The sequence below is a fragment of the Vigna unguiculata genome, chromosome 10 (assembly GCF_004118075.2).
Source record: "Vigna unguiculata cultivar IT97K-499-35 chromosome 10, ASM411807v1, whole genome shotgun sequence".
Lineage (NCBI taxonomy): Eukaryota > Viridiplantae > Streptophyta > Magnoliopsida > Fabales > Fabaceae > Vigna > Vigna unguiculata.
In genome coordinates, this window is record NC_040288.1 from 3,412,246 (window position 1) to 3,484,334 (window position 72,089).

Sequence of the window (72,089 nt, forward strand, 5' to 3'; positions counted from 1 at the left end):
AAAACTTAATGTAATAATGATTCATTCAAGATAATGGAATGAAGACAAAGCTCGTAAGAAATACCTGCAGCCAAGCTTTTCCAAAAGCTGTAGTTTATGTTTGAAATGGCTGAAATTTGTAAATATATATTCTAATGTTATATATAAACACATATCACTCACAATATTTTAGAAAAACGTAATTGAATTTACTGGAGTACCAGATTTGCAGACTTTAGGCTCATCCTCTTTACCATTTTCTTCATCCTTCTTTTGTTTAAACAACTGACACTGTTCATCATTGTCATATTCATCAGGGAGCACTGAAACACAGATCATAACCAAACAACATTACTTATATGTATCAATGGTGAAACAGTTATGATAAATATTGCAATTGTTCTGAGAAAAAAGAGCAAAACTCATTTACAATTTGAATGTGAAGCGTTATATCAATTATTATAAAGGTTAAAAACAGAGATTGGGAAAGTACATATATATATGATGCTCTTCACAAGTCCCAGGTGAATATGGCTTCGAAAAACCTGTGGCATTTTCGAAAGTAATTGAAGACTTGTTAATTGCTTCTCATCCCTTTCCAGAGCAAGTGTTTCATCTTTTCTTTGCAGCCAAATTGCAACATCTGCCCCCAACACGACAGAAACACAACAGAAATTATTATAGTGTTTCAGTTAAAACAATTAAAAACAAAAACACAACAGAAATTTGTTTCAAACACACGCAGACAAGCAAGTATAGAGAGAAATGAAAGACATACGAAAATGTTGGCCAATGACACTGGCATGAAGAGCGTTATATTTGTCAGATCGACGAAAATGTTTTGGAAGATTGTCCACAGTGCCCACAGTGCCCACACGGTTAGCCATATATCTGAGAATCTTGAGCTTTCCATGCATGGCAGCGACGAACAGAGGGGTTTCTCCTCTGTTGTTTCTGAGCTCCACCAATGGCTTCTTCTCCTCCATTTCTCGTGGCACCAACTGATCTTCAAATCTGAACACAACCTCAGCCATTTCCATCGCCTTTTTGGAAAACACGATCTCGTGCAAGACGGTGTTTCCCTCACCATTCGGCTTGCACAAAGCGTGCCACCTTTCTGCTTCAGGCACCATTTCTATCATCTCTCTCACCAGTTCAGGGTTGGAGCGAGTTGCAACGTGGATCGCGGTGTTCCCTAACAGGTCAAACTTCGTGAGAATGATTCCACGGTTTTCCATCATCTTTTTCTTGAAATCTTTCCACCGTTTTTCCATGGCTGCTTTTTGAGCTTCTTTCGTTTCCTCACAGAACAGTTTCGTTTCTTCCATTCTGTTCAACTCTCCGTTCTCCGGTGTCTGCATTTCACTCATTTTTTAGCACTCAGAAAATATGTAAGTTCACTCATTCCCTCTCCACGCACATAAATAGTTAAGTATTTTCCTTCAAGTGAGAGAATCAAAGAAGAGAATCATGCCACAACATAAATAAGATGAAAAATATTTTTTCGTTACTAAATCTCGACACTTTCTCTTCTAATTTTAGGTAGTATTTTCTAAACAGGAAGAAAATTATCAAAATTTAATAATAAAAATATCATTATCTAAATAAAATATATAATGGAAGAATTATGCATATCACCAATAAGAATTTTACATATTCTAAAAATTAAAAGACAACTAACCCTAAATAATACGTTTAAATAACAATCAATTTTTATACAAGAAAAATAATTAATCTGATAATTTAGAAATTAATTTTTAAAATCGTCAAAATTTTGTTAAGTAATATTAAAGATCAATTTATTAATTAATTCACAATCTAATAATATTTTCATAATAAAAATTATTATATATATATATATATATCAATATTTTTAATTTATAAATTAATATCTAAATTGATAATTATTTTGATTAATTATTTTTTTCCCTAGTTACTATTTAAGTATTTTTTTAATATAATAACTGAAAAATTATTTTCAAAATTTATATTTTGATTATGTTAATTATTTAAATATGATTTAATAAGTGATGTTTATCATTATTGTTTTCATAATAAAATTGGATATACAAAAACAGATATTATAAACGTGATTTAAAAAAATTAAACATGCTTCCGGTACAAAAGTCAGACCTAGAACATATTTAAGTTTAAAAAATTAATCTTAAATATTTTAATCTTTGGAATAGTTTTGATTATTTTTGTTCAATCTTTCTTGTTGTAGTGATTGAAGATGATATATAAGAAATGAGAATGAAAGAGTTGATATTAAACATGTATTTTTAATATATAAAAAAACATGATATAATTATAGTTTTTCTTATACTTAAATAATTGATTTTTACAAAATAAGTTATATTTCATTTTTTTTAAATTAACTCCAATTGTTGCCAAATTAACTTTAGAAAAAAAAAAAAGGCTTTGAAATTATTAAACGTCATTTCAAACCCTACAGAAACGTGTAAAGGTGCACCATATCAGGGTAGTGAAGATTTTGACGCTTCTTACTTTTGTATACTTTTTCTTTTCTTTATTCTGTTTAATTTTTATTCTTTTGCATATTTTTCTTAGGATATCTACTGTAAGGCCTTTTTTTTAGTGTCTTAGAGTGTTGGGCCTGGCCTTTCCGGAGGTCCAGGGCCAGCCCTTCAGTAGGGCACCCTACCCTACCAGTCACCCTCACATTCCCACTTGCTTCTGTTTCAAAAAAACAGTTGCTCTCAACTTCTCTAAGAAAACAAAAGGAACTCTGCTAGGGCACAAAGCTGGTCTGCCTTCGAGCTAGGAAAACCCTTTTCTTTTTCCAGGTAAGTAAACTTCGGAGCTTCTGGTCCGCTCAGTTCCTTTTCCTCTTTGTCTAAAGCATGTGGGTCAAGTTGGGGTTAAGTTCCCTGAGCTCGTTTTGTCCTCTTTTTCCAGTTTCAGCTCACTGCCTTAGTTCTTGGAGCTGCTGTGCTACATAGTTAGGGTCTGGTTGTTCTTGGTGCTCCAACGAAGGTAAGGGAAGCTAGACTCTTCGGTCTTAAGTATTTCTTGGCTGTTTTTGGTCGTTTTATGCTTGAATGTATGCATAGTGTGCTTTTATCGATTGAAATGGGGTTGCATGTGTGTTTGGGGGTGGATCGGGGCGGTTTCCGCCACTGCATGTGGACTGACGGTGGTGAGCTCTGCTATTCTCGCCCAAGCGAGCTCGTCTCGCCTAGGCGAGAGTATCAGGATGCTCACCCTGATTCTGTTTCGAGCAGCTCGCCCAGGCGGAGAGCTCTCGTTTTGAGCGACACGCTGTACGGAATTGTACAAAATGATTGGGTGGAATGAAAAATGGAATGTATGAGATGTAAGTGGTGGTGGTGATATGAGAAACACGAAACTTGCATGTGATAGGCGTAATTCCATGAGTCTCGTGGGGAGACTTTATGGTGGCATGTAGTGTATATATTAAGATAAGGATTCAAGTAAGGATTGCATCCCGAAACTCTAAAGGGTCAGTGAGTCTCAAGTAGAGCAAACTGACCCAAGTGGTGAGAGTAGCGGGAGGCCCTAGTCCTTGGCAGGATAATGGCCTTAGACGCCTAAAGGCTAACCTTGTGAGTGGTAGGGTGAAACCCATTGGCAATGGCTCTGCAGAGCAGTATAGGCCACCACAAGTGCAAGCGTCCAGTGAATCCGATCTTAATATATGTATCCGGATAATTGAGTCATAGTGTCTTGTTTGCTTGCCATAACATGACTTATGTGTTTCTGTGTTGTATGCCTGTGAATGTTTATGCACTTATTCTTTTTCAGTATGATAAGTCTCAAGTTACACTAGCTTACCCTTGCATGTTGTGTTTGTTTTCTGTTATATTTCTCTCTTGCGATGATCACCTTATTGGTGGGAGCAGATGGAAGGAATGTTCGGGATGGATCTGAGAGAAGCAGCGGTGCGGCCTAGACTTCCCTGTCGGGATGTCTTAGGAGTAGTTTCATGGCCATGAGGCCTTTTGTGTTAGTTGCCTTAGTGGCAACCTTTTTGCAAAACTGTTGTACCCTTTTGAATTTCTTCTGCTTAGGACTAGGTGGTATGCCTAAGTTTCCTTTTAAGTATTTCCGGATGACTGTAATAGTTATCTTCCCTATGTTTTATGTTCATCTAAGTGCTTCTCGTTATTATAACTGTGTGATATTTTATTTAGTAGTGTAATCTATTAAAATGGGACGTCACACTTTTATGGTATCAGAGCCTTCGTTCCTAAGTGTCTGTGGGTTATGTGTTTGCTTAGCTTTTGTTGTGCCCTCCTGGTTGTGTTCAGATGAGTTTCCAGTCTAACCCAGTTTCTAATGGTGCTTTCTGTGTGTCCAGTGATATGGCACCCCCTCGTGTAGCTCCTCCTCAACCTTCTCAGGGTGATGGGCAAGACCTAGCTAGGGCGATCGAGGCTATGGCTGCAGCCTTGACGCAACAGAGCAATGCTATGATGCAACAGCATGAGGCGGCGATGCAGCGCCAGGAAGCCTCTCTTGAGCAGCAGAACTTCATGATGCAGCAGATGGAAGTTGCTAGGCAAGCTGCAGAGGATGCTCAGAGGCAGCATGTGGATGCTCTCCGTCAGTTAGGGGAGAATGCTGCTGGTGCTCCGATGTATGGTCCTCATCCCCGACCTCCACCCCCTGAATGGAGTTTGGAAGACTTCTTGAAGCACCAACCTGCCAAGTTTGATGGCAAGAAGAGTCCCGATCAGGCGGACCAATGGATGAAGGACATGGAGCGCATCTTTGACGCCAAGAGGTGCCCGGATGAGAGCAGGCTTGCTTTCACTGTCTATATGCTCACTGGGGAGGCTGAGCATTGGTGGGCCAGCATGAAGCTGGTGATGGAAGAGAAGCACGAGGACATCACATGGAGAGCCTTCAAGAAGAGGTTCTTGTCTGAGTATTTCCCTGATAGCGTGAGATACGCTAAGGAGGTAGAGTTCCTCCAGCTGACGCAAGGAAACAAGTCAGTGGCAGAGTATGCCGAGCAGTTCAAGCACCTGGGGCGCTTCTATACCATGCCACTAGATAAGGAGTGGCGTTGCAGGAAGTTTGAGAATGGTCTCAGGGGAGACATCCGCTTGATGGTAGCTCCACTGTCCATCAAGGACTTTGCGGCCTTAGTGGAAAAGGCCAGGGTCATGGAACGTATGAAGGTAGAAGTGGAGGCCCAGCAGCAGCCACAGTAGAGGGTTAGCGGACCATCTGGGTCCAGGCCACGAGTTGAAGAAAAGAGGAAGCCTTATGCTAGACCTCACCCACAGTCACAGGGGTCTAGAGGCTTTTCTTCCCCACCCAGCAAGATCCAGTGCCACCACTGCGGAGGACCGCATGTGAAGAGTTTCTGCCCACAGCTATCTGGGTTCCGCAGGTGCAACCACTGTGGCAGGGAGGGTCACTTTGGTAGGGATTGTCTTACTCTGAGGAGGACAGTAGCACGACCTCCACCACATACTCCGAGTCAAAGTTCAGGCCAGACTCAGCAGAGAGGAGGAGGCAGCAGGCCTCAGGCAGCAGGCAGGGTTTTTGCGATGACCGGGTCAGAGGCAACAGGTTTAGGTAACCTAGTTCTTGGTTGTTGTGTGATATCTGGAAAATCTTGTTGCGTGCTTTTTGATTCTGGAGCGACACACTCATTTGTGTCAGAGTCTTGTGTGCGGGAGTTGGGTCTGCCGGTGTGTGAGCTACAGTTTGATCTCGTGGTATCGACTCCGGCATCTGGGTTGGTTAGGACTTCTGCAGTGTGTTCTAGATGTCCAGTCGAGGTAGAGGGGCGCGTATACAAAGTCAATCTTATATGCCTCCCTCTGCAAGGGTTAGATGTGATCTTGGGAATGGATTGACTCTCTGCCAATCACGTTCTCATCGACTGCCGGGAGAAGAAGCTGTTGTTCTCAAACTCAGAGGAGCCTGAGTTGTTGTCTTCTAATGAGGTTATGAAGGAAATCCGGGACGGCGCACAATGTTATATAGTCTTTGCCAGGATAGAGGTTGAGAAGGAAGAGAGTATCACCGTGATACCAGTGGTCAGAGAATTTGGGGATGTATTCCCCGAAGAGGTACCGGGTCTGCCCCCGAGGAGAGAGGTTGAGTTCTCCATAGACTTGGTACCAGGAGCCGGTCCTATGTCGATAGCTCCTTACCGTATGGCCCCAGCAGAGTTGGTGGAGTTAAAGAAGCAGATAGAGGAACTGCTTGAGAAACAGTTTATACGGCCGAGTGCTTCGCCGTGGGGAGCGCCTGTTTTGCTTGTGAAGAAGAAGGATGGCGGCTCAAGGTTGTGTGTGGATTATAGGCAGCTGAACAAGCTGACTATCAAGAATAAGTACCCCTTGCCGAGAATAGATGATTTGATGGATCAGCTTCATGGGGCATCTGTGTTCTCCAAGATTGATCTCCGGTCAGGTTACCATCAGATTCTGGTGAAGGCAGAAGATGTTGAGAAGACTGCTTTCAGATCCAGGTATGGGCATTACGAGTATGTTGTCATGCCTTTCGGTGTGACTAATGCCCCGGCTTTGTTCATGGACTACATGAACCGGATCTTCTGTCCGTTTCTAGATAAGTTTGTCGTGGTCTTCATAGACGACATTCTCATCTACTCCAGGACGCAGGAGGAACATGCCGAGCATCTGAGGATAGTGCTTAGCATCTTGAGGGAGAAACAATTGTTTGCCAAGTTGTCAAAGTGTAACTTCTGGATGAGAGAGGTACAGTTCTTGGGGCACGTGATATCAGCTTAGGGAATAGCTGTGGATCCAGCTAAAGTAGAGGCCGTGATACAGTGGGAATGTCCCAAGTCAGTGACTGAGATTCGGAGCTTCGTGGGTTTAGCTGGCTACTACAGAAGATTTATAGAGGGGTTCTCCAAGATAGTGGCACCCTTGACACAGCTAACCAGGAAAGACCAACCGTTTGTTTGGACTGATAGGTGTGAGGAGAGCTTCAGGGAGCTTAAGCAGAGGCTGACGAGTGCTCCAGTGTTGGTAATTCCAGATGTGAGTAAACCCTTTGAGGTCTACTGTGATGCCTCTCATCAGGGCCTTGGGTGTGTCTTGATGCAAGAGAGGAAGGTGGTGGCTTATGCTTCTAGACAGTTGAAAGTTCACGAGAAGAACTACCCCACTCATGACCTAGAGTTAGCAGCGGTGGTGTTTGCTTTGAAGATATGGAGGCACTATTTGTATGGTGCACAGTTCCGTGTGTTTAGTGACCACAAGAGTTTGAAGTATCTCTTCGATCAGAAAGAGCTGAATATGAGGCAGAGACGGTGGATAGAGTTTTTAAAGGACTACGACTTCGAGCTTCTCTACCACCCAGGGAAGGCGAATGTGGTAGCGGACGCATTAAGTAGGAAGGCGGTGCATGTGGCGCACTTGATGATAAAAGAGATGGAGTTGCTTGAGAGTTTCAGAGACATGAAGCTACAGTTTGAGTTGGAGCCGGAATTCATTAGGTGTAGCACCTTGGTTATATCTAGTGACTTCTTGAGCTTAATCAGGGAGAGACAAGCAACGGATGTTAGTCTACAGAAGGTAAAAGAGTTACTGGGGACGGATCAGGCCAAGGAGTTTACCTTGGGCAGTGATGGTGTGTTGAGGTTCAGAGGCAGAGTTTGTGTACCAGAAGATGCAGAGTTGAGGAAGTTGATCCTTGAGGAGGGACACAAGAGTCGTCTTAGTTTGCACCCTGGCATGACTAAGATGTACCAAGACCTCAAGGAGAACTTTTGGTGGCAGGGCATGAAAAAGGAGGTTGCACAGTTTGTATCGGCCTGTTTGACTTGTCAAAAGGCTAAGGTGGAGCATCAGAAACCCGGTGGAACGCTTCAACCCTTGGATATTCCGGTTTGGAAGTGGGATAGCATAGCTATGGATTTTGTTACCCACTTGCCTCGCACCGTGAGAGGACATGATGCTATATGGGTAGTGGTGGATCGTTTGACGAAGAGTGCTCACTTTTTGGCAGTAAATCTCAGGATGTCTATGACCAAGTTGGCCCAGCTTTACATCCGAGAGATAGTGAGACTTCATGGTGTACCTAGTAGCATAGTGTCTGACAGAGACCCCCGGTTCACTTCCAGATTCTGGCAGGCACTGCAGGAGGCTATGGGTAGTAGGTTGAGGATGAGTTCTGCTTATCATCCTCAGACGGATGGCCAGTCGGAGAGGGTGATTCAGTCCTTGGAGGACTTGTTGAGAACGTGTATCTTGGACCACCTTGGCAGTTGGGACGAGGTGTTACCGCTGGTGGAGTTTACCTATAACAACAGTTACCAAGCGAGTATAGGGATGGCGCCTTATGAGGCTTTGTATGGGAGGAGGTGTAGGACTCCTTTGTGTTGGTACCAGGACGGTGAGTCAGTTTTGGTTGGACTAGAGTTGTTGCAACAAACCACAGAGAAGGTGCAGTTAGTGAGAGACAGGTTGCAAGCATCCCAGAGTCGGCAGAAGGCGTATGCTGACAGGAGGAGAAGACCCCTAGAGTTTGAGGCTGGGGAGCATGTGTTCTTGAGGGTGACCCGAACCACTGGTGTGGGGAGGGCTATCCGCTCAAGGAAGCTGTCACCTAAGTTCTTGGGTCCGTATCAGATCTTGAGGAGGATAGGGCCCGTGGCTTATGAGGTTGCATTGCCACCCCAGTTGGCTAATCTACATCCAGTCTTTCATGTCTCGCAACTACGGAAATATGTTTTTGATCCATCGCATATCTTGGAGGCTGAAGATGTGGAAGTCAGGGAGAATCTTCAGGTAGTGGTTCAACCCGTGGCTATAGAGGGTCGACAAGTGAAGGAGCGCAAGGGAAGAGCCACTAGTCTCGTGAAGGTCATCTGGGACCGAAGGACAGGTGACGCTACTTGGGAGCTTGAGGAGGACATGAGGAGTTCATACCCGCATCTGTTCTGGTAAGTCTAATTTTTCGAGGACGAAAAATTTTTGTTGTTGGGGAGATATTGTAAGGCCTTTTTTTTAGTGTCTTAGAGTGTTGGGCCTGGCCTTTCCGGAGGCCCAGGGCCAGCCCTTCAGTAGGGCACCCTACCCTACCAGCCACCCTCACATTCCCACTTGCTTCTGTTTCAGAAAAACAGTTGCTCTCAACTTCTCTAAGAAAACAGAAGGAACTCTGCTAGGGCACAAAGCTGGTCTGCCTTCGAGCTAGGAAAACCCTTTTCTTTTCCCAGGTAAGTAAACTTCGGAGCTTCTGGTCCGCTCAGTTCCTTTTCCTCTTTGTCTAAAGCATGTGGGTCAAGTTGGGGTTAAGTTCCCTGAGCTCGTTTTGTCCTCTTTTTCCAGTTTCAGCTCACTGCCTTAGTTCTTGGAGCTGCTGTGCTACATAGTTAGGGTCTGGTTGTTCTTGGTGCTCCAACGAAGGTAAGGGAAGCTAGACTCTTCGGTCTTAAGTATTTCTTGGCTGTTTTTGGTCGTTTTATGCTTGAATGTATGCATAGTGTGCTTTTATCGATTGAAATGGGGTTGCATGTGTGTTTGGGGGTGGATCGGGGCGGTTTCCGCCACTGCATGTGGACTGACGGTGGTGAGCTCTGCTATTCTCGCCCAAGCGAGCTCGTCTCGCCTAGGCGAGAGTATCAGGATGCTCACCCTGATTCTGTTTCGAGCAGCTCGCCCAGGCGGAGAGCTCTCGTTTTGAGCGACACGCTGTCTCGCTCAGGCGAGAGTGACTCGCCCAAGCGAGTCCTCGAGGAGAACTTGGTGTCCTCTGCATCGCGTTCTCGCTCAGGCGAGGGAGACTCGCCCAGGCGAGAGGTCGCATAGTGTTCCTGTCACAGAACTCGCCCAGGCGACTTTGCCTAGCTTAAGCGAGACATTTGTGTAGCTTAAGCGAAGGCATTTAGCCTAAGCGAGAAAGGGGTCAGATTTGGATGTATTATCTTTGTTTATATGTGGGTTGGTTGTATGATTTGTGAATGCATGAATTCCTGATATATATATGCCCTGGAAGTGGTATGATTGGTATGAGTAATGGTACGGAATTGTACAAAATGATTGGGTGGAATGAAAAATGGAATGTATGAGATGTAAGTGGTGGTGGTGATATGAGAAACACGAAACTTGCATGTGATAGGCGTAATTCCATGAGTCTCGTGGGGAGACTTTATGGTGGCGTGTAGTGTATATATTAAGATAAGGATTCAAGTAAGGATTGCATCCCGAAACTCTAAAGGGTCAGTGAGTCTCAAGTAGAGCAAACTGACCCAAGTGGTGAGAGTAGCGGGAGGCCCTAGTCCTTGGCAGGATAATGGCCTTAGACGCCTAAAGGCTAACCTTGTGAGTGGTAGGGTGAAACCCATTGGCAATGGCTCTGCAGAGCAGTAGAGGCCACCACAAGTGCAAGCGTCCAGTGAATCCGATCTTAATATATGTATTCGGATAATTGAGTCATAGTGTCTTGTTTGCTTGCCATAACATGACTTATGTGTTTCTGTGTTGTATGCCTGTGAATGTTTATGCACTTATTCTTTTTCAGTATGATAAGTCTCAAGTTACACTAGCTTACCCTTGCATGTTGTGTTTGTTTTCTGTTATATTTCTCTCTTGCGATGATCACCTTATTGGTGGGAGCAGATGGAAGGAATGTTCGGGATGGATCTGAGAGAAGCAGCGGTGCGGCCTAGACTTCCCTGTCGGGATGTCTTAGGAGTAGTTTCATGGCCATGAGGCCTTTTGTGTTAGTTGCCTTAGTGACAACCTTTTTGCAAAACTGTTGTACCCTTTTGAATTTCTTCTGCTTAGGACTAGGTGGTATGCCTAAGTTTCCTTTTAAGTATTTCCGGATGACTGTAATAGTTATCTTCCCTACGTTTTATGTTCATCTAAGTGCTTCTCGTTATTATAACTGTGTGATATTTTATTTAGTAGTGTAATCTATTAAAATGGGACGTCACATCTACTTTTACAACACAAATTTTCCTTTATTTTTATTTATCAACTACATGTAATAACACTATATTAAATCAAGTTATTTAATAAAAAATTAAATTATTGAATAAAAATGGATGTGGATTGGGAGCATAAATGTGAAAGGTGGAAAGGTATAACAACCATCTATTCTATATCTTCTCTTTTATTGCGTGTGTTCTTAAATTTGAATTTTTCAATTAGTTTAATGAAATAATGAGAATTTCATAAAAGTAAAAGATAAATTATCATGGATAATTATCATTAACATCTTTTTATAATTATTAATTTTTTTATTACTATTTACTTTGTTGAACTTTTTTCCTTTCTTCTGTCTAAAATTTAATTTGATCTCTCATATTTAAAAACATTTCGTCATGATTCTTTTAATAGTGAGGAACACCTTAAGCTTAAAATATTTTACACTTTCTATGTACTAATAACGAGTCAAAAGTTATTTATATTTTAAAATTTAAAAACATTTAATTAAAACATTTTATATTTAAAAGTTTTAAACTTTTCTATAGTTGGTGAAAAAAAAAATATATAAAATGTTATAGTGACTTTATCGTCAACGAATGGGTTAAAGTCTAGTTACTTTGATTATTTAAATGCAAGTCGTTGAATATATATTTGTATAAATTCTCAAGTCAATAATAATAATATATAATAATATAAATAGAACTAATTTCAGACTAAATGGACTCTAAAACGTTGTGGTAAGGAAAATAATATATATATATATATATATATATATATATATATATATATATATATATAATTGAAAGTACTCTTATTATTAAATTTTTTTAATGCAAGCACATAAACTATATAAGTAATTCTAATTATTTTCAAAATTTATTAACCTTTTACCTTTTAAATAAAACATGATAAATATCTTTCAAGTTTTCAGAACACTAAATATATTTATATTTTATTAATATTTCCAAAGTAAAATATAAAATGATTTCGAAAATATTTTCAAATATATATATATATATATATATATATCATTAATTACTTTTCAATTGAATTAATAAATATTTTGTTTACAACTTTACACTATCATTCTCTTCTTCTCTAAGCAGTAGGAGACAAATCATATCCTGATTAAAGAAAAAGAAAAATGTTCTAATGGCTTTGTCAAAATCATGTGAATAAACTTTTTCTTTTTGAAAAGTTAAGGACCTACAAAATCACTTTAATAATTTTTGTCAACGTGTGAATTTATCCTCCCCTATTATTATCTTGCAAGCATATAACAATAACGTTTTTTTGGCATTTAGTTTATTGGAGCATTATAACACTTTCGATTGTAAATATAATCCCTCATCGACACCCATATTTTTCATCATTTACCGTTTTTATTTTATCATTCTTATATTATTTACAAGATAATGTACAACATATAATTTGTTTTCACTATTTTTTATATTCCAATTATTTTCTTAATATTTTTATATTCTAATCAATTTATATATATATATATATATATATATATATATATATATATATATATATATATATATATATATATATATATTCTATACACGTAGCAACCCATCTTCACATTGACATTTATTTTCAAGGTATTTGAATTTATGTTAATTTATATTTGAAACAGTATTAAAAAATTAAGTTCTTTTTATTATGGTCATATGCAATCAATCAATGGTTTATAATAAGTAGATCTTAATAAGATATGTGTATATGTATGTCTAGATTGATTGTAAATTTAAGCTAGAGATCTTCATAAAATTAATTTAATCATCTTAATCGATTAGAGTTAGTTTTGACATTAGATTAATCAAATTTAAAAGGAACAATTTTGAAAATTATTTTTTTAATCGATTGTATTAATAATATAATCAAAATTAATGTTAAAGTAGACTTGAACCTATATTTTTTTTCCGCATTAATTGATTAATCCTTGAGATAATCGATTAATCCAGTAAAAATTAAAATATTGGTTTTGTCTATGTATAATCGATTACGTATCTTACATAATCTATCGACATGAACAATCTTCCTTTTTTTTTCTTTAGAAAGATGATTCCTTTCTCATTTTGAATAAGTTATTTTCACGTTACAAACTCATGAGAACGTGAGAGAGAGTTTTTAGTGAGATTAATAATTGCAAAATTCTTTATTCATCCAAAAAAAATCACAATAAAGTATATTGAAAACTCTCTTATTTGACATTAGGTGAAATTATAATATCTTCACAAATCAGATGATTTCTTCCATGTATTTTCTTTGTAATTCTTTCTTTGTATTCTTTTCACCTTGTTGGTGATAGGTTAGAATAATTGTGTGTAATTTTACTCTTGTTTGTAAATATTGAAGGTTTTTCAAGTTCTTTGTATCTAGAGTGTAGGTTACGTAGATGAATTTTGTAATTCTAACTCTTTATATTATTAGTGAAAATCTAGCTAATGTTGTTAGATAATTGGATGTAAATTCATGTCGAGTCGAACTAGTATAAAAACTTTTATGTTGTGCATTCTTTCTTTGAAATTTTTGTATCTTAGTGACTGTTAAGGTACCTTAATTGAGCATCCATATATATATATATATATATATATATATATATATATTGTTAATTGATTAAATAAGTTTTTGAAAACTATTAAAAAGAACACTTCAACCACCCCTCCCTTTTGGTTGAAGATATTAGTTGTAACCGTTTTTAACAAAAAAGAACACGCATATGTGACTATAATAGATGCAACTAATTTTATTAATTTTTTAGGGCAACACCAACCCAAATTTGGAGAATCAAAAAATTGTTTCTAGAACTCAGACGATCTTTGTGAAACCATTTCTAGAACGTGTGTCTACCCTATTAAACATGTATGGAGTTGTTGCTGCTATCACATCTTTAAAACTTGACTTCAGTATCGCTTCAAAACAAGTTAAAAATTGGATTCATTAAAACAAGGTATATCGACACACCTTACTTAGTCCCTTGTATAATGAATAGTTCGATTTGTACTGCTCGTATAGGATGCGAAAGACATTTGGGATTCTTCAATTCTCAAATATATTGTCAATGATGTCATGAAACAAAGAATCATCATAGGAAACTACTACTGTCAAGAGATTATTGGAGATAAGGACATAAAGATCCAAATCAACGAGTACCACAAGTTGCTTGAAGATATCAAAGAAGAGAACATAATTCTATTGGATGAGTTTGTTTCAGAACTTCTAATCGAGAAACTGCCACCATTATGGATTGACTACAAACAAAAGCTAAAACACAAACACAAGCAAATGTCGCTTCCAAAACTTATAACACACATCATCATTGAATATACCAATAGGAAGGGTGTGTTATTGCAAGGGACAAAGCATTATCTAAAATAAACTTGTTTCAAAAAGGTACAAGAACAAACCTCATCACAAAAAGGAAAAATAATTTTCGAAATTCTCGTCCCAATGGATCTAACCTTACCTTTAAGAAGAAGGGAAATGCTTCGTAATGACAAAAAATAATGTTTTGTGGGGAACGGATATTGTAAGACCCGAGAAATTTAAATAATTAAATAAATAATTATTTAATAAATGCGGGTAGTAGAAGCATTTATGGCATTTAATGCTAATTTTTGTGACGTGGAAAAATACTAGCTTAAGTGGTTGAGAGTACTTAGTTGTGTGAAAGGACTTGGGTTCGAGTCCTACGTCTTTCAAAACCTCAAACCTGATCACGATATCTCGCCTAGGCGAGAAATGCGTACCCACACCCAAACACACCCTGCAACTCTCGCTTAGGCAAACAAAACAAGTTCACCCTGCACATCACTCCACCTGCAGATGTTCTCCTCTGATCACACACGAAAGCAGCCAAACAAAGTTCACTCACAGCACATCATATTTGTATAAGACACTGAAAAGGCTTATTGCACACCCAAATAAAGGTTTTTCAGCCCCTAATGGTTGCCTTTCTGCTAAGTTTTCTTTGCCTCTTCACATTCAAACCACAACTAATATTTAGCAAAAAAAAGGCCTACTTTATATCCATCAAGGTTTGAACCCGTGACCTTCCACTCATAAGGCCAAAGCACAACCATTATGCCAATTCAGATTTAGTGATAACCATTATAATCCTATAATTATGATATCACTCACCACTCACAATTATATTAACAAAATAATAATAAATCAAATAACACACAAAGGCATACATGGGACTCAAATCTAAGTCCTCTCACACAGTCAAAGTACTCTCAACCATTTGAGCTAGTACTTTTCCACATCACATCAAACAATAATTAATGTCATAAAAGCTCTTTCTACCCGCATTTATTAATTAATTATTTAATTAATTAATTTTCACGGGTCTTACTTTCTCCCACCTTTAAAAGTTTTCGTCCTCGAAAATAAGACTTACCGACAAAAAGGTGAGGATAAGACTTTCTCATAAGATCCTCCATCTCCCAAGTCATCTCCTGGGTTGCCTCGTCCCAGAGAACCTTCACATTCTAAAGCTCCTTCCCTTTGAGTTGTTTGGCTTGAGAATCTAGAATTCTTACCGATCCAACTCCCAACGTCAGATTCTCACGCACCTGGACATCATCCTGCTCCAGCACATGAGTAGGATCCGCCACGTACTTCCTCAGCTGTGATACGTGAAAGACATTGTGCAGGTTTGCCAAGTGAGGTGGCAATGCAATCTCATACGCCATCGGTCCAATTCGCCTCGTATGGCCCGATGAATCGAGGAGTCAACTTCCTCGACTTCAATGCTCTCCCAATACCTGTTGTAGGTGTAACCTTGAGGAACACATGGTCACCAGTCTCAAACTCAAGTGGTCTCCTCCTCTTATCTACGTAGGATTTCTATCGACTCTGAGTTGCACGCATCTGATTCTGTATTACCCTTACTTTCTCAGTAGTCTGTTGTAAGAATTCTGGACCAAGTACCATAGACTCTCCATCCTATTGCCAACATAAAGGTGTCCGACATCTCCTGCCATACATAGCCTTGTAAGGTGCCATTCTAATACTGGAATGGTAGCTGTTATTATAAGTGAACTCCACCAGCGGTAGCACATCACTCCACGTCCCGAGGTGATCCAGAACACATGTTCTCAGTAAGTCCTCTAGAGACTATATGGTTCTCTCAGACTGGCCATCAATCTGAGGATGATATGCCGAGCTCATTCTCAGTTGAGTGCCCAAGGTGTTCTGCAGTGATTGCCAGAATCTCGATGTGAACCTCGGATCTCTATCTGAGATAATACTAGTAGGCACACCATGTAACCTGACTATCTCCCTGACATACAACTCTGCTAGTTTATCCAGGGACATCTTCTGATTGATTGGCAGGAAATGAGCGCACTTTGTTAATCTATCCACTATTACCTAAATAGAATCATGCCCCTCACCGACCTTGGCAGGTGTGTAACAAAGTCCATGGAAATGTTGTCCCATTTCCACTGTGGTATGTCAAGAGGCTCCAACGTACCACCTGGCCTCTAATGCTCGATCTTCGCTTTTTGGCACACTAAGCAGGATGCTACATAATCTGCCACATCGGTTTTCATGCCAGTCCACCAAAAGGTCGCCTTCAAGTCTTTGTACATCTTAGTCATACCTGGATGTATGCTAAGACGACTTTTATGCCCTTCATCCAAGAGCATCTTCCTCAATACCCGACTGTTGGGTACACACCCTCTTTCTGAAACGCAGGATACCATCTCTGCCCATCCTGAAGTCCTTTCTCTTCTCTCTGCCCAACTCACTAATAATCTGCTACAGTTCTTGATCCTTACCTTGTTCCACCTGAACCTCATCCAGGAACTCATGAGTGATCCTCAACGTGCTGCATCGTATATGACCTGCCTCCATATCCAATCCCAGATTCATATCTCGCAGCTTCTCGATCAGCTTCAACTCCTTAATCATCATGGCTGACACATGAGCTCTCTTTCTACTCAGAGCGTCTGCTACGACATTAGCCTTACCAGGGTGGTATAACAGCTCAAAGTCGTAATCCTTCAGATATTCCATCAAGCTCCTCTGCCTCATATTCAACTCCTTCTGATCAAACAAGTATTTTAAACTCTTGTGATCACTGAATACTTGAAACTGTGCCCCATACAAATAGTGCCTCCATGTTTTGAGAGAAAAAACTATCACAACCAATTCCAAATCATGTGTAGGATAGTTCTTCTCGTTTACCTTCAACTGACGAGAGGCTTAAGCAATAGGCCGTTTCTCCTGCATTAACACACAACCTAAGCCCTGGTATGAAGCATCACAGTACAGCTCAAACGTCTTTGTTGTGTCAAGAATAACTAGTATAGGTGCAGTGGTCAATCTCCTCTTCATGTCCTCAAAACAGACTTCACACTCGTCTATCCAAGAAAAAGACTGGTCCTTCCTGGTGAGTTGAGTCAATGGACTTACCATCTTGGAGAACTCTTCCACAAAACGCCTGTAATAACCTGTCAGACCCAAGAAACTTCTCACCTCGGTTATTGTCTGTGGTCTCTCCCACTTTACCATTGTCTCAATCTTCGCTGGGTCTACCGCTATTCCTTGGGCTGAGATTACATGGCCCAAAAACTGTACCTCATCCATCCAAAACTCACACTTTGACAGCTTCCCATACAGTTTATGCTCTCTGAGAATTCTCAACACCACTCTCATATGCTCTGTGTGGTCATCCTAACTCTCAGAGTATATCAGTATGTCATCAATAAACACGACAACAAATTGATCCAGGTACGGGTCGGAATATCCTGTTCATGTAGTCCATGAAAATAGCAGGAGCATTTGTCACCCCGAACGACATCACTACATACTCGTAATGCCCGTAGCGTGACCTGAACGCTGTCTTCTGCACATCCTCCGGTTTGACTAAGATCTGATGATATCCAAACCTCAAGTCAATCTTAGAGAACATTGCGGCTCCCCTCAGCTGATCTAGCAGATCGTCTATCCTCGACAATGGATACTTATTCTTTATGGTCAGCTTATTCAACTAACGGTAATCAACACACAACCTCGAACTGCCGTCCTTTTTCTTTACTAAGAGTACCGGTGCTCCCTAAGGTGATGCGCTCGGCTGGATGAACTTCTTCTCAAGCAAGTCTTCTATTTGCTTCTTCAACTCAGCCAACTCCGCTGGTGCCATTCTATAGGGTGCCATGGATACTGGGCCAACTCCAGGTATAAGATCAATGGTGAAATCTACATCCCTACTCGGTGGTAACTCTGGTATTTCATCTGGAAACACATCCGCATACTCCTCCACTACTGGAATCTCACTGATCTTCTCAGCGGTGTTATTCTTCTCTGTGTGAGCCACTATCATAAAACAGGTGGCTCTAGCTTCCACTTCATTTATCGCTCTCTGGGTTGAGATTAACTCCAATCCCTCATATTCTAGGAATACCAAATTGCGCCGTCCATAATCAATTATAATGTGATTGTTAGGCAGCCAGTCCATCCCCAAGATTACATCCAGTCCCTCCAAAGGCAAGCACACCAAGTTCACCTTGAATCTACGACCTGCCACTTCCATTGAACACCCAACGCAGACTAAACTAGTAGCTACTTGACCCGAGGAGGGAGTTGAAACAAGCAACTCACACCCCAAATCGCGTTTCACCAAATTCAATATCCCCACACACGTATTAGCAATGAAAGAATGCGTTGCTTTAGAATCGAACAACACCAACACTGAATAACCCAACAATAAGCAAGGCTCAAGAATAAGGTTACCTGATCGAGTAGCCTTTGTGGAGGTCAAGGCAAAGACCCTGCCGACTGCTCTAGCCCTTTCTACTGGTGATGCTGCTGGTTTCTTCACACTCAGACTCTTCTTTTCTGGGCAATTATTTGCAAAGTGTCCAGGTTTGTCGCATATGAAAAACTTGAGACGGTCACCTGACCCTCCTACTCCACCTGTCAGTTGTGGGCATTCCTTTTCAAATGGGGTCCGCCACACTGGTAGCAAGTGGGACCCTAAGATGTCTGTGGTTGGTTGTAAGGCTTTTTCATCTGCCTCGCCTCTACGACATTCCTCTGATGACAGACAACTGGACTAGGGCCTTTCTCCAGTTGTTCAGACTCTTGGCCTGTTCCACCAAGATTGGGAACCTTCTCTCTCTCAGAGGTGTTACCACCTTCTTCAGCTCATGTTTGAGTCCTCGCTCAAAGTTCATACACCTCCACTCCTCGGGGATGTCCTGCAAGTAGTACCTCGCCAGATGCTCAAACTTGTTGACATACTCCTGCACTTCATGTCCCCTTGCTGCAATGCAAGGAATTCAGCCTCCTTGTCCTGTCTAGTTGTATATAGAAAGTATTTCTCCAGAAAATGAGTCTTGAAGTTGACCCAAGTCACCGGCTCTTCCCTAGTCCCCATCTGTTGTTGCATGCTTGCCCACCAATATTCAACATCCTCATTCAGCAGATAGGTAGCAAACAACAGCTTCTGCTCATCTTCGCAGTTCATCACCTTGAAGATCTTCTCACATTTGCGGAGCCATGCATCTGTTTCATCGGGAGAGGCTTTGCCCGTAAACTCTGCTGGCTTGTGGCGCAAGAAGTCCTCCACAGTCGGCACCCTAACTGGTGCAATCGCCTTTCTAGGTTGCGATGGTACCGGTGTTTGCATCGCATCCACCATTCGGTGAATAGCCTCCGCGATGTCATCAACACCACTACTCCTTCTCCTCATGTTAGCAACCATTGCCTGGATACACCATATTACAATTGCTAAAACCAATTCACTTAGTTAAACAAAGCCACTCATCTCTTACCAACATACAACTAAATCACACACACAATCAAACGGTAAGCTCACTCCCCAAAAGCCCCAAAATATTTTTAAAATATTTTCAAAACTTTTGCTCTGAACCAATTGTAACATCCCTAAGGAATATTACTAATTTTTTTAATAAATATAATAGGAAATGAAAATAAAACCTCATTTAATATAATACCATTTTCTAAAACACGGGAAATTAAAAACTTTACTATAACATAATTCATATGCTCGCAATTACAGTATTACAAAATCCATCAAAATTCAACGTAACAAATTTTACATCAAAAGTCTAAATATAAAAATCCTTTCAAAAACCCAAGTAGCCCCTACACTCCGCCTCTAAGCATCTCCTGGTCCACCTGTCAAATCATCTACTCCCGGATAACAATTTATCTGATCATTGCCACACACACACAGAAAGGGTGAGATATGCACAATATATAAAAATATACATGAAATAAATATGCCACCCATCCCAAAATTAACATGACTAAATATTTCATTATTTTCAAATTACCCATCCATGATCTCATAGTCCTTCATGAGTCATATACATGAACTAGGTCTTGGGACTTCACTATGCTCCCACGAAACTAACCCATTCGTGGTCCAACCCTATGAGCCTATCATGCTCATAGTCCTGCCCTACTGACTCCTCGTTTGTAGTAAAACATCCAAGCCTCACTCGCTCGGACCATGACACACACGCAATCACCATACTATGGACTCCTCGCCCAATAGTAGCCGACGGGAACATAACAGTTCCTTGCCCATCGTGCGTCCGACAGATGTAATCACCACACTAAGGACTCCTTGCCCATTAGCAGTCGACGGGAACTCAACCAGTTCCATGCCCATCATGCGTCCAACCATCAAGCACATCCTAGACCCCTATTGGACTTAGTCCTTCAAGCCCAAGCACCACAAACACAAGCATATAATTCCTATCCCTTAGGAAATAACAAGCAAACAGTCCAAACACTGCACAAACACATGGCTCCGCGCCATTCTCGCTTAAGCCATGTTTGTTCGCTCAAGCGAGTGCATTTGTCTCGCCCAAGCTAATTCACCTCGCCTGAGCGGTGTGAAAGAGTGGCCTCACCCCGATAACTCGCTTAGGCGAGGTCTGTTCGCCTAGGCGAAGTCATCTCTCACCCAAACACACAGTTCAGTCTCGCCTAAGCTACAATGCAAGGAACACCTCAAACCTGATCATGATATCTCGCTTAGGCAAGACCTTCTCACCTGAGCGAGGTCCTGGTTCGCTCAAACATACACAACTCCTCGCCTGGACGAAGTTTCGCGCTTAGAATATACAGGTCACGTCGCGTCCTCGCTTAGGCGAGTGTCTCTCTCCTGACCGAGAGACAAGTCGCTCAAACCTGACCCCGGGTCGCCTAGGCGAGAAACATGAACCCACACCCAAACACGAGACCCTGCAACTCTCACTTAGGCGAGATGGACTCGCTTGGGCGAAAATTGCAGAGGTTCTCCTTTGATCACACATGAAAACAGCCAAAGAAAGTTCACTCACAGCACCAACAGTACCAAACAAGTTATATTCACAAGCACATCATATGAACATGGTATAATTCCCTTTTGATTCACCAAAACTAAAGGTTTGGCCATAAATACCTAATGCAGTACCAAAACCCTCATATTTGTATAAGACACTAAAAAGGCTTATTGCACACTACCAAACCAACCAATTCTTCCGCACATTGCACATTTTACCAAAATTCATTCAACACATAATTCCATCAATTATACCATGCCACATAATCATACATAAATCATAGAATTTACACATACATGGGACAACTCCCCTAACCTGAATGCTTGATTGGAATTAGGAAGAAAATCGGGGTTCCTTGGTTCACCAATGATTTGCCTCAACCTCTCTCCCAATTCAACCCTTGCACACCCAAAGACTCACTCTCACTCTCAATTTCGTGCTCCTCTCTATAGGTAAGCTAACCAAACTGCAGAAACACTATTCCCACTTAAAATTTTCCTTTTATAAGTGCCTTAAGGTGGGTTAATGAAAAAAAAAAACGAAATTGGTTTTATTGTAGGCTTAATTGCTATTCAAGACCATTAGTTGGTGGTTTTTCAGCCCCTAATGGTTGCCCTTCTGTTAGGTTTTCTTTGCCTCTTCACATTCAAACCACAACTAATATTTAGCAAAAATAAGGCCTATTTTATGTCCGTGACCTTCCTCTCATAAGGTCAAAGCACAACCATTATGCCAGTTCAAATTTAGTGATAATCATTATAATCCTATAATTATGATATTACTCACCACTCGCAATTTTATTAACAAAATAATAACAAATCAAATAACGCACAACAAGCATACATGAGACTCGAACCCAAGTCCACTCACACAGTCAAAGTACTCTCAACCATTTGAGCTAGTACTTTTCCACGTCACATCAAGCAATAATTAATGCCATAAAGGCTTTTTCTACCTGCATTTATTAATTTATTAATTATTTAATTAATTAATTTTTACGGGTCTTACACATTGACTTTGTGATTCCATGGTTGTGTGCTCAAACCTTGCTGAGAAAGAACTATCAACCTTCTATTCTTTTGAGCAAGGATTTCTAGATTATGGGAGTTCTTTAGCCTGTCTATTTAATTGTGAATTTTCGTGTACTCTAGAATGCATGACTAAGTCCAATCTATGTATGAAATTTTCATGCCTCTATGATATGATCAGAGGATTATTGTTTCTGCCACGGTTTGAGAAGCCTAATGCATTATTATGAATAAGATGGGGATTTCTGGATAATAATGTGAGATATGGTGTCATCTCTGGTTTTGGGGGTTTAAGTGGGGTTAAATCATGCGAATTAACCTTGTATTTGATGTGGATTAATTGGTAATGTTAAACTGCGTTTTGGCTTTGTGTCTTGGATTTTTGAGTTCACGAGCAGGAAGGATTTCTGCTATTTTCGCTCAAACGAGTAAGGCTCGCCTAGGCGAAAATAACAATGACTCAAAACTGGGTTTTGTTCGACCCGCTCGCTCAGGAGAGAGCATCTCGCCTAGGCGAGAAAATGAGAAATTGTGAGGTTTTGCTTGAGGGTCTCGCTTAGGCGAGAAGCCCATGGATTAGGTGACAAAGCACCTCGCTCACGCGAGAGGTACTCGCCTGAGCGAGAAATCGTGACCTGGTGAGTATGTTTTTGCGAACTCGCCACCTAGGCGAGAGAACTTGATTTTGAGCGAAGGATGATCTCACCCAAGCGAGATGGGCTCGCCTGAGCATGACTATGCAAGTAGCCCACTGTAGCACGCTCGCTCAAGCAAGAAGGCTTAGCCTAAGCGAGATAGGCCTTGTCGCTTAAGCTAAGGCTTCTAGCGCAAGCGAGTTTAGTGTAGTTTGTGTGTATTGTTTGTACACATTGATGCGGACGTGGATCAAGAGATGTTGTGCCATGAGCGGGTAGGTTCATACCCAGTTACTCTCATGTAGGGATACGAACGAGGTAGGTTCGTATGTTCCGTGCTCACATTTGAGAGATGCTGAGTGTGGGAGGTACGTAGTTGGTGGATCACGTGTGTTGGACTACGGGCGGGTAAGTCCGTAGAGTAGGACTACGAGCGGGGAGGTTTGTAGAGGAAAAACCACGAGTAGGCAGGTTCGTGTGAGCATCATGAATCCTGAGTCTGTGGCTAACCTTGTTATGTGAATTGAAGGTTGAAAAGCCTTGGGGTATTAAGAACTTGGCCAAGGTCTAACTATGATAATATAACTGGGTGTATTTATATTATTTAATTATGTGTTTTCTTATATTATTGAGCTCACCCTTTTTTTTGTGCTTGGCGATGATCGTGTAATTCTTTATATGGGAGCAGTTGATGATACAAGTGATGCTGCTAAAACTTGAGACGGAGAAGGGGGCTAGCTTGGGATTCGAGCTAGGAATTTATTTATATTTTTTGTTAATTTATTGGATTTTGGAAATTGTAATAAGACTATTATTATAGCTTCAATTGATCTTAGACGTTTTGAATAATTTTTGAATCCCCATCTTTGGGAAATAATAAAAGTTTGATGTTTGATGTTATTTTCTTAATTATTTATTTCAAATAAGAAATTTCCAGTAGGTATGTTACAAATATTGTGATCAAGCTCTCTTTGTACTCAATATTTCTGAAATTACCAATGAATCAAGTTCTTATGCTTATATTGTTGACATGTATGATGTGTGAAATGCTAGATTAAGACATGTAAATTCCTCGTATGTTATGAAATTACAACAATTAGGATTAATTAATATGCATCATAAACAAAGTAGTAAATGTGATACTTTTGCCTTTATGACTGGGATTTAGTCTATTTGAGTATTGTTAGCTTTAGTAGTTATCCATAAGTTAGTGGTACACCAAAAGGATGTTAAAATTGCTTTTCTAAATGGTGAATTAGAGGAGGAAATTTATATGACTCAACTTGAAGGGTGTGTTTTTCCTAGTCAAGAGAATAAAGTGTGCAAACTTTTAAAATCTTTATATGGGTTGAAACAAACACCAAAACAATGACATGAAAAACTTAATGATGTGTTGCTTTGTGATGGTTTTTCACCTAATGATGCTGATATATATGTGTGTACCCTAAATCTTAAAGTGGTGAATGTGACATTATTGTTGCTCTTGAAATGGTTTGTAGTGATGCTGAGTGGTTGAAAAACTTCTTAGCAAACATTGTCCTAGGAATGAAATCAATTCATCTCACTAACACAAAAAGGCTTTTGACGTATGTTATTTTCAGCTTTTAACGTCTGTGCAAAATCCGACGTCATATAGGGTGACGTCAAAATTGACGTTGACGTTGGAGTGCAAACCCGACGTCTTTTAACGTTTGTTGTTGCCTAGTCCGACGTCTTTTGACGTCTGGCAATACAACAACATACGTCAAAAACTGCTATTTTTCTTTTAAATTTTTATATATTTATAATTTTCCTACACTTGAAAAACAAAAGATTTATAAAATAGTTCTAATTTCTAGAAAATTTCACTAACTAATTTTGATACTAATGATTTTATTAATCTATAAGAAAATTTTATCAAAAAAATTTAGGAAAATTACTATAATATTTGTGCAATATAATAAAAAAATTAGAAACTAAATAATACAATCAAGACACAAATGTGCAATCAAAGTATATGGAAACAAAAAACTAATCTTATCCAAATGTCTCAGTTTTTTGAACGAAGTTGGAGGTGGCTTGAAAACCTCGTCACTACTGTCGGATAGATGCCCATGAGAGATGCCTCGCGTCTCCCGAAATGAGCCTTCAAAACGCAAAATTTTCGTTCAAAAATGTCCACAAGCCATGCATTTGAGTTCAATGAAACCCAACTAACCTTAATTTCTTGTCGCCGTCGCCGATGCTCGCAAGGTTCGTCGTTGCCGAAGCTTGCAAGGTTTGTCGTCGTTGTTACTACAAAGGGAGCGTTGGAGGCTAAAACAACATGAAAATCCTTAAAATAATCGGTTCAAAATGCAAGAACCATGGTGAGGAAGCAAGAAATCAAGAAACATTTGAGTTTGAACTATTCTAAACTCACCACGCAAGGTTTGTCGTCGTCGTCGTAGTGGTGGGGAAGAGGAGTGCAAAAGAACAATGCACTTAAATGGGTCTCGTGTTGTTAGGTTAAATGCATTTTGAAGTCAGGGCTTAACTTATCAAATGTTAAATAACGTCGGAGGTGACATCACAAACGTCAATTGACAATGGGGTTCTGAAGGGGCCAACGTCAAATAACGTTGGGATTCTTGAGTCGACGTCATTTCGACAATTGACAATGGGGTTCGGGGGGCTGACCTCATTTTTGGCGTTTTATTTAAAGAGATTGCCACCGGTCATTTTTTACGTTGGTTGTTGGCTGTTTAGTGGGCTGACGTTAAAATGGTGACGTTAAAGACCCATTTTGCACTAGTGTTTGTGATTGTCAATCCACAATATTTATAGCTAAAAACACTTGAGACATATATATATTTAAGACATAATCTAGTGAAGCAACTACTAAAGAGTGAAACTATTTCCATTGATTATGTGATGTCAGAATGAGATCTAGGAGATGCTCTAATAAAATCCCTAGGAAGAAATATCATTTTATAAACATCGAGGGGAATTTGACTTAAGCCACTTGCAAACAAACAAGTGATGGTAACCCAACCTTGGTGATTGAAGATCCCATGAATAATGTTCATATGAGTAAAAACAAGTCATTTATTAGTTCTAATAGCATTAAATTAATTTTAAATCAATTATGTCCACTCCTATGGTGTGTGGAAGTGTTAGAGACTGCATTATTGAGAGGTCAAACTTTGTAATTAAAATTCTATATGGTGTAAGGATTTTAGTTTAAACAAAAAATTTATTAGTTTCATATCCCTTACAAGTGTTGTATGATTTGCAACATACACTTGATGAAATCACCTATATGAGTGTCGAGTGGGGTCGCTTGTATGAGATTTTGACATGATCTCTAGAGCACTCATGAATACTGGGACCACACATGGCCTAGTAAGCGCAACACAACAATAAGAATTGTGGAGGTGTATTGTGATTGATAAATCGCTAACACATGTTAAGCGTCTTTCGATTCTTATAGCTTGTTATACCAACTACACTGTGTTTTAAATTTCTCAACCTAGGATTGTTTCATATAGCTTGTTATACTAGCTCTGATGCATTGCATCTTATATGAAACACATGATTTTATTCTTTCTTTCCTTCCTTTATCCCTTTTTGCAATATGTGGGGGATTGTTGTAAAATAAAGGGTATTTATATATTGCAAAATGTTTCTTTCGTATGCAACATAACTCCTACACGATGGAAACAAAACGCTAGTTTCGGGCTTCACACGTAGAAGTTGGTTTCCTCATCCGTTGGGAAGTGTGGTTACTCACTTGCAATGGCGAGATCTTCTCCGCACAACGTGGACTACTTCGTGGACGTTTGTTGCAGAACGTTGCAACCAAATTTTGACCGTTGTTGAGGTGTTGCAAATAACCTCTACAAGCCATGGGATTTTGGCCCATTAGGGACATTTCCTCTTCTAAAAGACTCATTTCTCAACTTCATTTTTTCTCTTCTTCTATCGAGCTCTCTTCCATCTCCTATTTCTTTTCTTCTTTCATAGGTATGGGTTTATTTATTTTTACTCTTTGAGTGTTTCTTACTAGTTATTAAATCCTCAAAAAAATTAGGAAGTTCCAGTTGTATCCTAGAGGACTTGTGCAACACAATGTAAATAAGTCCTTAAGGGCAATGATCTTACATGCCTCAGGAGTCAAGTTTTATTCCTTGTAATCATTCCTTTTATTGTATTTTTTCCTTTGTGCAATTTCATTCATTATTGTATCAAATCGTTTTTAGGATACACATTTGATTATTTTTTACTTCTTTATAACATCTTTATTTGTTGTGTATTTTTATCATGTAAAATCTCGTTTTCTTGATTTGTTATATAATTATTCTTGTTTTATTCTCATAAGTGTAACTTTGGCATTAGAATTATATAAAATTATTTCGTTTTTGGTCTCTTAACTTTTAGTAAAAATTGGAATAAGTCCTTACTCAAAATTTTGACGAAATTTAAACCTTCAACTTTAAAAATGCGTAAATTTAGTTCTTAAACCAAATTTTGTTAAGTTTATTTGATGTTTCAAACATGTTTTAAACGTGTTTCTCAGTTAATATTGAAGTGAAAACGTGTCAAACAGTGTAAACAATTCAAAAATTATCATGAAACATATTTGAAATATCAAATAAACTTAACAAAATTTGATTAAAATGATTAAATTCATGCATTTCTAAAATTAAGGTACTAAATTGGATTAAAGTTTCAAGTATTAACTAATTTCAATTTTTACTTAAAATTAAGAGATTAAAAACATATTTAATTCTAACTTTAATATAAATAAACGAAATATTTCTATTCACGTTACATATTATAAATTGAATTATTTTTTTTATCTTTGTGCTATTTAATTCGAGATTTGAGAAAAAAACATTGAACATTTGTTATGAGGACCGATATTAAGCCTAATGTTAAACAATTTAAAAACATTTATAAGAAAATACATTCCAAAAGATTATTTCTTTTTCTTTTATATAGGATTCCATAGGCTCTTTCCTCTAAGATTGGAGACAACCGTACGACCAAAATAAATAATTGACGATTATTGTCTTTAAAAGGTTGTTCTCAAATCACTTTAACAATGTTTTTTTCAAAGGTAATATGAAATCAATGAATAAAAAATATTCCATAATCTCCACTTTATCAAAAACGTGTTCGGACATGTTCCTCGAGAATGTACTTTTTTTTTTCATCTATTTGATTCGAGGATGATAACATTTTCACTGATATATATACTCCCTCCACCACCACCATCCATTATTTCATTATTTACCTATTTTTACTATATCATTGTTTTTCAACATAAAAAGAAGAAAAGAATAATTCGTAATATGGTTGAGTTCCTTCCCAATAATCCGCATTGAAAAAAGAAAAAAAAGTTTATCTCAATAGTTTGCATCTTAACGAGTTTCAATTTTAATAAACAGTATCTGGGAAAACTCATGGACTATATAAGTTTATTCGCACCCCAAAAATATAATTAAAAATCATTTTAATATATTTCAAACGTATTTTAAGCATCACTTACATTAAATTAAATTCAAATAAATTTCAAATTGAAATACAGAGTGCATTAAACATAAAATTATGTAATAAAATATGAAATTATTTCAAAATAAAACACACACACACCAACAAAGGAGAGTGAAGAACCCAACTGACATGTGATTTCAAGAATTGAGACAAAGAGAAGAATTTTTAGTATTAGAATCAAAGTTCCTAAAAAAAACTTGAAGAGTGTTTTGGATCTTCAAATTGAACACAAACTAGGAAAAAGAAAAAACTCTTTTAAGAATTGGAAGTGGTGACAACAATAGAATCTGAAAGTTGGATAAAAATCGGAATGAAATAAAAATATACTTTTTGTTCTTGACAACATGAAATTAAAGACCTAATATGTTTGGTTGTAGTGCTAAACTTCTTAATGTGGAATAAGTTTAGAAAACCTTATTTAATTTTTAGTTTAAAAATATACATTCACTAGTTAAAAAATATACATCCAAAGAAACGTCTTCTAAAATAACAGCATGATATATAAGAAAACAAAAATTAGTTATTAAATATACTCAATCTTTAAATTATATTACATTATTATTGAATAACTTTCTAAAATTAACGACCAAAATTATAGTTATTTAAAATTTAGATTATGATTTAGTATTTAACTATTTTAATAATTAATTTTTTTTTTAAATTTAGAGACCATAATTTAATTTATATACAACTCTTTTTTAGTGATTTTTAAATATTGTAAAACTATATGTCTATGCTATTTTACTTTTAAAATGAAAATATGTACGTTTTAAATTCAAATTCATTGAAATATCTATACTTATACTTATATAGAAAGGAGATTTCTCTTTTTTATGTTCACATTTTTTTCTTAATTTTATCTTTTAAATATTTTTTAAAATTAAAATAAGCATTTTATTAATATTATTTTTAACTGACTGTTTGTTTAAATTTAACCATTTTTAATTGAAAAATTATCTACATAATAAATAAAAATTACCTACATTAAAGTATACAAATTATGGTCAAGTTATGTCTTTGGTCTCTATTTTTGTTGGAAAATATTAATTTTGTTAACTTTTTTTATTCATCTCAATTTGGTTCCTATTTTGGAAAATTTGATGCAAACATCGCATTAGTACTATACTAAAAACATTAAAAGAGTGTCATGTATCAGTTCGTGTTTTTTTTTTCTTTTAAACATTAAACATTTGTCACATGTCAAGTTATTGTTGTTTCACGTATCAGTAACAATGGACAATGTGATATAACAATGACAATGTCACATGTCATTGTCACACCAGATGTCATTGTCTCTCTCTCAATTTGGTCTCCCTATTTCTATTTTGTCTTTATTTAGTTTTAATTTGTTTAAAATTGAGTTATTTTGTCCCTCTCCAAATCAAAATCATATTTAATTTTTTATATAAATGGTATACAAATATTTTTCTTAGAATTTTTATTTTTGTTAAATATTTTTAACAAGATTTATTTATTTAAATTTATATTTTACATTGAACTTTATTTATTATTTTTTTAAAAGTTATGAATAGAAAGTGAGGTTAATAGAAAACAAATTCAAAATTAACTTCAACCAACAAATATGTAACGTCCCATTTTAATTAATAAACCAGATAAAAAGGAAACGTCATATAGAAAATATCTTAGCGCAGTCTTGAAGTTTAAACACCACTCCTTACAATCCAAGGCACACCACGATGCCAAAAAAGAAACAAGTTATACAGTTCACTGGAATCATATAGAAAGTTAAAGACAAACAAGTACATGGGCCATAGCCCTAAAGAAAAGCCCAAGATGAACATGAAGTCCAGCCCAAGAAGACTATGCAGCGGAATCATCTCTGCCCTACTGACCACGAGTGCCTCTCACATCTGCTCCCATCAATAAATTGATGATCATCGCAAAGGTAGAAGAATAACATACAAAGCAACCAAACAAACAAAGGGTAAGCTAGAGTAAAAAGATTTTATCATGCAATCAGCTATACTTTCGCAGTCCCATATTCATACATCAACCAAACATGTTATGACCTTCCAAACAAATACACTAAGACTCGACTCGCCTCATCCGGATTACATATAACCTGGTCGGATTCAACGGATGCTTGCACTTGTGGTGGATATCTCTGCTCACCCCCGAGCTATGTGTTACAAGTGTTACCATGAATCAATTTCCCTCACACACAAGGTTAACTCTTAGTGAGTTTCAGGCCTCCTGCTACTCTCACCACAGGAGTCAATTCGCTCTAAGTGAGACTTACTGACTCCTTAGAGTGTCAGGATGCAATCCTTACCTTGAATCCTTATCAAGTTATACAGATGGGGCACCACCATGGACACCAAGTAACATAGGCCATGGAATTACGTCTCGACCACTGAAGCACGACCCAGAAATCTCACCTAGAGATTTCAAGGAATTACGCACTGACATAGACCAATCATGCTCAATCAATAAGGTAATATTTATCATACACATAACCTCATGCCAATCCTTTTCAACCAATCCTCATTCATATCCAATTATTGAATCCATACCAATCCATCCTTTGTATTTCATATCAATGCCATGCCCCTTTGATATCAACCATCTCATTTAATTTACATGCTAAGTTCATACCAAACCCATCATTCACCATCCATGAATCCCATCACTCATACATAACCGTTCATCACATATTTTTACCATAACAAACATATCCAAGCAGATGCCAACCAATCCAAGAACAAGAAATAACTAAACACCACACTGCCATCGCCCAACTCCTCGCTCAGGCTGAAGGGTCTCGCTCAGGCGAGTCTCATTCGCCTAGGCGAGGGGCTCGAAAAGGGGGAACAGAACCTCACGCGTGGTCTCGCTTAGGCGATACCCCTCTCGCTTGGGCGAGACGTTCGCTCGCTCAAAAGAACGTGGGTCGCCTGAGCGACTACTCGCGTGAAGTAGCTTGGGCGAGCCTCTGTTGATCTTGCTTGGGCAAGACATGCTCGCTTGGGCGAGAAAACCAGTGCTCACCATTGTTCTCTCGTGCAACAGTCCAATAAATACAATCCAAACGATTCAATAAGGCATTTTACAAGCTCATAGTAGCATACAAACCATATAATCATGCAATAGCAGCAAGGCAAACAGAAAAAAAAACATGAGTAACAAGTGGACCCTAGCTTCCCTTACTTAGAAAGAGCTAGCGGAAAACCTTGACACCTAAACTGTGACGAACAGTAGCTCAAACAGTAGCTTTCAGAGCTGAAAAACAGTGAAACCAGTTTAAAATGAGCTCACCACGACAGACCCTAGTTGAAACCACGAAGAAGGAACTAAATAAAGATAAAGTATGAGTTGGAACAAAATTACGTGAAGAGGAAGATCTGGTTTGAGTTAATAGGAGAGGCTACAGAGCGAAACCCTAGTAGAGGTTCAGTTTTAGGGAACAGGAAGAGCAAAACGACTGTTTTTCTGAAATGAGAAGAGAATAGTGTGTTAGGACAGACTTTGGGGTATGACTTTATCCTTTGGGCCAACCCTTAGGCCCAATAGTTTAGGGCAGCCTTTAAAACAAAAGGCAGAAAACAAAGTGGGCCTTTCAAAATATGTTAAACTTGTTTATCAATTTCATTTCATAAAATAAACTAAATTTATCAAATTTTTCAGCTTTTTCAATGTTTATATTTTACATTAAACTTTATTTGTTTTGATATTTTATTACACCATACTTTAATATTGTTTTTTTCAATTTTAATTTATATTTCAAATAATTGTATAATTTTTAAATGTGTAAAATTCAATATTTTTATAGAAATGTTTTAGTTGGTTTTAAAATAAAAATTATATATATTCAAATGTAAAATTTTAAAATAATTTTAAACAATTTTATAACTATTTAAAACAATGAATTTAAAATTTGGAAACAAATTTAAATAAAATTGAATGTGAAATATAAATTTAAATAAACTTAATTTAGTTTAAAATATATAATTAACATATCAATTTGAATAAAAATATCAATTTTAATACAAATATTTGTATAACATTCATATAAAAATTGAATTTTGATTCAATATGAAGATGGACAAAATTGAGACAAAATAGAAATACAGTGACTAAATTGAGAATAAAACAATGACATATAGCGTGACAGTGACACGTAACACTGTCACTGCCACATTACACGACGTCAACTTGATATGTGACAATTTTTTTTTAATTTTAAAAATTTTAAAAAAATTAAAAAACCATAAACTAAAACATGACACATCTTCAACGTTGTTGCTATATTACTAACGAAAAGAACTTAATTCATAAAATTTCCAAAATAGGGACCAAATTAATGCGCACAAAAAGGAAGGGATCAAATTGATATTTTCCAACAAAAATAGGGAGCTAAAGACATAATTTAACCAAAAATTATTTAGATTTGATTTTTTTTAATAATAATAATAATTTATTATTATTTTTATTATTATAAAAAATAATGAACACACATAATCCACATGACTAGTCATTATTAAAGTCAATGACCTTATTTAAGCTATTGTCTCTTTTAGAGCATAAAATTCTATTATTAATTTGTCCTTATACTGTGTTTGGATGAGGCAATTTAAGAGAGTAATTCATTTATTTGGAGAATTTGAATTTCTTTTAAGTAAAATGACTTGTTTGGATGAGGAAATTAGAAGGAAATTGAAATTGATAAATTTTAAGAAGGTATTTCAAATCACTAAAATAGTAGAATTTGAAATTCACTTAAAAAGGAAGGAAATTGAAATTTCACAATTTGTTGAATTCCTCATTGTTCAAGATTAGAGATGTCAATTTGGCCAAGACGACCTAGATGACCTAGACGGGTCAGGCTAGCCCGATGACACACACGGGTCGAGTCGGCCTGACGATCTAGACAGACCGAGCAGGCTCGACAACAAAGACAGGCTGAGCGAGACGACGATCAAGGGGGGTCGGGCGAACCCGATTACGAAAACGGGCTTGATGACATAAACGGGTTAGGCGGGCCAGATGACCCAAGCGGACTCGACAACCCAAACGGGTCAGACGTGCCCGATGACCTAGACGTGTTGGGGGGCTGATGACCTAGACAGTTCGGGATGGGTCAACGACCTTAACAGGTCGACCGGCCTGATGACCCAAATGGGTGTAACCGGCCCGACGATCCAAACGGGCCCGACCGAGATCGAAATTTGGAAAAATTTGGTCGAGTCAACACCGACCGAAATTTGGCTGAATGTGACCAAATTAGCTTCGACCTAAATTTGGCCAAATTGGACTAAGTTTACACTGCCAAAATTTGGCTGAATTTTGTCGAGTCTGCTCGATCGAAATTTGACCGAATTTAAATATTTTAAGTTGACAATTATATTTGTTAAATTTAATTTCAAAATTTATATATTAAAATAAAATTTTATCTCATATGAGAAATTCAATTATTTTATCCAAACAAGAAGTTGAAATGTAAGGTATTCCAATTACTCTATCCAAACAAATTATTTACAAAATGAAAGGAATTCAATTGCAAGAATTTCAAAATACAATTTAAATTTCTTAGAATTGTTGAAATGGTCCGTCCAAACACAAGGTTAGGGTTTAGGGTTTCATTAATTTCGATTACTTTATTGGAGCATATGTGTAAAATGTTAGATCGTTTTTACAAAAGGATAATGGTACTTTAATCCACATTTTTTGACCCACTTTTAACCCACCACTCTTATCATCCTTAGATCATCACATCACATCACTCCAAAAACTTAAAATAAATTATCTAAGAGTGATGAGAGTAGTGGGTTAAAAGTGGGTCAAAAAGAGTGGGTTAAAATATCATTTTCCTTTACAAAAATAAATTTTGAAGATTGTAAATGAGAAAAAATAAACAAAAGGAGTTAGTACGGCTGCAGTTTGTTTTTACAAAGGCAAATTTTCAAGATTGTGAATGCAAAAAATAAAGAAATTAAATGGAGTTAGTAACACTAATTAAATAGGAAATACTAATGCTAAGCATTAGCATAAACTTTTTTGTTGGGCTTCGATGTTTGATACTAAAAGGCTTTTAGGGTAGTTTCTTCCTACTCCATGATTTCTTCACCCACCCCCATAGTGAATATGAAAAGACATTTAGACCCTAATGAAAATATAAATAAACTCTGCGTGTGGTCATCGTTGGTTTCTGATTTTGGAGAGTCATTATCGAACCACTTGGTCATTGATCGAAACTGTGTTGGAGTGTCGTTACCCTGCCGCGCTGTTTGGAGGAGTGGTTGATAAAAAAATTTGGCAGGTCAAAACAATATAGTCAGATTTTATATATTTTATTATTATTATTAATATAATAAAGTATATATAATTTAGTGTTAAAATTTTTGTATATTTTTTTTTAAAAAAAAATTATAGTTTTGAAATTATATTTGATATGAAACTCATTCTAAATAAGTTTTTCTAATTTCATCTCTTTCTCTGAATATTCTCATATTTAAGAACGTTTTATTAATATAACACATTCTGCCTATAATTTAAAAGAATTAATATGAAATTTTTCACTTACAATTCTTTGAATCTTAAGAAATGGTCATTTAATTCAACAATTGAATTCCTAGTATCATGCTTGAAAATAGGTGAAGAAGTAAATTTGTATTATTTTTATCTTCAAGGATATCTTTCCTTTTATCACTTAAAGCAAATGAATCTATTATTTTATTTTTCATCAATAATAACTATTTAAAAAAATTAAGACTAAAAAATAATTTATCAAAATCCAATCAAAAATTGAGATATGTAATTATTAAAAAAAATATATGATAATCAAGTTACATTTAAGAGATGGTTATGAAAATACATATAATACCTAACTTTTCTTTTTATGAAAATATTAGTTTGATATTTAATTTTCTTTTCATCTTATGAAAAAAAAAACCAAATATCAAACTAATATTTTGCTATCATGAGAAAATTATCTTTTTCTTTATCTTAGAAGAGAAGGGATGAGAACTGAGAGCGCAATCAAAATAAATTTGTGCAAGAGTAATTAATGAATAATACACCTGAGAAACTTCAAATGAGAGAGAACAAAAAAAATATCTTAATAAATTTTATTATTTTTTATTATGTTTAATTTTTTATTTTATTATTTATTAATATTAAATATTATATTTTATAAAAAATAAAAATAAATTTAAAAAATTTAAAAAAATTTAAAAAAAAAAAGTAAAAAATCTTGGGGGAGCATCGGCGTGCAGACCTTGACCTTAGAAGGTCCGCCGGTGGTTTGGAGAGGTTGGTATTCATAAAACTTCCTATACATAATTTGAAATATATTATTAAGTTTTTGAATTACATTTCAAATTATCAAATATATTTTAGATTATCTGATTCGGATGGTATTTTCAGATCTAAAAATATATTACGAAATGGACGTGTAAAACTTGAATGTTATGTTGACAATTGTACCATATTGGCCAAAACATCCATCCGAGAAACTCGAAGAGTATGGTAAGATAAAGTTTTAATATTATAATAACTTAATATTATCGATGCAGGAATAACAATATACTATGTTTGTTATTGATGTAAGAATTATGTAATACACATAGTTATGGCCAGAAGTAGAGGTGTGAGTCTTAAGCTAAAAGGTAGCATAGAAACATATGGTGTTGATCTATAAAAGAGACCATAAACAAGTTATACATGACAATGACAATGATGCAGATTAGGGATGTCAACGGGGTGGGTAGGGTACGGGTAGTAGCTCCCCCGTACCCTACCCGCTGGATAAATATTCGCCCCGTATCTATATCCATATCTATCGGGTATCCGTTATGCGGGTACCTGTCTATTTTTTTCATATCTACGGATATCCATGGGTACCCGCGGGTATTTACAAAAATATTTTAAAAAATAAATATTTAACCATAATTAGTGCTTAGATCAACACGTCCCCTTTCTCTGATTTATTATTGAAAAATAAACAAATAAAAAATCACTATCAATTTATATTGTAGTTTATTTTTGAATAAAATATTAAAGAAATTACTAACTTCATCAATGTCCATCTCTTGCAACATTTTATAAAGTTTCATGGTTGTCCAATTTTAATCTAGAAGAGCCTTAAAACATACAGTAAAAATTTCTAACAATCACTTAATTAAAATATCTAAGTAAAAGTGTTAATTTCATTGTCTTCCATGTTGGTCCATAACCAGTCTTAGAGACACATCAATGCCTCCACAATATATGGAAGTAATTTACTCATTTGTGGGGTAAGAATCTGACCACCATTATTAAATGAAGACTCATAATATTTTTTAATATATATATATATATATATATATATATATATATATATATATATATGAGTAAAGTTTAGCGGGTACGGGTATCCACGGGTACGGATACTATGATACCTGTACCTGCCCCGTTAACATGCGGGTATCAAAAATACCCATACCCGCGGGTAGCGGGTATCCATTTTTAATATCCATTTCCTACCCGTTGCGGGTTTTATCCGCGGATACCCGCGGGTACGGATTTTTTTGACATCCCTAATGCAGATGTGATAGATGTTGCTACAGGAGGAAATGATAAGTAGGAATGATTCCTTCTTATTTGAAGGACCTTCCAATTGTTCTTTATTAGTAAGTTTCGGGGAACATGTTGCCTTGAGATTGTGGGACAACGAGGTAATTAACAAAAATTGAAATTAGTTCATAATTAATAATGCATGTAGAGATGTCAAAATAGATTTCAACCCGTGAGTCAACCCGGCTCATCACGGGTTCGAGCCGGGTTGGGTTGAGAAAAATTTAACTTTTTCAAAAGTGGGTTGAACTCAACCCGGCTCACTTAACCTACCAACATTTTTTACAATTTCTTTTTTAATTTTTTATAATAATTATTTACTACTCCTATTATATATGTTCATAATTTCATATTTTTAAATGCTAGAATGTTGCTCAATAATATTTGAATAGTTTAAATGTTTAATTAATTTGATTATCAAGTTATATATGTCGATACTTTAATCTTTAACTATAATCTTTATAGTAAATTACTCAAGCAATTGTCTTATAAACATTTTTTTCTAAATTAGCATGAGAAAAATATATAGTTTTTCATTTATATTTTTGTTGAATAGTATGACAAAAAATGTGTAATATTAGTCATGTTTTCTTAGACTATATGAATACTTTCTTGGAAACAATTCATCATATATTGGTGGTGAGCATGATCAAGACATTGACTCTTGATTTTACTATGATTGTCATCTAATGGGTTACTTAAAAATTTATTTAAATATTTGAATACTAAAAAATAAATAAATAATTTTTTTTTATGTAGGTTGGTGAGCCAACCCACTTAACCCATCAATCCGTGATGGGTTGAGCCGGGTTACAAAATTCTAGCTCACCATAAAATGAGCCGGGTTGGGTTAACTCATTTTCAACCCGGCTCGTGGTGAGCCAACCCGTATGAACTGGGTTGGCTCACTTTGACATGTCTAAATGCATGCCATTTATCTATCAAAACATATTTCATAATTTTATTATAATACATATAAATTAATTCTATTATTTTAAATTTAATGAAATTTTGAATATTTTACACTATACTTGTATTGTAAAAAATGAAAATAGTACATTATAATGCATTAGAGTCAAATATATACGAAAAGTGTAACATTATTTGAGCAAAAATCTAGTCCCTAGAGTATGACGGCAATTTATTTTTTTAAAATTTGTTTGTTTTACCATTACGATAATTTTTTATTTATTAGTCAATGCATTAAAATACAAATATTTATAATCTTTTAATAAAATCAATATATTATTAAACCATATTATCTAACAGTCTCATGAATGAAATTGTCAGACCGAGAAGAATGATATACATTTGAAAAGAGAGAGATTATGTGACTAATGAATGGAAGAACGACACATTCAGGTTGTATTTTGGAAGGAAGGATCACAAGGAAAGTAATACATGGTGAAGTTAAGATGGTTTGTTTTAAAGGATTCAGAGATGATTTTAGAATAGATTAAGAAGTGAAGTTTCTCAAAGTTTATGAGTGAATTGACTGGCTATAATAACAAAAATTTAATAGAAAAAAACTGTTAGACTATCATAATGTCCCTATTGTTATACATAATATAAAATTATATATAAATGATTTAGAATTATTTTATAAATTTTATTGAATAATTGAAAATATAAAAATTGTTATTTATAAAAAAATGAATAATACAATATATTTTGAATGAAAATAAATTTAATATATAAGGTGGAACATAATTTATTTATATGGAGATTTTTTTTCTTTTTTATAGTCATTTTAGTATTAATAAATTTTTATTGTATAACCATAATAAATTATTATTTGTGTTACTAATTTTTATTATGTTGTTTTTACATAATAAGGGAAATGAATATAAGTGAAGGAATAATTTGGTAAATCTAGTAGTGTCACCCTCGAATCTCTCTATAGATAGTAGGATTGGATTTTCAATGAATCCTCCTAATCATCTCATCTCATCACTTTGTATCACTTCTAAATGCACTTCACTTATTAATCATCGCTTCCTATCCCTTGTAAATAGTACATTCACTTAAAAGAACACGGTGTAAATACTTGTAGTGTTAAATGCATTCAATTCCTTTTATACACAAAAGGGACTCTTTGATTAAAAAATTTATACAATTCCATTGATTATTATTGGCTTAAATACCTTTTTAGTTCTCTCATTTCGTAGTGTTTGTTGCGGATGATCCTTATTTTGACATAATGTTTAAAATGGTCATCATTTTTACCGAATGTTTAAAATGGTCCTCATTTTCGCAATTCATGTTTTATTTGGTCCTTTTTTGTAACGTCGTTTAAATCATTAACGGAGCATTGTACAGGTGGCACAGTTTGTATTAGGGTATGTTACGTGTAATGTACAGGTGTGGTAATTAACGTTAATCTTTCAATTTAGGGGAAATTTTGCAATTAGGGAAATTTCTTCATCTTCGTCTTTCTTGAGCTCGGATTTGCAGAGGAAGCAGCTAATACTTGTCATTTCATCATTGGATTGCAGTTGCACTCTTCATTTCAATTTTCTAGTTAATCATCATCAACGAGGTAAATGGGTTTAGGGTTTTCTGGGTAAGTGAGTATTAGACTTAGCTCATGGAAAATGATGACACATATAGTTGTGTAATATACACATTAGGGGCTTCTCCCTACACCTCCCAATTTCTTTAGTACCCCAAAAACTATCTTAATTCCTGTTTTACCCTCATAATAAAAGAGTAAAAAAGAAAGAGAAGAAAGAGTAAACTTTTTCTCTCTTTTATTTATTACAGAGCCCACCTGCACCCCTAATTGAATCTCATTTGACCTAGCCCCTTTTCTCTTCCTCTTATATTTGCAGCAGTAGTCCCTTTTCTCTTCCTCTTGTATTCGCACAGTAGTATTGTCTCTTATATCCGTTTAATTTTTTTTTTGTTTCCAGCACACCGGACACCGAATTTCGACATCCGATTCAGTGGTTTGAATTGCAGATGTTAACATTTGTTTCATGTTTTTTTTTCAGCACTATGGATGTCGACATCCGGTTCAGTGGTTTGAAGTGCAGATGTCAACATCCATTTTCATTTTTTGTTTATTTCAAGCACTACAGATGTTCACATCCGGTTCAGTATTTTGACATTTGTTTCAACTTTTTTTCATGCACGTAGTGAGTTGTTTCTTGCTTCCTGCAATTGTTTTATGTTTGGTTATCTGTGTTGATTACAAAACCAATTTTGAAAACAAAATATGTATACTTTAGTCTGGTAGCTGATATTTAGGAAAATAATAAATAGTATTTGAATAATAAATAGTGAGGTTTTTATTTGAAACACTATGGATATCAACATCCGGTTTGCATATATGAGTTGCAAATGTCGACATTTGTTTCCCTTTTGTTAAATTGCATGAAAATCCAACCTAGGCCATGAGTGGTGATGGCTCCACCTGCTATGTACTCAAACTTTCTTTTGGCTAGAGTAATTCATGAAAGTCCAACGTATTTAACTCCATAACTTAATTGTTTTAAAACCTTTTGGCTAGAGTAATTGCAAAGTTCCAAACATAAAAGAGAAAAATTTTATTTTTAATCATCCTCCTATATATCGTGAATAAAGGAAGAAAAATCTGACATCAAACTAGAATTAACTTGAGAATCCAAAAAACTCAAATAACTCAATCGATAATCTTCCACAATTATAACCCCCTACAATTAATTAACAAATAATGAAGAGGAAAATATTAAATCTAATAAACAAAATAAAAAAATAGTTCAAATGATAATTTTAAAAAAATAATAATAATGACTTGTGGATGTGGACATCCGACACACAAATTTGAAATTCGTGTCTAGCTTGTGCTGAATGTCCACATCCGATATTCTCTTCATAAAAAAAAAGTTAAGAAGTCAAATAATAAATTATTCAAACATATATAATTACATATGTATACAAAATACACAAGTATATTAATAAAGAAATAATTATATATGTAAAATAATATATACTCATATAAATTAATTCAAAGGATAAATTATAAAACAAAAGTAACAATGAGTTGCGGAGGTGGACATCTGACTCGCAAATCTCATATTCGTTTCTAACCTACACATCCAATTTTCTTTTCATAAAAAATTGAAATATGTTTTCATTCTCTTCTAAAATCAAGTGAGACAACTTTCGCTCCACATGATTACGGGAAGTTCAATAATCCGTTTTCATTACTAAAACGGATGTGCACATCCGGTTCCTAATTCATACTTTTTCTAATTTTTTTAACAAAATCATTATTCATTATATTAAATAAATATAATCTTTATTAAAACTTTATCTTATGTATATCAAAATTCAATTTGGTCTATTAAACGTCACAGTATCACAAAATTAAATAAAACCTGTTTAAAAAAAAGTTCACACCTAACGAATGTTGACACCCGCAACTCATTCGTGTAAACTGGATGCCGACATCCGTATTGCTTCTTTGAAACAAGCTCCAAACAACAAGCAACTTGAAACGAAAGTTAACATCTACAACTCATATACGTAAACTAGTTGTCGACATCCGTAGTGCATGAATTGAAAACCACAACCAGGAAAAATATGAAGCGGATGTTAACATCCATAGTTGAAAAAATAGAATCGGATGTCGACATCCGTTTTAAACATTTTTAGAGAAAAAATATATTTTACGAAAAAGAGATGTTGGAGGAGGGAGCAGAGAACGAGAGATTCAAGGACCACAACTTGGAAAATGGACCACAGGCGGAATAAAAGGACTGCACCAACATTTAAGAGAATAAACGTTACTAGAACACAAAGCACAACAGAACGGGAAGAAAAATATTGGAGGTGTAGGGGTAAAATTTTGGAGGTGGAATCTTAAAGGTCAAACACCTGTCGTCCTAGTAACTCTTATTAATTAACCCCAACAACCCAGTTAGGTAAGGATATAATGGTAATAATTTCTGATTGTTGGGGTACTGAATAAATGTTTGAGAGAAATGCTTGGGAGTGCAGGAAAAAGCCCCTACACATTAACTTTTGTTGTGGCGCCCAATAGTTTGAAAAGCCTAAAACTTCATAAACAAAGCCCCAAGAATAAATATCAAAGGATAGTTTTTCCATCATTGTGTAATTTTTTTCATAAAATTAAAGAAATGGACAAATTTTAAAAAATTAATGTATAGGAGAAAGTTGGGTTTGTATGACACAAAAATCATGTTAAAGTAAAATTTTAATTAAAATTAAAAAAATAACACAAAGAGATTAAACATAATTAAAATTGTGTTTGATTCACACTAATAACTAGCAAAACTTCATTTTAATAAATTTAAAATCATGTCATTCCGTACCATATCGTTTCAAAGCATAATTTACTTATATGCATATACAATTCCTAACAATTTCACTTGTATGACAAAAAAAAATATCAAATACTATAAATAGACATGAACAAACCAATATGTGTGCATGGAAGAATCCAAGGATAAATCAAATGTAAATGACATGCATTGGCAACAATAACCATTTTCAAACCAAATACTACGCAAAAGCAAAAACAAGACGACTGAAAACAACTACTCAACCTTCTCCATGACCGTAATTCGTTTAAAGATTGCTTTAAGCTCTTTCAGACAGTCTTCAAGAGCAATGATATCTTCAATTTTGATCAAACCATCAAGCATATCGGTGGCTCTAGAAATTGTAAAGTTGATATCTTCCATTTCTTTTGAGCTTAACTTTGAGCTTATGTCCTCTTTCTTTAAGTCCTTTCTGATCTTGTAAATATGATAATCCAAATCATTCATTGTCTTGGCCTTCTTAAGAAACTTCTCATCTTCAGACTTGTACTTCGCTGCTTCTTGAATCATTATATTAATCTCAGCAGTAGATAGTCTTCCTTTGACATTGGTTATTGTAATTTCATTCCTATTACCAGTGGATTTCTCCTCACCAGTAACGGTGAGAATGCCATTATCATTTAGCACAAAAGTCACATCAAATAGATAGCCACGAGGAGCGGGAGGAAAACCAGAAATAACAAAAGAACCCAACAAATTATTATCGCTGGCCCTCGCTCTCTCACCCTCATAAACATTAATAGAGACTAAGGATTGGTTATCTATTGTCGTTTTATATTGTTTTTTCTTCTTTACAGGGATAGAAGTGTTTCTAGGAATCACAACACTCATGACATCTTCACTTACTAATACACCAAGTGAGAGTGGAGTAACATCTTTCAATACCAAATCTGGAACATTCTTAATGCCTCCACTCAACAAAGCAGCCTGCACAGCTGCACCATAAGCAACCGCCTCATCAGGGTTTAGGCTATGGCAAAGATCTTTTCCGTTGAAGAAGTGTTGTAGTAGCTCTTGCACTTTAGGAATCCTAGAAGAACCACCAACAAGGACAATATCATGCACATTGTTTTTGTCCATATTAGCATCCCTAAGACACCTATCTACTGTTTCCATACACTCTTCAAAGATGTCCATATTGATTTCTTCAAATTTTGCTCGGCTGATTGAAGAACGGAAATCAATGCCTTGAAACAAGCAATCTACCTCAATGTCTGTAGTAACAACACATGAGAGAGTCCTTTTTACCCTCTCGCATGCATTTTTCAACCTCCTTAGGGCTCGTGGATTCCCACTTAAGTCCACCTTATTTTTTCTTTTCATTTCCTCTAAAAAGTACTTCACCATTTTGTTATCAATGTCCTCTCCGCCAAGGTGAGTGTTTCCTCCGGTGGCCTTAACTTGGAAGACTTTGTTTGAGATAGTAAGGAGAGACACATCGAATGTACCACCTCCAAAATCAAAAACAAAAATATTTCGCTTTCCAACACAATCGTTCCTCTTATCAAGACCATATGCGATTGCTGCAGCTGTCGGCTCATTAATTATACGAATAACATTCAAGCCTATAATATCACCTGCATCAGTGGTGGAACTGCGCTGAGAATCATTAAAATAGGCAGGTACAGTAATCACTGCACTCTTCACAGGTTGTTCTAAATATGCCTCAGCAATGTCCCGCATCTTTGACAGGACCATGGATAATACTTCCTCTGCACAAAGTTTCTTCTTTTGACCCTTGTACTTGACAGAAATCATAGGTTTGTCATTAACACCAGCAACAACCTTAAATGGCCATAACATTTTATCTTTTTGAACAAGAGGGTCACTATATTTTCTACCGATCAACCTCTTAGCATCTACAAGAGTTAACAAAAGATTTGGTAGACTATTTTTTCCACTAGAAACTTACAAGAAAATCATACAAAAGAAAAAATAAGTAATAGTTTGAAAGTAGAAATATACCGAAGATGGTGTTTTCCGGATTGGCAGCAGCTTGATTCTTAGCAGCATCTCCTATCAATCTTTGATGGTCGGTGAAAGCAACACAGGAAGGAGTGGTGTTGTTGCCTTGGTCGTTATGGATGATCTCCACTCTATTATTTTGTTGCTGCCACACTGCAACACACGAGTAAGTTGTGCCAAGGTCGATTCCTATGACCAAACCCTTGTTGTCTTTGACCATTCTTCTTTTATGTGAATCAAGACACTAAGATAGGAAAGAACCTGAGAAGTAAGGATGAATATGAAGGGTTGGGTTTTATAATTGATTGGTAATACTAAAAAAAAAAAATCCCAAAATACCACTTAGTTGTTCCTATCAGCAAGGAAATTGAAAAAAGAAAGATTCTACGCCCATTGATAGTGTGATAGTATAACTTATAAGTTATCATTCATTTGATTTTCCTTCTTTCATGGCATTAAAATCGCTTTAACTGTCACGATTTTAATATGACAGTTGTCATAATGATCTTATTTTTTTATATATTATGGTGATATTTTGCAGAAAACTAATAGACTTAACAAAAACTAAAATGGAAATTTAGGTATAATAGAATGGACGTAAATTCATAATAATACTATAGTTTTTAAGATTTTAAGTGGACTAATTAAAATTAATAAGCACGTAATCTCGCAAGTCAACATTTTTAAAAGGGTAATGGTATACAAATATTTCATTTTCCATGTTTACACCTACTTAACACTAATAAAATTATATTTTTAATTTTAAATGTAAAATAATATAGGAAAACTTAAATAGAAAAATAAATGTTATATTTTTTTTAAATATTGGATAAGTGTAGAAAAATCAAATGATGTGTATATATGATTTTCCATTTTTAAAATCCAACCAAAATATATAATAGAGTCACTTCGATGCGTTGCTATTGTGAAAAGGAATATATAGTTATATATTATATGGGAGGATTCAATGGACAAGAAAAAACATGTTTGTACAAATTTTTTAAAGATTTATAAATTATTTAAATTTTAAAAGTAGTTATTAAAAGAATAAAATTAGAAAAACAAAGGTTGTATATAGTTATAAATATATAGTTATAAATATATAGTTATAGATATAACTATAGATAAAATAAAATATATTATAGGTAATATTGTGTAAATAATAATATGAGTATAAATTTGATAGTTCCTAAAATAATAAAAGAGCAAATAATTCTTGTAGAATGAATAATTATTTGAATTTAAAAAGATGTTACTAAAATGACTAATGAAAAATAATTTTTTTATTATGAATAATTATTTAAATTTAAAAAGAAATAATTAAAAAAAGACAATAAAGATGTGTGTCTTATAAATTATTTAATTATAAAAGTAATTATAAAAATAATAAAATTAGAAAAATTAAATGTGTATATAATTATATATATATATAACACTATTGATAAAATAAAAAAAAATATTATAAGTAATATTATATAAATAATATTATCAGTATTAAATTTGAAAAAGTAGTTACTAAAACATAAAACAGTAAATAATTCTTTTGTAACGAGTAATTATTTAAATTTAAAAAAGTAATTACTAAAAAGAAAAATTTTTAAATATAAACAAAAACATTTGCAAATAAGTTAATATAACACATAATAAAGTGTTTAAGGTAATCTAATAACAAAACTAATATGTGAATTATATTAATACGTTACAAAAGTTAAATGGAAAATATATTTTTTATGTTCATATGATGATGTAATAAAGTACTTCTGAGTAAAATGATTCGGCAATTAAAACACTTAATCATAACTTTCTTCGAAGAATAATTAGTTTAAACATATTTGGTTTATATTTTTGGAATGTACTATTTTTGTTCCAAAATTTTAATTGGATTTTTAAATTTTAAGTTGTTCCAATTGGTTCTCATTTTTTAAAATATATTTTTAATTTAGCCATTTTTATTTTTATTTTTAAAATTGTAATTAGTGTCTTGGTTTCCTCTTGTTGCCTAATACATGTATTATTATCAGTTTGACATATGCTTATGGCAAGATATTGACACTACTCTTTTTATCATAACCAGAAAATAGAATCTTCAATTAAAGAACTTGGAGAAAATAAATAAAGAAGACAACTCAAAACAATACAAAAATGTGAAAAATATAGAAGAAAGTCTTATATATGAGAAAGAAAAAACTTATAAAAAAAAAAGGCATGCATTAGTAATTTCCACAATAACTTATTCTTGGGACGAATATGAATAAAGAAGTGTATTAACACTTTTAGGTGAGAAATTAAATTTCACATTCATAAATAAGGCCCCCGATGTCTATAATCAAGACCTTATAAATAGGATTATGAGCTTATAATCATGACCTTTGAATTGAATATGAAGTTAAGAGTTTGAATTGCCTTTTCTATTTTCAGTCTTAGTAAGAACCATTCAAAATTATAAAGCCATATTCAGTCAAACACTCCCACAGATCTACCTTCAAAATTTAACCAAGGAATCCTTCAAGAAAAAAAAAGTTTCTCCAAGAAATACCTATAACCCTAATTTGGACTTCTCACTTTTAGCCACCTAAGACCTTTCTATAACTCGAAGCAAGCCTTTCAAGGCTTTCTCTTAGGTGACCGAAACCAAACCCTACCCTTGGAATGAACCTTATTTAGTCTACACATTTGCCTTCACCTTCCCATATGTTAGTTCAGATCATAACCAAAAACCAACCAAGAATCATGCCAAGCTTATTTGATCTTGATCTTGTTTTTACTTTGAAACTTGAGTGGAAAGTCCTTCCTTTTAAGGAAACCTCCGGCTAGTTTTTATCGATTTTACTTATTCATAATGCATATTTATTAAAAAAAAAAATAGGCCTGACCATAAAAATATATATGATTTTGTCTCTATTAGGTACAATGATATTTTGACCTATATTTTTATCCACTTTTAACTCATTACTTTAATCACTTTTCAATTATTTATTTTTATTTTTTAATGGTATGATGTGATGATATAAAGATGATTAGAATGATGAATTAAAAAAACAAAGTACAGATAAAATTTGTCCTATTTTACTTAACCACATTGAAAAGTGCAATTAAAGGGTAGTTGAACAAATGAATGATGGTAATGGTAATAAATATGGGGGAATAAGTTGGTTTTTTATTATAATCTCATTCTTGATTAGTGAACTTCTTATAAAATTTTATGTGTTCAAGAATCGAGATTTACACAAAGAGAAAAATAAAAATCAAATGTCGGTATTGTTATTGGATCTTTTCTGCTTTCAAGAGAGTGCTTTATTTTATGGTGTTTTATTTAAACATTTGTAGTGTTTAAATAACCTTAAATTTGAACATAACCATAAATTTGTAGTGGTTTAGATTTTCTTGCAATTTTGTCTTTCATTATTTTTATTATATATTTCTACATTTTTTTATCTATCTATATATATATATTTTAATTTGTGATGCTTCTACCCTTGCTTCCAGTATATTTTCGTATAAAATTTCCGGGTTGTCAACAATTTTTAGTGCTGGAAGGTGAAGCTCTAGGACTGCCAAAGGCTTTATTTGGGCTTGCAGACCAGTTTTTTTCCCGCACTTCCACAATTACTAACTGCACTCCTACAATAATAGGAAAAAAGATTCAAAGACTCCACCATTGAATACCCTACAATTCATAAATAATTTTTCTATTTACTTTTGGATTAATCATCTCCAAATATTGTTTTCTATATGATGGTTATGATGAAGAAGCATTTTTTTTTTCTGACACAAGTTATCGCCACCCAAACGCCAACTTCTCTTAATAGATTCAAAAGTAACTCTTCTCTTAATAAATTCGTATCAACATAAAATTGCTACGAAATATTTATAACAATAACACAGAAGGAAAAAAGATGCAACATATCTTTTTCTTTTTTCCTTATTTAGGCACGTCTTCTTTAATTGGTGTGTTTGGTATGTTGGAATGTACACATGGCTTGAAATGCTAACTGGATTGCGCAGCCTCAAATAATTCTTTCCACTTCTCAGCTTCATTTCCAGGACCTTCCCCCTAAAATGTGTGCAATTTAGCATCAACAATATTCACAGATGGAGTAAGGAGTATATAACTAAAAATATGATTGGCTAACAAATATGAACTCTTTATTTACAGTATATTACAGATTATATAGTTAGTACCAAAAGTACCACTTAAACATTACCTCAACAGAGTTAATTTCATATACTTGGTTTTCAGTGACTTCAAGATCTAGTGCCTGCACACAAGCTTCAGCAACCACTATTCTGCTGGCTTCGCCAACTAGTTTATCACCTGAAAGCCCGTAACAAATTTTTAAAACTTACAAATAAAAATACTAGTAAAAATTATATTATAAATAAGTCATAGTCATGTATCTAAAATGGGAAGGGAAACACAAATAAGGTAAATTAACTTTCTAGTTTCAATATCTATCTCACGTGTAGTGTGAAACATTTCTCTGCACTTCAATGAAAAAATGAAAATTACAATGAATAGTGGCGTCGCCCGGACTCGAACCGGAGACCTTCAGTGTGTTAGACTGACGTGATAACCAACTACACCACGACACCGTCATGCCGAAGAACTTTATCTATTATTACTTTCACCACCACGGATACTAGTATATATTCAAATATTCAATCTTACATATGGTATATCTTGCTAATTGATTCAGGTGACCATTGCTTAGGAAATTAACAAAAAAGAAACAAACGTTTGTGTTGTTCCACTGTTATAAATGAGTGTTACTCATACCTTGACCTACAAGGACTGCTCGTCGTTGGCCTGCTGTTGCTTTGAGCAAAGTGTTTAGATCATATGATGTGTATGGTCCATCTGTCAACCTTCCAGGTCTAAAATGCATTCGAATGTTATATGAGAAGACTTCAAAATTTTAAGACGTACAATTTAATTTTAAATTAAAAGTCCCCCACCTTTATGTTCATCAAGTGTTAAAACCAGGAGTGGAACACGCAAAAATTTCACCTTACCTGATTATGGTAAATGGAAGGCCAGAACTCCTCAGAAAATCCTCCCCCATCTTCTTATACTTCAGGACACCAAATAGGTTCATAATGCTACATGAAAAAGGAACAATGACAAGTCCATGACAAAAGTTTTGGAACATAATGAACACAATAAGTGTCGTCGAGTAATTACACAAACATTTGACTCAAAAGGATGAACAGGGGAATCATCCACACAAAGAATTAGGGGTAACTTTTTTCAACATATGCAACAACCAGGACTACTACATATGTTAATCAATGTTATTTGATTCTATTGTAAATGAGGGTTGGTTAACTGGTTGGACAGCACCAGAAAGGGTTTAGGCTCTTAGTCTTGATTATTAACTAGGAAAAGTTAGACAACTTTGATTTTCTAAGTTTGGAGCACAACATTGACTATGCCTAATGAAACCAATTCTTCAATCAATGACAGCAAACAAAAAACCAGTTATGAAATTTCAATAACAGTATAAACACAAGCTAATTTCATTTTGCCTTACACTTGAATTTGAAAACAAAAGAAAAAGTATAACCATCATGAAAAAGTGTTTTGAAGTATATATTAGTTTCTCATTATAATTTCAGAATGGTCTTATTCTTAATTACCAGTAAAATAAATTCTACTTTCTAGCAAGCCAACATACAATATCACAAAAACTTCACCAATTAAGAATAAAATATGAGGTATGCTTACCTCCATGGCAATTCATTGAATTTGGTCACACCTATTGATGACACAAGAACAACTCTCTTCACTGAGGAAGGTAATGCAGATACTAGATTCTTCACTCCCACCCAATCTTCAAATTAAATACTTTTAGTCAAAATCAAAACAAAATATCGACAAGTGCATGAAAAGTAGATGAAGATTATGTTGTAGGCAACTTCAATAAAAGGCATCCGTATTATGCTTACATTTTCAACTCTTGAATCTTCAGATATCTAATCTTCTATTTCATTCTAGTTATGACATCAAATGCTGCAATATACGCATAACATGATTCTTACCAACCCTTTCTGGTGTATTATCATCACCCCAACGCCTTGAAGGAAATGCTGTTGTTCCTGTGCAGCAAATCACGTGTGTGACACCCTAAAAAGCAAGTAAATAAAAACAAGAAAGCAAAAGAAATACAAATTATTTCCTACATTTTCTTTCTGACTGAAATGAATCATCAAAATGAAAATAGTTCAGATCGAAGCAAGTATTATTCTGCAAAATACTCTGAAGAGCTTACCTCAAATATGGATGGATCCAAATCTTCCTGGTTCCTTGTGTCACCTTTGAATACCTGTTATGTTCAGAAGCTCGATATAAATAGAAAATAAATCCAGAATGTGTGAAAGTAAATTAACAAACATAGTTTGTTGCTCCTCAGAGGGACTACTTTTCTGTTTTGGATAAGAATCGCAATTATTTTGACACCCTGAATTATCTCCACAAGCTTTGGTCTTTCGGATTTACTATGAGACTAGTTCTCTGTCCGGAGATTAGGCACACTTAAAACTCCTAAAACCTCTCCAAGAATGTGTCTTGTGAGAATTGAACCTAAGTCCTACCCCATAGGTTCATTGTGTAATGTCAACTGAATCACACCTATTTGATACCTCAGAGGGACTAATTAAGCAATTAAATTTTCACTTTGATTGCTCAATCAAGAGTAGATGGCGTACCTGCAGTTTCTCCTTATCTTGTTCACCAAATAGTTCTGTGGCTTTCTCAGGATTCCTAAGTATCAACCGTGACTTAATATTCTGCTGAAGCAGTGATGCAACTACCAGCTGCCCTGAATAGCAAGGGAACAAATGCTTCATAAACTTCCTCAAGCAAACTATTGTCGAGAATTATGTATGCATTTCCACATTTTATAGAACTAATTTAATGAAGAAAAAAAAACACTATGAGATCCCAAAAGGCTTACAAATACAAAAGCAAGGATACACAGATAACAGAAGTTACTACTACACTCATGTTTATTTAATTGCAGTATTTTAATTACTTACAGAGTAAAACTTCAATTACATTCCCTAAAAATTGGGGTATCACCACAATGGTCCTCCTAAGATGTTTGTCACCAGATTAGTCCCTCAAAAATTGGCATTTTACCGCATTAGTCCTTCAAACATTTATCACCAAATTAGTCAATTACAGATCTAAATATCACCATTTTCATCCTAATGGAAGACTAAAGGGTGAAACAAAATGACATTAGTTATAAAAAACTTATTTTTTGAGTTATATGGAATATATTTTTAATCATTTATGATAAAATCAATAAAAATAAGTTTGAATACTTCCAGATAACTTTAAATATCATATCAACTATAATTTATAATTGGCTGAGTGAAAAAAATTTTAAAGTACGTGCAACTTAAAATCATGACTATAATTTCTAATTGACCAATGGTGAAAATTTTTGACACTAATTGTCCGTTTGGTGGTTAAGATAGAATAAAATAATTATACAAAAATTGTTAATTTTGAAAAACTGAAGGGTTCCACAAAGTGTAATAAATTTTTTACAGAAACCAAAATTCTACTTTGACAAAATTACGGAATCAAAGTTTAGTTAGGCCTTACTACTATTTGGGAAAATTAGAATTAAATTTCAACATACTTTGAGAGTAGCAACATGTTTAACATATAAATAAGGTAAACAACAACTTGAAGAGAATAATAATTGAAGATAAATTGCGTGTTTACCAACGCCTCCGGAGCCACCAACAACAAGCACCAATTTGGAGGAAGAAGGAGTGCATTGGGTACCATTCTTCAACTCCGAGCTTTGAGTTTCAACCACTTCCTCGTTTACAGCGTTCTGCGCTTTCGCCAACACCCTCCGTTTGGAAGCAGAAGAGGAGATGGAAACTCCGTCACAGAATTTACCGAAGAAGAAAAGTCGACGCTGAGAAACACGGTGACGGTGACGCCCGGCGAAGGCCAAAGGGAGTGTGAGAGTTGCAGAAGCCATGAAACGCAGACACAATGCAACTGGCTCGTCGTTTAGAGCTTCCAACTGCTATTGTTAGGCACCACAATATTTATTTATTTATTTTTAATAAATTAAATGGGAACCTCAGAATTGAACCCAATTGTTTGGTTGTTGTGCATTTGTGCCACGTGTTACTCCTACGTTTCACTTCTAGCTTCTGTTAAACATTGCTGATTCTGATTGAAGTGGAATTAAACTGAACTTATCGGTTTTGGAAAATTTTGAGAAAAATATAATCATTATTTTTTTTCTAAACTCCTATTAGAAAATTGAAAAAAATATAAATAATTTATATAAAAAATAACTTGTTCTAAGATATCTATAGTACAAGTCATACAAAGAATAATATCATACACGGGTAAAGTTAAAACCTGGCTTTCTAATTAGAGAATTATATGGTGCTGACATCATATTCAAAATCTAAAATCACTAAATTTAAAAAGTTACATGTTAAAAATGGATTTTTCTTCGTGTACCTCATCCTTATTAACGTACTATTAAACTACAATAACAAAAAAAACTAAAAGTATTATTTCTCTTTATATCACATTATTATTATTATACTATTATTATTATTCTCATATTTATTATTTTTATTGTTATCACCATTATTATTCTTATATTAGTCGCGGTGCAACTGTTACAGTTTTGTTTTCTACTAGACTCTATGAGAGGAAGAAGAAGAATACAAAAAAAAACTCATTATAAAAACAAAAACTCATTCCAAAAATTCATTCTGAAATGAAAGTAATCATCTATGTTGTAGAGAGCTAGTTTTAGAAATTATGTTTCACAAAATTCTGAATAACTCATTTTAAGAGATATCATGTATATTATAGAAAAATTATTCTGGAATTTGTTATACAAAACTCATTCCGAAATGCATTTAATGTGTTATGAAAAGTTTATTTTGAAAATCTTGTTATGAGTTCTGAAAATTCTAGAAAACATGTTTCGGAACACATAATATGAAAGTTATTTCTACTAAGAACAAAATGGTCATTTTAAAATTTAGGGCTACACTTCAAAATTACATGGGTGCAGAAAATAAAAAATTTAATAAATATTAAAAGTTAACTAAAATTTGAATTTTATCTGATTTTTTATTAAAAAAAAAGTCGCACAAAAGTAAATAATGTCACATGTTTTAATCTGAAGGGAAATTTAAGCTTTTTTAATTTCAGTGCAGTTGACATTTTTTTAATTTTGAGAACGTTTTTATCAAGTTTTTACTTTGAATAGATTATTCATTTATCTTTTATATCCAATATAGTAATTATAAAATTCAATGCAAATCATGTAGTTCGTTATCACGTCACGGAGGTCTTCGGTCCAAGTCCGGGCAACGCCATTATATATATTATTTTTCATTTTTTTCAATTCTTTCTCTATATCAGGGAAGAATTTGGAGTTAATACAATAAAGACATTTTCTCCATTATTTTGAAAAATAATGAATGTGTTTTAAAATTCTTATACACTAATTTACTTAAAGTTGATGTTTTTACCTTATTTATTTGTAAGTTATTTGGGTTAAAAATGTTTGTAATTATTAAATTTGAATGTAAAATTAAAATGCTGTATCAAATTTTTAAATTTTAAAAGTAAATGGATATAATTATTTTAATTTAGTGATTTTCTTTACATGTTAAATTACATTTCAGATTGACATATGAGCAGGAACGTGACAAATTGTGTAAACAACTGAAATTCCATAGTGAAATATTATTTAACACATCAAATAAGTTAGGAGGATGATTTTGAAGCTTTGAAGATGAAGGAATACAAATCAATTTTGAATTATTGCTCAAAAGTAAAGGCGATTGTGAACCAATTGAAGAGATATAAAGATAAAATTGAAGATGTTCGTGTGATAGAGAAGATCTTATGTTCCTTGACTCCAAAGTTCGATTGTGGTATGTGTGATTGAAGAGTAAAAAGATCTTAACTCCATGAGTCTTGAAGAGTTGGAAGGTTTTCTATAAGCTGACGATTGTTTCTCAACAACTATTTTCCAGCAAGTGCACGCATAATAGTATTAACAAGTGTCGTATCCATATGGATTTAACAAATATATTGATAGTTATTTTTTGGATTGTGATAAAGTATATGAAAATATAGATAGCAACAATTATATAGATTGAGTGGAGTAAGGGCTATAAATTGATTTCATCTCATCTCCTTTTACTACACCACTACCATCTTGTTTTTTTACTATGCAAATCATTCAATGTCCTGGGAGTACTCTTTCTATGTAGATTTAGGTTCATTCCTGAATCGCTAGAACCTATGGACTTCAAACCTAGTGCGATTTCTCAACTCCTGGTTAAATGAATCATTGCTTTAATGTGCAAGACTCTTTGAATGAATCATTGCTTTCATGTACAAGATTCTTTCATCCAGCATCCCCTCTAAGTACCACAAAAGCCCTGATAAGTGCTAAACATGAGTAATTTTCATATGAAATGTTGGCACTTTTGTTTGTAATTTATGTTTATACCATGATTGATTCTCCCTAAATCTAGAAAAGAATGAGCTTCCAAGTTTTTGTTGAAAAGAAGTCACTTGATCCCTGTTTTGTGTAAATTTCAGGTACTATAGAGTAGAGAGAGGAAAGAACTTAAGAGGAGGAAAGGAGAAAGCAAGAAACAGTGAAAATAGGGAAGAAATGTTGTCAAGGTCGTTCAAACCAAAACAAGCTCGCTCAAGCTAAAGCCACTGCCACCATTCTAGCCTAAGCGACGAAGGACCTCACTTAAGCGAGCGCTTGTGCAGTGGAGACCATCTCTTGCCGCCATTCTCGCCCAAGCGAGATTTGATGCTGCCAATCTCGCCTAAGCGAGACCCTTTCTTCAGCTCGAAGTACTCTTGCTCGCCTAAGCGAGATCTTTGCTTCAACACTTCTCGCCCAAGCGAGAGGCTTTCTTGAATGAGGCTTTCAGAGAATATTACAATGTAATTCTAGTAGCATCTATACATAAGATTTACACTAAAAGCATCTTATCTCCATCGAGCCTCACAAACCCTATTCTCTCCTACTACTACATTTCTAACACTCCACTCAATGCCTAGAATAAAGACATGAGGTCTTAATTTATAAAAAAAATTGGGCGGTGCTCAGCCACAAAGATTTCTTCACAAGTGAGCTTCCTTCTCAGCTCAGTCCCTTGGTTTGGTGCTTAGCACTTGACCTTTCCCGGGTTTTCTTGATTGCTCAGCCTCACGGCTTTATGCTCCAAATTTCCTTGCAAAGAAGGTTTCCTAATGAGGCTCAGCTCCAATTTTTGTGTCCAGTTATAAAGTCAAAATGTGTTGTTCTGTCTTTTCTACTTCCATGGCTCAACACCAATGATTGTGGCTTAGTTGCATACTTGATATTTTCTCTTATATTCATCGAAAAACAATAAAATATCATTATAATTCAATTAAACTCCAACTCTTAATACCTCATTTTCTATCTTAAGCTAATGAGGGTTGTTTTATACATAAGTAACATAATTTGATACATGACAAGTGTCAATTTTAAATGAAAAATTTACTTATTCTTGACACTTATCACAAACTCATGAAAAAATAATGAAGAGGAAATAATAAGAGCCATTGGATCAAGCCCTTAAAGGTCAAGCTTCTTTGAAGAATAATGGAGGATTTAGGAGTCAATGAGAATGTGGACGAGGAAGTAGTGACCAATTATAATTTTTTATATATAAGAATTATTGTTTTAGTAATCAATAATTTTAAATTTTATAAATTAGTATCTAAATTGGTTACTATAGTGACTAACTATTTTTTGTTTCTAAAATTGATTTTTAATCGAAGATTTTCTTGTATTAAAAATTTTAGAACTAAAAAAAAAAGCCTTTAAAAATATGTAAAACATTAATTAAAATATCAATTTTATCGCTTGTTTTATTAAAATATAAGTTGCACGAAAATTTTAGAAATAATGTGATATAGTGAAATATATAAAAATAAATAAATTAAGAACTTAAATAAATAGAATGTCACCTGCTTTTATCTTAAGTGAAATTTGGTTTCTTATTTAGCCTGTATCTGACATTTTTGAATTCTAGAAACATTTTTATCAAGTTTTAACTTTGAAAAGATTTTCATTTATATTGTATATGAAATAAAGTAGCCTTAAAATTTTGAACAAAAGGTGTCGTGGTGTAGTTGGTTATCACGTCAATCTAACACACTGAAGGTCTCCGGTTCAAGTCCGGGCGACGCCAATTTGTTTTCAATTATTTCTCTAAAATTAAAGTTTAGTTAATACAATAAGAACATTTGCTGCATTATTTTGAAAAAGTTATGAATATATGCATGTTTTAAAGTGAAAATCTATTTACTAACTCACTATTACTTTCAATAATCGGAAACGATCAAGATTTTTAAGCTAAAGTGATATGCATAAATTATTTTATAAAATTCTTATACATTAATTTGTTCCAAGTCAATATTTTTTACTAACTTTTAAGAAATAATTTACCATGCATTATATACTATATTGCTTTTCATTCTATACTATTTATTTTACTGTTTATCACTAGTCTTTTTTTTACTATAGAACTTAACGAAATACGTGTTTTTATAATAAGGTTAAATATGTTTAGTTCCTTGAAATTAGTCTATTTTAAAATTTTAAACCAATTTAGTTCTTTATTTTTTTGAAATACATGGATTTAGTCTTTTTAATCAAATTTTGTCAAATTTATTTAACATTTCAAATGCATTTCAAGATTGTATTTGAGTTATTTATATTATTTAATACATTTTTGTTTTAATGTTAAGTCAAATACTATTATGAAACGCGTTTGAAATGTCAAATAAACTTAACAAAAATTTGATTAAAATGTAAATCTATGTATTTCGAAAGATGAAGGACTAAATTGGTCAAAAGTTTCGAAATGAACGATTTCTAAAATTCACTAAAAGTTAAAGAACTAAAAACATATTTAATCCTTTATAATATAACGTTTTTGGATATACAATCTGTTTTATTAGACTAGTCATAAGTTATTACATAGCTTTTGAAGTAGAATTGAGAAGTAGGTCTTGTATGGTTTACTCTAGACATAACATACCACATAATTTTCGTAAAGAGGATGTTGGAGAATTAAAAGATTGCATGGATATGACATAACTTAACTCAAGTGTAGAGTAGGTAAAGTATTTGTTTTAGGCTTTTGAGAAAAAAAAAAGTTTCAATTTTTTTTATACTAATATTCATTTTTTGAATTAATTATAAAACTATGTTTAAGAAAAAAAAGGTATAAATTTTTTTTAGTACTAATATATCTTTATTAAATTAATTATAAAATTATATTTAAGAAAAATAAAGATCTAAAAAACATTTTATAATAATATACCTCTATTAAATTAATTATAAATTTATGTTTGATAATAAAATTTAATCAAATTATATTAGTGTCTGCAAATTTTTATTGGTATTAAAAATTATATTTAATACGTTAAAACTTTTTTAGTAAGTTATAATTTTATTTATCTTTATGCTCTTATAATCAATTTTTATTCTATTTATCAATGATTTCAATTTAGAAAATACAAGTGGGTACTCTTTGAATGAACAAAATAATAACAACAACATAAATATAGGTGAAACCAACAATTTAATTTTTTGTTTTTTTTTATTGCTAGATTGTACACTTTTGAAATAAAAATACTTAAATTTTGAAAAATCTTTAAAACATTATTTGTTAGATCTTGATAGATTCGATTTATTTTCAAAATTAAATATCTAAAGGGATATTATAGGTTTGAAAAATGATAAACCAATTGACACTCTTCATTATATAAAATAATGTTAAAGATAAATGTTAACAATTCTAATATAAGTTATTTCAGCCCAAAGGAGTTTCTCAAAGTTAAAGATAATAAAAACTTATTTAAAATCAACAATGTCTCAACAAAGATTAAATAAATTAACATTATAATCTATTAAAAAAAATATTAAATGAAATTAATTTTGACAATTTAATAAATAATTTTGTATAAAAAAGCTTGAAAAAAAAATAAATAAAATGTTTCGGTCTTAAATTTGTTTTAAGTCTCCTTGAATCGTCTTTAACAAGATAATCTACAATTATGATAAGTGAAAACATAAGAGCTAATTTATTATATTTATCCATGTGAAAATTAGTTGGTTTGCACCCGAAGTCAGGCACATTCACTTTAAATATGTTAGAATTAATTGACGAATTAATTCTATTAGTAACTCATTTGAAATATTATGATGAGCTCAATTGTAATTTAATAAAATATAAAGACTTATTGGTTATTATTATGGGAAGTGATAATAAAATAAAATAAAGATAAAGATAAAATAAAACCAACTTGATGGACATTGGTATAAAAGGAATTGGGGTTCTGTCTCTGGCCATAAGGTTCTTTTTCACAGTAACCCATCAAGAACGTGTGAGAAGAGAAAGAAAGGCAAAAAGATAGATTGAGAAACGGTGGTTGTAGAGCACACAAAATTACAAATTTGAAGAACGCATATTCACAGGATCTCTCATGGATCAAGGTTAGTGCTCTATTATGATTTATCGGATGAGAATCATAACTCTTAAAGATCCTTAATTAGTTTTACATGTGGTATCAGAGCAGGTTGTAGGATTTATGATTCTCCTCTTATGATGTTTGTTTCCAATTTTTATGAACCCTAATTAAAGTTTTAAGGGTTATTTAAGTTTTTCGCTGCTTTAAAAGTTGAATGCGAATGTCATGGTTGAAAATGAGAATTGTTTTCCGCTGCTGAAACTGAATCCTATTATGCTGCCATAAATCAAAATTGTTTATGTTTTTACTGTAACATGTTTTTAATTTTTTGGCGTTGAATAACAAAAAAAAAAAACCGTTCCTATGCACGTGAATATGGAGTGAGTGGCATTGAATGAAAGGCTTAAAAATCGGGACTGTTTGAAATGAAGCACTGAATGTGTGAAAATTGGAACATAATGTGATAATGGCATAAAAGTACTATGTGAACGTGTGCTATTACCGTAGAAACATGGTTAATCAAGATTAAATTAAAGTTTAATATTTGTATTGGTTTACATCACCAATAAATTAATATTAATTATTCTATTTATATAAATAATTAATAATTTTATTTTAATTTGCAATAATATTTATGTTTGTTATTGTTAAATTAAAATTAATGAGGATGCTATATAAAGTTTATAACAATTAAATGTATGTGTATTTATTTATTTGAAATTAAGTATGATAAATTTTGTTAGTCACCAAAGTGGCCAAAATTTCAAAGTTTATATGATTTCAAATTATTAATGTTTTTTATTTTAATTACCTATAGTATAGATGCTAAATTATGAATAATTAAATTTATGAGTTAATTAAAATTCATTAATTATAAGGCATTTAAGGATCGCCCAAAGGTTGATTAATTGTTCTCATAATTAATGAACATGATTGTAGATAATTTTGTATGCGTCACTAGTTTTATTTATATACCCAAAGGTAGTAGGTGATTCTAGTTGATGCATATTTTAATTATCAATAATGTTATAATATGATTAACATCATTATGCTTATGTTTGTATATTATTGGATCTCCCAAAGAAGAACATTAGTATGCATAGAATGATTATTTATATCTGAATCTGTTTTTACGTTTAGTTTTATGACTCAAAGCATTGATGTTAGGCATGTGTTAATTACAGTCTCTATTCCGGTATCTTTATACTCGCATGCTTCGTCTGTTCCAGTCTTTAATGGGTTGAATTTCCCTGACTGGAGTGAGCAAGTCCAATTTCACTTAGGTGTGTTGGATCTTGATCTAGCTCTTCTAGTTGAAAAGCCGGCTGCTATCACGGATGCTAGTAGCAATGAAGAGAAAGCCCATTACAAAGCCTGGGTAAGATCAAACAGACTTAGCTTAATGTTTATGAGAATGAGCATAGCAAGCAATATAAAGTCAGCTCTTCCCAAAACCGATGATGCAAAAGAATTTATGAAATTTGTGGAAGAGCGCTCCCAAACTGCTGATAAGTCTCTCACTAGGACATTGATGAGTACGTTGACCACTATAAAGTTTGACGGTTCGCGTACCATGCATGAGCATGTGATCGAGATGACAAATATCGCAGCAAGACTTAAGTCTTTAGGAATGACAGTGGATGAAGGTTTTCTCGTGCAGTTCATTCTGAACTCATTACCATCTGAGTATGGTCCGTTCTAGATGAACTACAACACCATGAAAGACAAGTGGAATTTGCATGAATTTCACAGTATGCTAGTTCAGGAGGAGACCCGACTGAAGAACTTAGGAAGTCACTCTATTCAATATGTGAAGAATCAAGGAGCTGTTGGAAAGAAAGTTGCTAAGAAACATGGAAAGGGTAAAGGACCACTGAAGATTGACGAGTCCTCAACCAAAATCCAGAAGAAAAATGACAAATGTCATTTCTACGGGAAATCTGGACATTTCCAGAAGGACTGCATAAAGCGTAAGGCTTGGTTCGAAAAGAAAGGTGAGCATAATGCTTACGTATGTTTTGAATCAAACTTAACTGAAGTTCCCCATAATACGTGGTGGATTGATTCTGGATGTACGACTCATGTTTCTAATGTGATGCAGGGATTTCTTACAACCCGAACCATAAACCCAAATGAGAAGTTTGTCTTCATGGGCAATAAAGAGAAAGTTCCAGTGGAAGCGGTCGAGACTTATCGTCTAATCCTCGACACTGGATATCACTTAGACCTTATGGATACTTTTTATGTACCTAGTATCCCTAGGAATTTAATTTCTTTGTCTAAGCTTGATATTGCTGGATATTCTTTTAAGTTTGGGAATGGTTTTTTCAGTTTGTTTAAGCGTACTTTTATGATTGGATTTGGTACACTTTATGATGATTTATATAAATTGAATTTGGATAATTTATATGCTGAAACTATTATGACTTTGCATCACAATGTTGGCACTAAACGTAGTTTAGTGGATAAACGATCTGCTTACTTGTGGCATAAACGTTTGGGACATATTTCCAAAGAAAGAATGCAAAGATTAGTAAAGAATGAAATCCTTCCGGATTTAGATTTTACTGATCTGAATGTGTGTGTGGATTGTATTAAAGGCAAACAAACTAAACACACAAAGAAAGGAGCCACGGGAAGCACTCAGCTTCTTGAAATCATACACACTGATACATGTGGTCCGTTTGATGTAAATTCTTTCAATAAAGAGAAGTACTTAATCACCTTTATTGATGATTTTTCGCGTTATGGACATGTCTATCTACTGCATGAGAAATCTCAATCAGTAAATGCCTTGGAAGTTTATATAAATGAAGTGGAAAGGCAATTAGACAGAAAGGTGAAAATCGTAAGGTCTGATAGAGGTGGTGAGTATTATGGAAGATATGATGAAAGTGGACAACACCCTGGTCCGTTCGCTAAGTTTCTTGAGAAACGTGGTATTTATGCTCAATACACAATGCCAGGCACACCACAACAAAATGGTGTATCAGAAAGGCGTAATCGAACCTTAATGGATATGGTTAGGAGTATGTTAAGTAATTCATGTTTACCTGTATCATTGTGGATGTATGCTTTAAAGACTGCCATGTATTTGTTGAACATGGTCCTAGTAAAGCTGTTCAAAAGACTCCTTTTGAGTTATGGACGAATAGGAAACCCAGTTTGAGACACCTGCATGTTTGGGGTTGTCAGGCAGAAGTAAGAATATACAATCCGCAAGAAAAGAAATTGGATGAAAGAATAATCAGTGGATTTTTCATTGGTTATCCAGAAAAATCAAATGGGTATATGTTTTACTGTCCTACCCATAGTACAAGAATCGTTGAAACTGGAAATGCTCAGTTCATTGAAAATGGTGAAACCAGTGGGAGTGAAGCTTCACGAAATGTGGAGATTAAGGAAGTTAGAGTACAAGTTCCTATAACTAGTACTTCTTTATCAAGAGTTGTTGTTCCACATGTTGTAGAAACTCACAACAATCAAGAAGAACAACAAATTAATGATCCCGAGGTTAACAATGAACCAATAGTAGAACAACCACAAGAAATAGTATTAAGAAGATCTCATAGAGATAGAAAGTCTGCTATTTTGAATGACTATGTGGTTTATCTACAAGAGTCAGAAAATGACTTAAGTATTGATAATGATCCAATTTCTTTTTCAGAAGCCATTAATGGTGATAATTCTAATAAGTGGTTAGATGCCATGAAAGATGAGCTTAAATCAATGGCACATAATGACGTATGAGACCTTGTGGAATTGCCAGAAGGATGCAAGAGAGTTGGGTGTAAATGGGTCTTTAAGACTAAGCGTGACTCTCAAGGCAATATTGAACGTTACAAGGCCCGTCTTGTTGCCAAAGGTTTTACTCAGAAATATGGCATTGACTATAAGGAAACATTTTCGCCTCTTTCTAAGAAAGATTCTTTTAGAATTATCATGACATTAGTAGCTCATTATGATCTTGAGTTGCATCAAATGGATGTTAAAACTGCTTTTCTGAATGGGGATTTAGAAGAGGATGTCTATATGGACCAACCGGTGGGGTTCGCTGAAGAAGGAAAGGAGCACATGGTGTGTAAACTTAAGAGATCGATATATGGACTTAAACAAGCTTCTCGGCAATGGTATCTTAAGTTCAATGATACTATTGTGTCCTTTGGATTTAAGGAAAACACCGTTGATCGGTGTATATATCTGAAGGTTAGTGGGAGTAAGTTTATATTTCTTATTCTGTATGTTGATGATATCTTGCTTGTGACTAATGATCTTGATCTATTAAGTGAGACTAAGAGGTTTCTCTCTAATAACTTTGAAATGAAAGATATGGGTGAGGCATACTATGTGATAGGAATAGAAATATTCCATGACAAATCACAAAGACTGTTAGGTTTGTCTCAGAATGCATATATTAATAAAGTTTTAGAGAGATTCAGAATGGATAAATGTTCAGCATCTCTTGTTCCAATACAGAAAGGAGACAAGTTTAGTCTCATGCAATGTCCAAAGAATGATTTGGAACGGAAACAAATGGAAAATATCCCTTATGCATCTGTTGTTGGGAGTTTGATGTATGCTCAAACCTGTACGAGGCTAGATATTAGCTTTGCAGTTGGTATGCTTGGTAGATACCAAAGTAATCCAGGTCTGGAGCATTGGAAAGTTGCAAAGAAAGTTTTAAGATACCTACAAGGAACAAAGAATCACATGCTTACTTATAGAAAATCTGATCACCTTGAGGTGATAGGTTATACAGATTCAGACTTTGCCGGCTGTGTGGATACAAGAAAGTCTACATTTGGTTATGTGTATCTTTTAGCTGGAGGAGCGATTTCATGGAAAAGTGCGAAGCAGTCTGTCATTGCTGCATCCACCATGGAAGCTGAATTTGTGGCGTGCTTTGAGGCCACAGTTCAGGCTAATTGGTTGCGGAACTTTATTTCAGGACTTGGAGTAGTCGACAGTATTTCCAAGCCGCTGAAAATTTATTGTGATAATTCCGCAGCAGTCTTCTTTTCTAAAAACGACAAGTATTCTAAAGGTGCTAAACATATGGAGTTGAAATACTTTGCCGTTAAAGAAGAAGTTCAGAAACGTAAAGTGTCAATAGAACATATTAGCACAGATCTTATGATTGTTGACCCTTTAACAAAAGGGTTACCGCCCAAATTGTATGTTGGTCATGTAAAGAATATGGGCATTATGTCTACTAGTGAATGTTAAATGTTGAATGTTAATGTTTTTTAATGTTTATGTGACACTCTGAGCTCCCTAATGTATAAATTTCTGAAATCTGTGTTTTCTTCTTTATGTTTATGCATGCAAATTATGATGAAGAAAACAAATTATGTTATGTTATTGCTTTGTAAAATGACATTATGTTTGAACCCATTATGGACTTCTCATTTTTTAAGGTCATGTTAAGGAGAAAGGGATGATATAGTAGTACATGGAAGGGATCATGTCGATCAAATGATGTGTGACCGCCATGACTCTTATTTTTTCTGTATCTTTAATTATGAATAATGATGGAACCAATTTATGCAAGGTCTTTTATTGCGCATTATGTTTATGTATTAAATCACATAATGTTATGACATCATATGAGTCAAGTGGGAGAATGTTAGAATTAATTGACGAATTAATTCTATTAGTGACTCATTTGAAATATTATGATGGGTCCAATTGTGATTTAATAAAATATAAAGACTTATTGGTTATTATTATGGGAAGTGATAATAAAATAAAATAAAGATAAAGATAAAATAAAACCAACTTGATGGACGCTGGTATAAAAGGAATTGGGGTTTTGTCTCTGGCCATAAGGTTTTTTTTTCACAGTAACCCATCAAGAACGTGTGAGAAGAGAAAGAAAGGCAAAAAGATAGATTGAGAAACGGTGGTTGTAGAGCACACAAAATTACAAATTTGAAGAACGCATATTCACAGGATCTCTCATGAATCAAGGTTAGTGCTCTATTATGATTTATCGGGTGAGAATTATAACTCTTAAAGATCCTTAATTAGTTTTACATATTCATAAAAAATGTCCAGCGACTAAAAACTAGATAAATTATGATAAAAAGTATTTAGTTTTGTCGAGATTACTTTTTTTTTAGCTAAGACTACAAATTATTCTTATCCTAATTGCAAGCATAACTAGTGTTGTTGTTAGCCAAAAGAATATCATTAACATAACAAGAAAATCGTAATCTCGAGTGAAGGTAAGCAATGTGTAGTATGTTTTGTATTGGCCAAATCTGAAACTAAGTAGAGTCCTGAAGTTTGGAAATTATTTTCATGGTAATTGTTTGAGACCATAAAGAGAACAAAGTAGATTATATGCAAATCCTAGAAAACTAATAAAAAAACCAGGAAAAAATTGCATATATATTTTCCATCAAGATCTCCATTAACAAAAACATTATGAACATCGGTCGATAAATATTTCAATCGTTTGAAACAACCAAAGAAAGGAAAGTGTGCAATTCATCATTTTTACAATGGAAACAAAGGTTTCACAATAATCTTGTCATCAATAAAATAAAAATGATTGTTTTTACACAAGAAAATATTCCCACAAATAGAAAAATATCAAAATTACATATCTTAAACAAGATAATGGTAAAAAAGTATTTTTTTTTACAAATATTAATAATAAAATAAAATAATAATTAATTAAAATTTGATTATTGTAAACTAAAAGTTCCAAAAAAAAATGTGATACAGTAAACTAAAGGAAAACAAATTAAATTCTTATTAAGGACTCTTAAAATAAGTATAGTGGCTCATGCTTTATCCTAAGGGAAAAACTTAGATTTTCATATACCCATTAACTGACATTTTCTAAATTTTATAGACGCTTTTATCAAGTTTTTATTTTAAAAACAAACTTGTTAGCACAGAATCGTGTTGGAAAAAAGTTATGCATTTATTATTAACTTGAATAAAAACCTAAAAATTGAGGGTGTCGTGGTGTAGTTGGTTATCACGTCAGTCTAACACACTGAAGGTCTCCGGTTCAAGTCCGGGCGACGCCATTTTAACTTTTTTGTTTCGGTTTTCTTTCTCTAAATTAAGATTTCATGTTCTCTCTTTTTCTTTTCCTATTTTGTTACAGAAAGTTCAAGTGCAGGGAAGAATTTATATTCTTTAATATAATAAAGAACATTTGCTATATTATTTTTAAAAATTCTAAATATGCATGATGTTCTAGAGTGAAAATGTATTTACTTACTAACTGACTTTTGCATTTAATAATCATAACTAATGATTAAGATATTTTGTTCTCAGTCTTAAATATAAAATCTTGTTCAGCAAAAAACCTAAAGTGATATGAGTAAATTAATTTATAAAAGTTCTTATACATTAATTGTTTTCCAAAGTCAATTTTCTACTTATTTAATTAACAATTATGTGACTTATATCTAAAGAAATAGTTGTACTTTAAGGGTAATATATAAAATATATATATACACGCCATATATATACAAGAATCCCGCTATATATTATTAGTGGAAAAAGAAACATTTTGGTTTTATATATTTTAAGGAAAAAATAATATTAACATTAATTTTTACATAAAAAAAAAGGAAAGGGAGATTATACAAGTATGTCATCTTTAGTATTTGGATAGTTTTTTTTTTAATTTTAAAATATAGTTAAGAGTAAAATTAGAATATAAAATGTGTATTACCTTTATATATTATTATAGTTATTTTTTTTAATTTTAAAATATAATGATGAATAAAATAGAAAGAATCATTATATGGTTAAAATCATCATTGAAAGAATCTTTTTCGATAAAAGACAAATTTTCAATAACTTAAAAATGTGCATTTTGAAAAAGTAATTTGACTAGATTTTGAAAATTAAATTTAAAAATATAAATGGTGATAAAATGATAACATAACTATATAAAACTTATATACATCAGTAGTGTAAGATTGAATGTTTTTTTTTCTCCATTAATATGTTTTCTAAATAATTAATCACGATTTTGTATAAATAAAAGTTAAAATTTATTTAAAGCAAAGTAAACATAGATTTCAACTTCAATAAATCCATCTCATTTTCATTAAGTTTCGTTTTTATGTAACTTTGGGTAATCAAAAATGTCAAACACATACATTAGCCAACTTTGAAAGGGTATGTCAAAATAACAAGCGAATCTAGTTTTTAGTTTGAACAAAACACAAACTAAGGTTTGTGTCTTGTGACATCATAGGCATATATTAAGGTTTTTCTTAAACTAATTCAAGATGTGTTCTCCATAGGAATCACCATGATGCTATAGTAACCACTTTTTGTGTTCATGATGAGGGAATTCAATCATCAACTTAATCAAATCAAACCAAAACAAGCAAGTCAAAAGAGAAGAAAGTGCCACACATATTTCAAAAGTTCATCTTTCTATTGGTCAAGTTTTTTTTTTCTTATCTTGCTCCATTTACTTGAAAAAACAGAAAAAAAAGTATAAGAGAACAAAAAAAAAAGAAGAATTCAATAAAGATCAAGGTCAAGTAATTAAGAAGGCTTGTAACTTTTGTTTTTCCTATTTCAATTCTAACTCGTATATACATCCAAATACACATCCTTGAAAGGAAAATGCAAAACTCCTTACAAAATCACTCTTGAAAACAAAAAACATCCTAGTCAACTTTTCCCTTACCACTTTGTCCCTTTTCTAACCTAATTAACCAATTTCTCTACTCATCTCACTATTATGTCACACATCTCATATTCTCATGCATGCATCAACCTCTCTAACCCTAACAAATATCATACATTTGTGGTGCATGCCACATGTTTGAACATTCAACCAATATGCACACTATCACTTGAACTCATTATTCCCTTTAACACCACCACCACCACCACCACCACCATGCATATATAAAATCCTCATCCATCAAGATTTCATAGGCAATTTTTTCACTTTCTCAGGTCTCAACCACTTCTTCCTTGGACTTTTCTTGTTACTTGTGGCCAACTTCTTCACAACAATGATGTTCTTAGCCTTTGTTCTCAATCTCAACCACTCCTCCAAAACGAACATGGCGTCCTCCACCACCACCACCACCATCACCTTCATCAGGATCACTTTCATCAGGAGCAGGTTTTGTCACAATATTTGTCAGGGCACAATTTTCAGAAGCAGGAGCAACCTCACCATTACCAGATTGGCCATGCATGGGTTTAATAAAACATCTATAAATATAAATGAGAAGCCAAAAACACCATGGTATTGTAACCAAGGTCATGCCAGCAATCAGATAGAAATAGTCCAATCTTGAATCTGAATATATTAAATACATACAGAGAAAAACACCTCCTGCAGCGGTGCATGCCAGAATCAACCCATAGATGAGATATACTCTAACATCTCCATTTCTATCTCCCATTGAAAAGGAAGATAATGATGATGATGATGAAGATGAAGATCAATCAATAACGAATCTCTATCTATATTTACGCCAATCTCTTTCTTGTTACGCTTTTTCTTACAAATTTTGCAGAAATTCGAGAATGGTTTGTTGGGAATCAAACGATGAAAGGGACAAATTTGAAGCGTTGAAATCGGAAGATATATGCTTTGTTGGTCAAGCAAATGTTACGCTTCAATAAGCTCAATGTTTAATTTTATGTAACTTGGTGTTAAATAAAAATATACATACCATGTATTCTTAGTTTAATCTCAAGTTTCTAATTCTTTTTTGGTGTGTAATGTGCACTAGTACCCTTAGAGTATTTAAAAAAATAGCAAAATAATTGATGTAATATAAATGATATATAGGTTTTTAAAAGACATATTAGCTGAATGGAGAAGGAGAGAATAAAACAGGAAAAAGAAAAAAGAAACTTCTTAAAAAAATTTAAATTATCTTACTTTGTTATAGATATAAAAGTTTTAAAATTTTCTCTACGTTTTAAATTTTAAATTTTCCATTTCAAATTTTTTACGCATCCCAATTCAAAGGGTGATTATTATTATTATTATTATTATTATTATTATTATTGAAAGAAAGATAATGAACTAATGGTAAGATTGCTCATTTTTTAACTCAAAAGCAAATTTCAAATTAGTGTTAGAATAAGAAATTAAAAAAAAAAATAAGCAGAAGGTTCTTCTCCTTTTTATTTATTTACTTTTTACTAAACGTGCTTTTTAAATTAAAAGTTGTTTTGGTAAATTTGTAAAATATTTAATTTTATTTAAAACCATTTATCAGGTCTAACAAAAGCACATATCTATTAAATAAATATTTTGTAAAACTAATTTAATTTACATAAAGTTTTTTTAATAATATTTAATTTACATAAAATAAATATAAGAGGACATTTCAATTGTTAAATGCATGATTTTTTTTTTAATAATCATGTGACGTTAAATAAATTTTAAGCTTTATTACCATGATGTATGGTTATATATGGTTAAAATTTATTTTTCTCTTTAAACAAAATAAGAAAATGATGATCACTTGTATCTGTATGGTTTTGTAGTCCTCATTTTAGTGTCAAAGGTGTGTTTTGATGCTTCTAAAATGAAAGTGTGGAGCAACTATGGTGCAAGAGAAAGCATACTCTTGCCTAACTCCCTTCAATTGGTGTGAACATTACAATAGAAGTCCTTATTCTTTGCATGCTCTGCCCTTTGTGATTAAAACATGAAATTAGAAAAAAGTTCTTAAACAAGTACTAATGATTTTCTGGACTATATATGCTAGTCCTAAAAGTGTGAACCTAAAATAGAGCAAAGGAGTAAAGATTTATTGCTTCAAAACACTCATGTTAGAAACATATGTAGAATGGAAGTCGCAAATGGTGATTAATATCGGATGAGTTTGCTGCTCATGCAAAATTAAATCGAATTAAATAACTGCAAACATTGATGATTGGTTATTCAACAACACAAATAGTGGTTTAAGTTTGAACAACAACCCCACGTGCAAATTTAAAATGGTTAAATATGTTTTCACTATCTAAACTTTGACATAAAATTGAAATTCGTCCATGTTTGAATCTTTGATACATTTTTATTTCTAAACTTTAAAAGTGAATAAATATAATTTTTTTAATCCAATTATGTTAAATTTTCTTCACATGTCAAACACGTTTCATGCTAATATTTTAATTGATTACTCAGTTTGACATATTCCCGTTTCAATGATAATTGAAAATACATTTGACACATCATACAAATTTAATGTAATTGAGTTAAAAAGACTATATCTATTTATTTTTTAAATTTGAAAAATTAAAGTATATCTAAATTGTGGACATTGACTAATTTCAATTTTATTTCATAATTCAAGAATTATAAAACATATTTAACCTAATTTAAAATAGTAAACATAATCCCCTCACAAAAAATAAGTTAACCACTCAAAAACAGTATATTTTCTTGTTCTTACTATTATTCTCCCAAAATCCCCACTCCTATCGTTACTATACTCATATGTGATTCTTTGAAAATGTGGAAATAGCATTTAACATAAAAAAAAAAAAAACTCCAATCTAATTCATTCTAATCAAATATTTCACATCAAAATACAATTTTTGTGGGTGTTGAAAACATTAAAATATAAACAAGTTCTTCTTAGTTCACAAATTATTTGAAAAAAAAAAAATGGATCAATAGTTATCTAAAATAATAGTATTGTATTGTATTGTAGTTATATAAAATTACTGTGTTTTAGTTATGGTTTAAAGTTCATCAAACCATAATGCAAACACACAATAAACCAGTTTCTTAATAGTTCACCTCACTAGGCACAACTCTTTTACCTTGCTTTGCAAGGAGAGGCTCATAGTGTTGTTGTTGGTATTATGGAAGTAGGCTTGAACATTGTTTTGTATTCTTCATCTCTTTCAGTCATGGAAAGTTTCGCCAAATCTTAGTTTTATATCCTTTTCAAATCTTTCTTTTCTTGAATTCATATATAGTAATATGCAAAAGGGAAAAGAGAAATGATATACTGACAACTTTCTTCTTACGGCATTTAACAACCTACGTGGCAGCTTGGGTAGATTTTATTTTGGATTTTGCTTTTTCATTTTTATAGATTGATCAATTTTATATTATCTTAGTGATATATATTAATCACAATTAAGGACATAAAGACAGACATGATCCTCATACTTACCATTTAAATTGAGGTTCATATTTTTCTTTAAAGATAGAACCTAGCCAAGGGCAACAACTACAACTACAACAACATTCTTAACAAGACTAAGAAACAAGAACTATCCAACTAATAACATAACAAGCATGAACAACATCAAGATGAAGTTACTCATTATGAAAATTATTAGGAATTTAAAAAAGTTTGACTTTAGTGTGATTATGTTTAAATTTCATTTACATTTTGATCGCTAATTTTTTTGTATTCCATGTTGGACTAGAAAGAAACAAAATGTGGACATCTTTGCTTTTTCCAAACAAAATGGTATGAAAGTCTTTGAACGATGAAGTCAAAGTCAGAAAACAAATTTTGAGTTTACGACATTCTGTGTAACGTGACTTTAGTGGGTCATCAGAAAGCAAACTTTGGGAGCAGCCATTGAGGAAAAAGTTCATGCATTGCAGTTTCATGCTGTTTTGGACAAAAAAAAGCTTTTCACATAACTCAAAGATAACTCTCACATAATGTAACTTAACACAAGGCAAAGATACAGATACAGATAAAGAAACAGAAATATGCAGATTAGAATTCTGGTATGCCTGTGACAGTGACAGGGTTTGAATAGCATGTCTGTTTCCAACGTATCTAGCTTCCACATGGCACATGGAGTGATCTGGCTGTGAATACCATACAATCTTCACAAAAATGTAGGCCATACGTGTGTGTGTCTCTGGCACACATAACAAGAACAATAACAGCATGCGGATTTTTTATTTTCTTTTCTCCAGCAATTTCGCAACTGTTCCTCTCCTTTTTTCTGCGCATCCTATGACAAAATCAACAGTCATGAGAATACAAGTGAGTTATGTCAAGATGCATGGTTTTCTTGTCTCATCATAAACCCTTTTTCTTCACAGAGTCCAACTTGTCTACTGTCTAACTCAATCTTTTGTGTGGTCCTTGACAGAACAATCAGATACATAGAAAAAAAATACACATTATATCTAAAATCATAAATTTTTCCAACAGAAGCAAGATTCTTTGCAAGACCAAGTAGTAAACATAAGACAACCAGATATCAGTAATTGTAATAAGAACTCTGCTCGTGGATTTGAAGTGATCGACAAAATGAAATCGGCTGTGGAAGAAGTGTGCCCGGATATAGTCT

The 72,089-nt window shown here is 33.7% G+C and overlaps 4 protein-coding genes and 3 non-coding genes across 7 annotated transcripts in view; 2 read left to right on the plus strand and 5 right to left on the minus strand.

Moving 5' to 3' along the window:
• Positions 1-1,437, minus strand: part of LOC114166816 — a 6,019-nt gene extending 4,582 nt beyond the window's left edge. Inside the window, exons 1-4 of the mRNA XM_028051655.1 lie at positions 758-1,437; positions 473-622; positions 201-302; positions 65-109 (exon numbers count right to left, since the gene is read on the minus strand). Of these exons, the coding sequence (XP_027907456.1) occupies positions 65-109; positions 201-302; positions 473-622; positions 758-1,349 (889 nt within the window). The 5' untranslated portion in view covers positions 1,350-1,437. The remainder of the gene's footprint in view (positions 1-64; positions 110-200; positions 303-472; positions 623-757) is intronic.
• Positions 1,438-17,964: 16,527 nt separating this feature from the next.
• Positions 17,965-19,614, minus strand: LOC114166969. Its single transcript, XM_028051849.1, has 2 exons — positions 19,122-19,614; positions 17,965-18,944 (listed from the first exon to the last, which is right to left on the minus strand). Exons 1-2 carry the CDS (start codon positions 19,612-19,614, stop codon positions 17,965-17,967), a joined length of 1,473 nt encoding a protein of 490 aa, XP_027907650.1.
• A 22,888-nt stretch (positions 19,615-42,502) lies between these two features.
• Positions 42,503-44,471, minus strand: LOC114166970 (probable mediator of RNA polymerase II transcription subunit 37c). The gene is made up of 2 exons (XM_028051850.1): positions 44,252-44,471; positions 42,503-44,145 (listed from the first exon to the last, which is right to left on the minus strand). The coding sequence occupies exons 1-2, from the start codon at positions 44,469-44,471 to the stop codon at positions 42,503-42,505; spliced, it is 1,863 nt and encodes a 620-aa protein (XP_027907651.1).
• Positions 44,472-47,909: 3,438 nt separating this feature from the next.
• Positions 47,910-52,308, minus strand: LOC114166387 (uncharacterized protein At2g37660, chloroplastic). The gene is made up of 9 exons (XM_028051106.1): positions 51,987-52,308; positions 50,957-51,069; positions 50,521-50,574; positions 50,291-50,375; positions 49,977-50,082; positions 49,265-49,351; positions 49,029-49,126; positions 48,457-48,566; positions 47,910-48,305 (listed from the first exon to the last, which is right to left on the minus strand). The coding sequence occupies exons 1-9, from the start codon at positions 52,252-52,254 to the stop codon at positions 48,240-48,242; spliced, it is 987 nt and encodes a 328-aa protein (XP_027906907.1). The 5' UTR covers positions 52,255-52,308; the 3' UTR covers positions 47,910-48,239.
• On the minus strand, positions 48,771-48,844 carry TRNAV-AAC. Its single transcript has one exon. It is a non-coding gene; the product is annotated as a tRNA-Val (tRNA).
• Positions 52,309-56,432: 4,124 nt separating the features above from the next.
• Positions 56,433-56,506, plus strand: TRNAV-AAC. The gene has a single exon. It is a non-coding gene; the product is annotated as a tRNA-Val (tRNA).
• A 9,256-nt stretch (positions 56,507-65,762) lies between these two features.
• Positions 65,763-65,836, plus strand: TRNAV-AAC. Its single transcript has one exon. It is a non-coding gene; the product is annotated as a tRNA-Val (tRNA).
• Positions 65,837-72,089: the final 6,253 nt, after the last annotated feature.

Bases quoted from the DNA above. Each gene is read 5' to 3' on its own strand.
- LOC114166970 (XM_028051850.1), bottom strand. From the start codon at position 44,471: ATGGTCAAAGACAACAAGGGTTTGGTCATAGGAATCGACCTTGGCACA. The intron at 44,146-44,251 runs GTATATTTCTAC...TAACTCTTGTAG, and splicing joins TCCGGAAAACACCATCTTCG to ATGCTAAGAGGTTGATCGGT.
- LOC114166387 (XM_028051106.1), bottom strand. From the start codon at position 52,254: ATGGCTTCTGCAACTCTCACACTCCCTTTGGCCTTCGCCGGGCGTCAC. The intron at 49,352-49,976 runs GTAAGCATACCT...TTTTTCATGTAG, and splicing joins TTCAATGAATTGCCATGGAG to CATTATGAACCTATTTGGTG. The intron at 49,127-49,264 runs GTAAGGTGAAAT...AATGCATTTTAG, and splicing joins CTTCCATTTACCATAATCAG to ACCTGGAAGGTTGACAGATG.
- LOC114166969 (XM_028051849.1), bottom strand. From the start codon at position 19,614: ATGGTTGCTAACATGAGGAGAAGGAGTAGTGGTGTTGATGACATCGCG. The intron at 18,945-19,121 runs GTACTACTTGCA...GTCTGTCATCAG, and splicing joins AAGTTTGAGCATCTGGCGAG to AGGAATGTCGTAGAGGCGAG.